The sequence below is a fragment of the Pogona vitticeps genome, chromosome 1 (assembly GCF_051106095.1).
Source record: "Pogona vitticeps strain Pit_001003342236 chromosome 1, PviZW2.1, whole genome shotgun sequence".
Classification (NCBI taxonomy): domain Eukaryota; kingdom Metazoa; phylum Chordata; class Lepidosauria; order Squamata; family Agamidae; genus Pogona; species Pogona vitticeps.
This window is the reverse complement of record NC_135783.1, coordinates 94,478,081-94,539,028: the sequence shown is the minus strand read 5'-3', so window position 1 is coordinate 94,539,028 and position 60,948 is coordinate 94,478,081. Positions and strand designations below refer to the sequence as shown.

General features: G+C 39.0%; 3 protein-coding genes and 1 long non-coding RNA gene across 8 annotated transcripts in view; 1 reads left to right on the top strand and 3 right to left on the bottom strand.

The window, feature by feature from the left end:
- The first annotated feature begins 491 nt into the window (after positions 1–491).
- Positions 492–12,785, top strand: CCN6 (cellular communication network factor 6). Its single transcript, XM_020805334.3, has 5 exons — positions 492–610; positions 6,556–6,859; positions 7,646–7,894; positions 9,963–10,156; positions 11,769–12,785. The coding sequence occupies exons 1-5, from the start codon at positions 533–535 to the stop codon at positions 12,048–12,050; spliced, it is 1,107 nt and encodes a 368-aa protein (XP_020660993.3). The 5' UTR covers positions 492–532; the 3' UTR covers positions 12,051–12,785.
- LOC144586568 (uncharacterized) lies at positions 9,292–9,962 on the bottom strand. Its single transcript, XR_013541454.1, has 2 exons — positions 9,897–9,962; positions 9,292–9,403 (listed from the first exon to the last, which is right to left on the bottom strand). It is a non-coding gene; the product is annotated as an uncharacterized LOC144586568 (long non-coding RNA).
- Positions 12,786–15,347: 2,562 nt separating the features above from the next.
- TUBE1 (tubulin epsilon 1) lies at positions 15,348–35,510 on the bottom strand. 5 transcript variants are annotated; one of them, XM_078384929.1, is made up of 14 exons: positions 35,301–35,315; positions 35,113–35,186; positions 33,844–33,925; positions 31,048–31,100; positions 30,094–30,151; positions 29,426–29,515; positions 27,940–28,055; positions 25,425–25,546; positions 23,130–23,317; positions 22,054–22,229; positions 20,377–20,517; positions 19,880–20,020; positions 18,680–18,854; positions 15,348–15,972 (listed from the first exon to the last, which is right to left on the bottom strand). In XM_078384929.1, the coding sequence occupies exons 7-14, from the start codon at positions 28,038–28,040 to the stop codon at positions 15,814–15,816; spliced, it is 1,203 nt and encodes a 400-aa protein (XP_078241055.1). In that variant the 5' UTR covers positions 28,041–28,055; positions 29,426–29,515; positions 30,094–30,151; positions 31,048–31,100; positions 33,844–33,925; positions 35,113–35,186; positions 35,301–35,315; the 3' UTR covers positions 15,348–15,813. The 5 variants fall into 5 exon arrangements, with proteins under 5 accessions (XP_078241055.1, XP_072853791.2, XP_020661011.3 ...); XM_072997690.2 differs by lacking the exon at positions 29,426–29,515; XM_020805352.3 differs by lacking the exons at positions 29,426–29,515; positions 33,844–33,925 and having other exon boundaries at positions 35,301–35,510.
- Positions 35,511–46,140: 10,630 nt separating this feature from the next.
- LAMA4 (laminin subunit alpha 4) overlaps positions 46,141–60,948 on the bottom strand; it is a 117,579-nt gene continuing 102,771 nt past the window's right edge. The window contains exons 33-38 of the mRNA XM_020805347.3: positions 59,946–60,101; positions 59,165–59,324; positions 57,424–57,554; positions 53,852–53,945; positions 52,471–52,590; positions 46,141–47,717 (exon numbers count right to left, since the gene is read on the bottom strand). Of these exons, the coding sequence (XP_020661006.3) occupies positions 47,572–47,717; positions 52,471–52,590; positions 53,852–53,945; positions 57,424–57,554; positions 59,165–59,324; positions 59,946–60,101 (807 nt within the window). The 3' untranslated portion in view covers positions 46,141–47,571. The remainder of the gene's footprint in view (positions 47,718–52,470; positions 52,591–53,851; positions 53,946–57,423; positions 57,555–59,164; positions 59,325–59,945; positions 60,102–60,948) is intronic.

The window sequence follows — 60,948 nt, the reverse complement described above, 5'->3', positions numbered from 1 at the left end:
ATGAGAGCTCTCCAAATGTCACCTAGTGTGCTAATCCTGCTTTAGGATAAAGGCATTTTTTAAATCAGTAGTAAATTCCTTTTTCACCCTTCTGCTTCCTCCATGGCTGGCTGCCACATCCCAGTGTTGTTACTTCCACACTGCTTCCAAACAGGTCCTGTTTATTTCAAGTGTGGACAACCAGACTTCAGAAATAGCCATGAGCATATCTTTCAGCTTCTAAGAAATTTGAAAACCAGGGTGCTTTAATGCTTTGGTCTTGGAAATGTTTTGACATTTAGAAGATGGCTTTAAAATAAATGCAATCTCCCCCAAAGTACATGTAGACCCAGTCACACTACCATAACCCAAATGATAACCTCAGGAAGAAGAGGGAGCTACTTGGAGACTCAGGACGAAGCTGGTTCTCTGAGAAGGATTCCACAAGTGAATATGTTAGTGTGCTAAAAAGAGGAAGTTTTCTGAGGAGACAGAGGAGACTTTGTGTACAGTGTTGGCTCTGACACAGCCCAAGTTGTTCACTCAACTCTCCATGTTCTATTTCTGCCTTCAGAGGAACATGCAGTGGCTCCTCATCCCTGCCATCCTAATAATTGCTCTTCCTCCACAGGTAAGTTCTTCTAAAAATATTTCCTTTCCAGGACAAAGGCTGGAACTTTTCATTATGATCCACCAGCCAGTAAAGTTTATTTAAGGGTACGGTGTGTGCATAATATCAAGTTTTTCCTACTTATGAAAGTCTTGTTGCATCACTTGCAAGTTTGACATATTTCTTTTGATTTGAGGCTTTTATAATATTCTTAGAGACCGGTGTGCTTTTTACATTGTAGTCTCTGGAAAGCTTTACAAACTTTATGTCTTTATGGATTATTTCCCACCAACACAAGTAAACATCTGTCTTTTGCTCAGGTCCTGTTTGTGGCACAGTCTACTTAAGATACTGTATAAAGGTAGTGACTGTTAGGAAAACACTTTGTTTTTGAACTAAATCTACAAAATTTTGAATAAACAATAAAAACAAAATCTACATGGGAATGGGAGGTATTCCACTCCATCCATAAATGCTGAAGGAACTAAAATACAATTTTTCAAACACAAGCCTCAATCAACTGCCGTTAATTTACTACTGATTTACATCAGTCATTGATTTCATATTTAAGTAAAATTGTTCCTTAATTCCTTATTACTTCATTTTACTTCTTATATATATTTCACTTAGAATTACCTTGTCCTTAAGATATTGATACACAGTGCTTCATTTTCGATTCTGTTGGGTGTACTGCATGGAGAAAATATGTGTATTAGGTCTGTGTGATGTGGACAGAGTAAAAACAAACAAGGGAAGAAAAAAGCCACAAAATATTTAGGCTGTAAATAGGCAGGCTTAATATATTCAGGTCATGTAATGTTGGGCCTCTGGAATTTGAAAAGTAAAGCAAACTATTCATTGGATGTCCAAATATGCCACTAAGGAATAATTTTCATATATTTCCAGGTATTAGCTTTAGAACAAAATTTTCAATCTGGCTTCATGTTGAAGGTTTTAAAACATGATTTCGTTCATTTTTAGTCCAAGGAGCTTCAAGTTCAGATCATATTTTTCAAGCCTTCGTATAACCAAGTTGGAGTGCACTGTTGCATATTATTGTGTAACTATATTAGTGATTAATATATGTGATTTTAGTCACAATCGCCTGGATATATCCAAACTAAGTTAATGGCAATAAAGTGAAACAGAAGTCACGTCACTAGTTTGACCATTAACTATTGGAATGGGATTTGAGAGATTTTAGGGTATAATTCCCACTGAGCCATGAACTCTAAGGCAGTGATTCTCGACCTTGGGTCCCCAGATGTTCTTGGACTAAAACTCCTAAAAGCTTTCTCCACTAGCTGTGATGATAAGGATATCTGGGAGATGTAGTCCAAGAATATCTAAGGACCCAAGGTTGGGGACCATCGGTTTAAGGTATAAATCTTGGGTTAATCACTCTCTTTTACCACAAGCTATTTCACAGTATTGTTGTGAGAAAAAAAATTGGAGCCAGGGGGAGAGCCACCTATATACCATCTTGAACTCATTGATGGAAAGGTGAGATATAAATATAACTATTAGTTTCTGGAGAGAGAGAGAGAGAGAGAGAGAGAGAGAGTGTGTGTGTGTGTGTACACGCATGAATAAAATACACTACTACTGCTATTATTACTGTAACCAGTAGTAATAAATAATAGTAAAGTCTTCAGTGCACTTTGAAGCCATCCATTGTCTCCACTGTTGATGTTCCATCCATCCATAGGAAAGATAAGACTTAAGGCAAAGTCTATCTGACAGACTATTTTGATATTGGCAAAAAGCTAAGGTATAAATTTAAAGAGTGAGTGAGTGAGATAATGCCTCTTTTAACAAAAGTAAGCCCCACTGAGTTCAACAGAGTTTATTTTCAGGAAGGTGTGTAGACTATTTCAGGGACCAGATTTGTTGATGGTCTTCTATTATGGGAATCCAGCAGAACAAAGAAAGTGATCTCTCCTCCATACTGAAGCCACCTGCCATCTGTGAGTACACATGCTTAGGAATACTCTTTTACAGGAAAAATGAACACTTATGGAGAGGATTTGGTCATCTACTAAGACAACCAAGCCTGTTTCTATTCTCAGATGATTTCTGAATAGAAAATTGGAAAAGATCAAAATAATCAGTTTCAGAAATAGAGCCATTTGTCCTAAGACTATAAAAAATGAAGAGTACAAATTAGCCCACAGTCTTCTAGGGTGGTGGATCTAGTGGAGTTCACTTCAATGAAGGTCTTATAACTGCTTTTGAACTGGAAAACAATCTTCTTTCAAAGAAGCATTCACAACCTCTGCCACCCAACTGGCAAGACCGCCTTGGCCTTTATTAGCAGCTCCACTGGATCAGACTGTACTGCTGCAATGGTGAATGCACAGAGCAAGTTCGTTGCTGCCTGTGACAATGATTTCTGACTCATACTTGTCTGGATTCATTCCAAGTATTCCCCCCCCCCCAATTGCAGTGTCTGTCTTTCCTTGCCTGAGGACTGGAAGAGAACTGGTTCTGAGCAATAAATGAAGCGAGGACAGTAGAAGTATTCTTTATTAGCACTGCTGTCCCTTTTTTCCAGCATGGTTAATAGATGGCTTATTGAGAAGGACAACACCAGCATTGCTGCTTGTAGAGATATTAGACGTTTGTCTTTAGAAGACAAGAGCTGGAAAAACTAACCTCCTGCTGTATATAGTAGTTTTCCTGAAGAACTCCTGCAACTTGTTTTATAGGACTGCAAGGCTGCTGAAGCTGAAAGCGCTGTTTTAAAACAAATCCTCTCCTGCTAGGACTAGATTTTCCTTTTCATGTGTTGAGGCTCTCATACTGAGTCCCTTCCAACTCTGTGCCAGTTCTCAAATATTTGGCTTCCATGTGGTATGCAGCTGGATACAAGAGCTTATTACTCTTGCATGCTGTCCAGTTACTTTTGATTTGTGGCAACCCTAACAGGATTTTTGAGGTGTGTGAAATTATGTAAGGAGTGGTTTTATCAGTACCATCACTGAAAGAGTTTTCATGGCTGAGCAAGCAGTTGAACTCCAGACTACAACTACACAACCAGAAAAAAAAAACACAGGGTGGAATGTGGAGCTACTTGCACAGCTTCACATAATGCAAGCCTTACTACAGTTTAAAATGGTGCCCAATGTGCATCACAGTAGGAGTGTGGTGGGAGCACCACTGGAGGCGGCGCCTTCAAGGGCCACGGAAGCCCCCTGCCACAGCTGCGGCCACTCCTGCCATGGTTCAAAGGTCAGCTAGGCATGAGAGCTGGTCTGGTGGACAGCTCGATGGTGGTTGCCAGCAGTGTAGCTGCTTCCATCCATCCATAGGAAAGATAAGAAATATAAAAGATATCACATCATTGTCATCATCATCATCATCATTACTGCATATTGCTGCACCTATCAATGTCTGTGGTGGAGGAGGGACCTGCTCACTCCTTGCCATTTCTATGGAGAGACATTGAGAAGGGGCCCAGCTTCTGTTTCAGATTAAACGGAAAGCAGTGTTAACAGTGTCACTCTACATTAGACATGGCTGTGGTTAAGCTCAGAAGGAGGGCAAATCTTTATCCAGATAACAAGATGACATGGCATGTGTCCCAAGGAAAGGAAAGGCTCTCTGTTTTAGAAAGTCCCAGTGCTCTTTGAGGAACTCCACTGGTGTGTATAGAAGAGAATAATTACTAGCTCTTGATATTCATGTCGGCCAGAAATAGATGACAAGGAATGTAGTGCCTCACATGGGATTATGCCATGTCAATGAAGCTCCATCGCTAAATGTGCACAATCTAGCATACTATTAGGAGAGTGAGACAATCACCCCAGGCAGCAGGTGTCAGGAAGTGGCAGCACAGGAGTGCGGAAGGCAGGAGCTCTGGATGTTTTCAGACAGCGGGTGACTTTAAGCAGGGGGAGTATTGAGGAACAAATTGACGGCCAGTTCAGTTAGTATTTGCATATGGAGTAGGTGCCATCTTGTTCCATGCCTCAGGAAGCAAAATGTCTTGGGCTCCATGAATAGTTTAAGGTGGTACCAATGAAAGGACTACTGTATCTGGAACGGCCTGTCTGACTTGGCTCTTAAGAGTCTTTGAGAAGAGGCCAAGGGAAATAATTTTTAAAAAGCACATGTCTCACCTGAAGTCCAATTTATACTGATTTTTCTCTTTGGTTGTATGAAAAACAGCAGGCAGTGCCAGAACAACTAAAGAGTGAGGCAGTGGCCTGAGACCTATGATGCAGATATCCTACTCTATTCTAATCCCTCTTAAGCCCCTTCTTGCTCCTGTTAGAGAAAAGCAGTACAAATTTTCTGTCATGACAAAGTCTCTTGGTTGGTCCAGCCGTGACTCAGAGGAGGAGTAACTACAGATGTAGCAGGTCCATTGGCTGTTGTGGGAATAGCACTGAGGATCGAGTGCTATTGTATTCATAAATACAATACATTTGTGCTCCAATGTTTCCACAACTTGGGGAGGTACCTTGAAATAATAGTTTCAGCTGCAAGACCCTAAGCATGAGATACTGTTTCAGTTTTTAAAAAGTAAAAATTGACTTCCAGTTTCTCAAAAACAACTAAAATAGTTACATTTTAGTTGCTACAAAAGAACACCTGAATGATACACTGATGATGTTGTAAAAAAAAACCAAACAAACCCCACACTTCTCTCATCTTGCTGTGACTTCAACACTCACAAAAGAGCACTAGACAATGGTGAGATAGTAGCATGGACCATTTCCTACTGAGCATTGGGAACATGTTAACACTCTTCTTTCACCATTTAATGCAAACACACCTTATAATTGTAAAAAGTTAGTTATACCACAAAATGATGATTATCACTAAGTAAGAATCATCACACAATGTATTTATAATTTCATTGCTGAAAAAAAAGAAGTAAATTACACATAAATAGTTATTTGTAACAATTTACTTTCAAGATGTTGTCTTCCACCAAGAAATGGTGGTGAAAGAGCTAATATATGTATCGTACACTTGCCTTAGCAGCCAGTCCTAAATGATCTTAGGAAAAATACTGTATCTGGGCCAAGAGTTATGGGAGCAGTTTTTAAAGAGAGAAAAATGGGTGGCTGTCACATTTAGTGGCAGTCTTTCATGTCCTTACCTAAAATTAAACCCAACTAAACTGAGTGGGACCAACATCTGGGGAGAGATATGGATAGCATTTGCTTCAGTGGCTTTGATATGATGGGAAAGTGACACAAAGACCTAGGCTTGTATCTAGCAATCCCTGTCTGCCAGCAACAGCAACCTTCCTCCCAGAAAGGCTCCCTTTCCCTTGGAGCCCTCCACATCTGTTCCAGGGAGAGGAAGATAAGAAAGGGAAGTTCGGAGGTGGGCAAGGATCTACTCACCTTATGTTTGTTTAAACAGGAATTGACTTTAACATACCCATCAAAGTCACTGTGACATTGATATAACAAAACCAATCTTTTTATGTTAAGAATCATTCTGAAGAGAGCGTGCTGATTTCCAAGATGAGCTTGAGCTCCAACGCTGTCATTTAAAAAATTCATCGCAGTGATGGTGTGGGAGCAGAGGGGCCAAATGGGTTGCTTCTCAATTTATAAGCTGCTGGGAAAGGAAATTTCTGTTGTTCTCAGGCATGGTCTGCCATATTTTCTTGGGAAAGGGGAAATAGATCTCAGTAATATCAATGCAAACAAGAATACTCAGCATGATAAAGAATCTTGCAAGACATAAAAGCTTGCCCTTTAATGCTAGGTATTGAATAACCACAGTAGATTTTCTTTTTTTTTAAAAAAAAAAAGAGAAAAAAGTTGCTGGACTAAACAAACAAAAACCAACCCCGCAGTTCTTAAGCACGAGTTGCAACAGCTTGGACTGATGGGGGTTGGCGTCCAACAATATGCGGATGCCAAAAACTACCATACCACTTTTAATCAATTTCCAATCTTTGTTGGAATTTTCCAGCTCTCAGATAAGTCTGCCTATGAAAGCTTTTTTGCAGGGTGCAGGGTGACCGGAAGCAGCACCAGCAAGGGGAAAAGGCTGGAGGAAAAGCTGCAGAAAGCCACGAGGTTCGTCAGCGCAAAGAGTTATGTCACTGGCCCTGCAGGTGCCCCCGCATGCCAAACTGCAGCCCTGGGGTCAGCCTAGTAAAGGATGGCTGTGGATGTTGCAAGATGTGTGCCAAGCAGTCTGGGGAGCTCTGTAATGAAGCGGAGGTCTGTGACCCTCATAAGGGGCTCTACTGTGACTACTCAGCCGATAAACCTCAATATGAAAGAGGAGTGTGTGCATGTAAGTCTGCCCTTGATTTGCATTTTCTATAAAATGGGAACAAAAAGAATCCTAAGGAATCACTTGGATGTCTGTCTGAAGTAAATGAGGACGTTTTCAATAATAATTTCTGAAACAATCAGGGTACTACTATCATTAGTCCACTGGATCTATAGAAGTCAAGTCCACTGGATCTATAGAAGTAATAGGTACAAAACAGGACCGGTCATCTCATTAGGAAGAATGAGATGAATGCTGCAGGAATAAAACTGTCTGTCATGAAAGGGCAGCAAATGGTTAGTTATTTACTTCATTAGGATTGTAGTTTTACTCTTGGGAGGGGAAGAAGGCCTTCTTACATTTTCTGGCTTAGGTGCCAAAAAGACTAACTGAACTAGAGTACCATGTCTGCACTGTTTCAGGCAGCAACATGCCTTAGATATTTTCACAATTATTTAATAACATAGCTAACTATGATACTGTATACACATCTCTCTCATCTCTCTCATTGGCCAGAATGTTACATAAACCGTGTAACTTTTTGCTGTAATTTGAAGTCTTCATAGGTATTATCTGCTGCAAACCGATCCATGTGACTTAGCATGCAACAGATAATGCCTATGGAGATTTCTTAACTTACTATTCACCACTAAAATTTGTCCAAGCAGCCAATACATTGTACTGCTGTTTTAACCAATAACTAGCAAATATGTGAACAACCTTAATTTACCTTTGGATAGGATTGAGCTTCTTACAAAGATGTGTGAATTTACTTATTCTCTCTTGTGTTTTTTTTTCTGTTTCCAGATATGATTGCAGTAGGCTGTGAGCTCAATGGTATACATTATAGCAATGGCCAAGATTTCCAGCCCTCACCTTTATATAAATGCCTGTGTGTAAATGGTGCAATTGGATGTACACCTGCATTCCTCCCTAAGTCAGCACCTAATGAATGTGCCACTCAGAAGAGTAGAAAGAAATTGGCACAATCACACTTCAAATGTGGTTCAGGAAAAGCAAAGGAGCAACAGTCGACCGGTTACCGATTAATGCCAGGTGGGCAAAGCTAGACTGGTAATGTCTTCTTCGTGACTTCACTACTTCCTCCTCCTCCTTTAGAAAGAACACTCCCATAAAGAAGAGAGAGTTCTTAGTATATTCCTTCCATCAGTAGGTAGCAGAAATTTCTGGTACTTATTGGGAACATAATTTAAAAATAAGGGCAAATTTGAAAATCAAGGAAACAACTGTATTTCTCAAGGATGCATAAGAGCACATAAAAGATATTTTTGCTTATCAAATAAAATATCTTTTATGTTTAAAATAAAATATCTTTTATTAGTTTCTCAAATAAAATAAAATAAAAGCTGTTTATACCTCCAGAACATACCTATAAAGCATAAAAGAATCTGATGCATTTTTTATCTCAAATATATTACAAAGAGAACCAATCTAAAAATTGCACCGCCATCTTACATGATAGAGAAAATGTAGAGCATCTGAAATTTCTTTCCTGTGTTTGCAAACCAAAGAGAGGATTTTCTCTTCTGTTATTACCTGTTTTCCCAAGAAAAGAAGTTTGTTGTATTTTACTATCCTCTCTTGTCCTGGAGGTTTTTATGCTTAATGAGATATTATGGATGTGTCTGCCTGCCAGCCCCCTACCTAGTGAAGTAAAATTTTGTTCTCCTTGTTCAAATGCATGTTTCTATATTATCAAGTTGTACAGTTATGCATATTGATTCTTAGAAAATAGTGTATAAACACAATGATGGAGGGGGAAAGATGGGATGTTTATCAGGTTTTCCTAACACCTCCACATGATTGTAAGAGAATGGGATTCCCTAACCCTGTTTCAGATTTAAATTTTTGCAGGCTTTCTGGTTTTCTCAGCTACCTCAAGGATATTGGCAGAAAGACACCAATCAAACATGTGATCCTAAACAGAATGACTTGTAACACAGAAAGGCTTTCAGGAAGTAATAGCTAGTTTAGATACACAGCATAAAGCAGCCACTCACTGTTACAGATGATAGTTTTTCTACTCCTGTTTGGTTGCTTTCTGAATGAGTATTAGGTAGCAACACAGTAGAAGTTGACAAAAGACAGTTTAGACTAAATAAACAATTGCAGGAAAAACTTCAATTTACGAAAATACTGGAAACTTCCATGATAATCCAAGCAGTTTATAATTTATATGCTATTAATGCATGGTTTGCATGAAAAGTTATAATTAATCGTTAATTTTTTAATAACTTGCCCAATGTGAAGCTTTGTTTTAACATACTATTTCTCCTGCTTTCCTCATGCACTTAGTTAATGAATTCTACAGTAATACCATTCCTTTTATGTACAATAAATATGAATTTACATACAAATGCACAGCTTTGTAACCTTGCTTTATTTATTTCAGATTTGTGCCAGTTTTTAAAATGTGCTTCCTGCATTGAGATTTTAAGGCTGCTGCTTACTTCCCAGGTACCCTCATATATTTCTGCTCTGCCTTCTTAACTGTGCAGACTTCAGATCTGGTCAATCGTTCTGTAGAACTCCATCAGGATTTTGCTACATGAAAAATTTAAAAGGCAGGTTTAATATACACGGTTATTAGTGCTCAGAATCTTGGAAAGTGGAACATGGCAAAAAAAGCACCCTCTCAGCTTCAATCCTCTTTTAAAAAATAGCAAGTCATGCAGAACAAAATGCAACACATGCATTTGGGTAGGTTCAGGGCAAGATGTTCTTAATCCAGTTTTGCATAGGTAGTCAAATGTTACCCTTTAAAAAAAAAAAATCCAGGGAAATATTTGCTTTTTACAGTAGACATGAGTCACAAGTCAAAAATAAAAAATCAGCAGAAACAAACTATAAAATATAAGTCTTTGGGACTGAGGTGCCAAATCCTCATAAAATATAATAGAACTGGAGGTGGCACAAATCCGTTGGACAGTTCTGCAAACTTTGACCTAATTTGTGCAACTTAATTCATGTAACAGCCCAAGAGTCATGTGAATCTAACATATTTAATTATTATTCTGGCTGGCTTATTTCTGAGTACCTGTCAAGAGGTGAAGTGGGCTCCATTACTGCAAGATATAATTCGAAATATATTTCTGCCTTTTAGCTTTCAGAAGTTTACCACTTGTTTTGAAGAAGAAATGCTTGGTCCAAGCTACCCCCTGGACACCATGTTCTCAAAGCTGTGGCATAGGTATATCTGACAGAGTAACCAATGAAAATGCAAAATGCAAAATGAGGAAGGAAAAGAGACTGTGTTACATTCAACCATGTCAAGCAAAATTTCCAAGGACACTTAAGGTACATTACAAAAGAAAATATTTTTTTTTCCTTTGGGAAAAATATTTCTTTATTTCTATCCCGCCTTTCACCTTAAAAAGAACCCAAGGAGGCTTACATAATTAAAAAGACAATATTTAAAAGCTAAAAACCAGTAGGTATACAAATATGAGAAAACAGAATAAAACAAGTATTACATTTAAAAAGGTAAGAAAATCAATACTAAAACACATTTAAAACAACAGAGCACAACAATCCATTTAAAAATCCCTCTCAGGCCACTAGTTATTAAGAGAAAGCCTACCTGTACAGAAAGGTCTTTGCCTGCTTGCGGAAGGAAGATGGGACCAGCCTGGCCTCCTGTGGGAGGGAGTTCCAAGGTCGGGGAGCAGCAACAGAGATGACTCTCCTGTGTCCCCACCAAGTGCACCTGTAAGGGTGGTGGGACCAAGAGAAAGGCCTCCCCAGGTGATCTTTAAGCCCGAGCAGGTTCATAAAGGGAGATGCAGTCTTTTGGGTAGCTTAGAGCCAAGCCATTTACACCTTTAAAAAACTGTTATTTTGAATGAATTAGTATATCTGTACATGCAGACACGTGTGCATTGTGTGAATGCAAGATGTATTCCTGCTGTACAACAACGGGAGCCTGAGTGGATTATTTATCCTGTGTCCTGGCATAAAAATGGAAATGATAGCAAATCTGTCAGAAACAAGCAATTCTTTTCCTGTAAGGTTTTTTCCTTCCTACAAATGGTATCTAATTAGATAAGCAGGGATTTTTAATTCTTCTTTGCAGAAGTGCAGCTGAAGGCCCTTGAGTCAGTTTCCGTAAGTTTCTGCTGCCAGCAGACTAGATTTTTCCCAAAGCCATATGCTTAGTGTTTTTTCAAATATGGTGATATACAAAATGTACTGGGATGAATATTAGACATCACTGATTTACGGTATTTCCCTCAGATCATGTTGCAGGGGTTTTGAAAGCAGCAGGATACTGAACTGGCAAAACCTCAAATGAGTAGATTGACTGCAGAGGTGTTTAATCTGTTGTTTTGTCTACTTCAGGAATGGGCTGGCTCAATCCTAAAGATGGCAATCAGATGTCTTTGCTGGAGGAAGCCAGCCTGCCCTAGAGTGGTCCTACCTGCACCTTTCTGGCCTCTCTCAGCGGCTTCAACTTTTTTGGTGAAAGTAGGATCATTCTGATTTGAGCCATTTCCCAAATTATAGTCAATGTATTAAAAGGACTCTCCTCTTTTAATTTGCCACTTCAGGATATTAGCAAATTAAAAACCTTCTCAACTCTGTGGAGAGGCCAAGGCAATGAAATTATTTTTTAAACATGTGTATTCGAGAAGCAAACCAAAATAAAATGATATGTTGACAAATATGTTGCTTGAGGTCCATATGCCACTTGGGTACGAGGATCACATCCTATTTAGCCCGTTTCAGATTGCTCCAGCCGCTAAACTGCCAGCACGACACAATAGAATATGAAGTTGACATATTGTCTTAGATCTTTAGTTGCTGTGAGAGTAACTAAAATTTTGATCTGAATGCCACTATTATTTACTTGTGCAATACAATAAATGATTTGAAAGATAACACTGGGACATTTCCTCCTTTATATTTTAAGATCCCTAAAGGAAAAACATGTCGCCCTACATTTCAGCTTGCTAAAGCAGAGAAACTAGCATTTTCTGGATGCACAAGTAGACAACAATACAAACCTACTTTTTGTGGAATCTGCCTGGATAAGAGATGTTGCATACCTAATAAGTCTACAATGATTACAGTACAGTTTGACTGCCCCAAAGAAAGAAGCTTTAAGTGGAAGATGATGTGGATTACCTCTTGTGTCTGTCAGAAGACATGCAATGATCCAGGAGATATTTTTTCTGAACTCAGGCTTTTATAGAAAATGTGAATGGTACTGTGGTAGATCAAACATTCCTCCAAGATGTACGGTAACTTGGTCATTTACCGTAATTTGGCAACATTGGCTATTAGCAGTGCCTGAAATTAAAAGTGCTGAATGAATTCAACCAGCTGTTTTTTTTAAAATACAAGAACTTGCTCCTCAGAATTCTTATTATTACTGTAACAAATTGAAGTAGCTGATAAATGGATTCCCATATTAACCCATTCATGCCACATTACTGGTCTGCCTCCAGTTTTAACTTTGGATTTGTCATAGTGTGAGGGCTTAGTGTGTGTAAGAGTCACCTCTCAGTTCTGATCCCAGATGCCTCCACACTGTACAGCTATAACAACCGGGGCATCTACAGGGCAGAGACAGAACTGAGGGCATCCACCTATCTGATGATTTTGTTTTTTCCTTCTGCCCATTTAGTGGACTCAGCTTTTCTCCCAAACAGTATCATGCCTTGATAGCTGTAAATATGTCATTATAAATATAAAATTAGGAGACCTACATCCTTTCAGATAGCTCTAGTTTGCTGCATGTAATGTGAGGCTTTTGGCATGTTCTCCATATAAACCATGAGAAAAGTGCATATATTTAGGTGAAAAGATTCTTGAGGATCTGTACTAGATATCCCAGTATGCTCATAGTGTGTATACAGTATGAGATAATGCATTTATAGTAGTTTGAGAATGGTTATTTCCCCAATAAACAAAGTGTTAACAATTTCTTCTGTTCTGCTTCTGGGATATTTTTTTTAATATTGTAAAGTGGTTTAGGTCTACTATTTGTCATATGTTCTTGGGAATCAAAACACCTAGATATTTCGTGTGCTGGTGCACATTGGTGATCAGCTCCAGTGTCTTCATTCTCTGGAGATTTGTTAGTTTATTTTGTATCTTGAGATGCTTATTAAATCAGTTGATTAAATAAGCTTATAAAGTTGCTTATTAAATCAGTTGATCATGAGATACCTGTGCGGGTTTGCTTAATAGCAGTGGCACATTATCTACACAGATCATGAGTTTGGGTTCTTTGTTTATGAAAGGGATTTTGGTAATCTGATGTCACCTTCCATGTTTACCCGAATTTATCTCTCCCCCTCTCCTCTTGCCATTTTTTATGTATTTTGTCCCATCTGTTCTTAGAGTTGTAAATATGAGTGAACTGTACAGTGGTGCCTCGCATAATGATTTTAATTGGTTCAAAAAAAAAAAAACGGTATGTGAAACATCGTTATGTGAAACACCATTTCCCATAGGAATGCATTGGAAACCGGTTAATCCGTTCCAATAGGCACGGATTGCCGTCCTTAAGCGAAAAAACCCATAGGAAACATCGTTAAACGATACAATGTTTCCTCCATTGGAATGTATTGAAGCTGACTCAATGCATTTCAATGGCTTTGTGAAGTCAATTTTTGCAAATTTAAGTGTGTCATAAAAGGGTCAAAATGGTTTTAAATGCTTGGATTAGCTTCTGCACCCTCTAAAACGGATGCAAAAGTTAATTTGGCTTTGATCTGACTTTTCATTAATTTATGGTGAATTTTTCCCCCCAACTTTTGACAGCTGTCAAAATCTGACAGCTCCATTGGTTCCTATGGGGGAAGAAAAAATTCACAAAAAATTAACAAAGACTCAGCAACTGTTCTAAATGCTTGGATTTGTTAGAGGACCCCCTAAGTCATGTGCAAACCTGATTTGGCTTTGATCTGAACTTTCGTTAATTTACTGTGAATTGTTTTCTCCCCCATAGGAAAGCATGGAGCTGTCAGATTTTGACAGGTCCATTGGTTCCTATGGGCCGGAAAAAAAAATCACCATAAATTAACGAAAAGTCAGATCAAAGCCAAATCAGGTTTGCACATGACTTAGGGGGTCCTCTAACAAATCCAAGCATTTAGAACAGTTTTTGACCCTTCTAAGACACTTTTTAAATTGAAAAAAGAAACATCGTTAAGTGAAGCAGGGGACCTAAAATCGCATTCGTTATGCGAAGCATGGTCCCAAACTTCGCTAAGCGAAAATCGCCCATAGGAAACATCGTTATACGGTGCATATTATTTTCTAAAAAAAACATCTTTATGTGAATTCATCGCTAAACGAGGCACTCGTTAAGCAAGGCACCACTGGTATTGTGTATTAGCAGTAGTTTTATGTATATCTACTGTACTGTGTTACCAAGGAGCACTGTAGAAGAAAATGCTGAGAGGAATGCATAAGTCAGAGTCAATGATATTTTTTTAAATCAATAAAAACTTAAAATCAAAAAAGTGGAATGCATATTCCAGTTAAATAACCATGAAATGTTTTCTAAAGATTTGAAAATGCAATGAAAAGAAAGTCTGTCCAAAAAGCACTATATCAATATGTGTGATATTTGTTGATGATCAGTGGTACTGTTGTAAAATGTTTTCACTGTTATGTTTCCCTAATATCAATATAAAAATGACCAAAATCCTATTACTTAGTATAGTAAATCACACTAGATCAGACACACTGAATCAATGAAAATCTACAGAGTCCTCCTCCAGGTTCCATTGGTTCAAATGGACCAGTTTTAACTTCAACTTACTCTAGTAAAGTAAGTCACAGTTAGGCCCATACGAATCAATGGAATTTACAGAGCATTTGACTCTCAAAAGCCCCTTGATTCAATGAGCCTACTCCAGTGTGATTTACTGTGGTAAGCAACAGGATTTTGGCTATTGTGCTTCAGGTTTTTTTTGCACTGGATCATATTGATAACTTTCTCCCTTAAACCCATGGAACAAAACAATTCAATTATCAACTATTAAGTTATGCCATATCCTATCAGCTGCAATCCAATGAGAACTGAATATACAAACTTTTATCTGATGTACTATTATTTTATGCAGTTTTACTAATACCAAGTTGGACCAAAAGTTTTCCAGTAAAGAAGCATCAGTGAATTATTTGTTTTGTAAAGAGGATAAAATCTTTAAAGTGAAAAGTATCACAAGACCTCTTTCCTCCAGGTAGACTACTTTCTGCTGGATCCCTGGTCCACTTCACAAATTAAAAGGAACACTGTATTAATAGAGGGGCAAGAAATAAACCACTATATATGTGACTTGAAATTCAGTTCAATATACAGTATTTCTGAGTTTTAATACATGCACTGGCATATATATCATTCACAGAATAACCACAAAAAGAACTAGTACTGTTCTTATGTTATCAAAGTGCAAGCAGGGCTCTGGAAAACCTTATAATCATCTGTTAACAATTTGATCATCTTGTAAACAAAAACAAAGGATATCAGATCGCATCTTCTATAGCTGTGTATTTTACTTTGCAAATGAAAAATTTAACAACAGTATAATTTATGGCAAATATTTACAAATAAGCTAAAAAATTCACAAAATATATTTGCTTCCACACAATACCTATCTTCAAACATAGTATTTACATTAAAAGCACATCCAATACATATATGTAGTGGTATACCAAACAGGAACATCCAATATCCCTTTTATTCCACGATGTATGAAATCTAGTGTCTCTGCAATACAAGAAATCTGATGTAAAACAGTATTTTCATTATCCTTTCAGAATGACATTTATCCTAATCATTATAAAATATAATCTGTTGAGCTTATCTAAATGAAAATATTGTCTGGTTTTCCCCATTGGAACTGTACATAACAGTCCTTCATGTGGCACTAGATTGCCAGTGCATAGTTTTCTAATGTGTCACCTTCTAAAGTTCTCCTTAACAAGCCCATCAACTGTTACATTGCTATCTTCAGTCTTGGTGGATCTACTGCTGGTCCACAGTTAGAAGCATCTAGTTGATTATAGTCCTCTATTAAATCTGACAAAGAGGAGAATGCTTCAGAGAAACAGCTTTGCTCCATGTCATCGATGTGGAGATAATGATGAAGGTGAGCCTGCATGAATAAATGTTACTTAATCAAATAATTTGCTGGAAAAACTGAACAAATGACTGTGTTCTCCCAATTTTGGAAAGGAGCTGTAACCTTGATATATAAATGTGGGCACAACTAAATGGGGGAATTTGGAGTTGCACAGGTTGCATTTAAAAGGTTATTTGGTGCAATCTATTTTATTTTGCATTTGAGGAATCCTTCCATTCACATAGATGTTTCTTCTCCTGCGAGAAGGATCCAGGCAGAACTTCAGATCATTCCAATTTCGCCCCTTTAAATTAATGAAACCCCTCCCCTACTCCTGTTCTCACTGTTTGGTGTGGCTATGATTCTGTGGGTCGCAGCAACTTCCCTTTTTTGGTTTCATTTAGTAAGTAGCATAATGTGTTACAGCAATATATCACTCTATCTTGGATATTCCCTTATATCTGAAATAGCGCGGAATCACTTAGGAGAATATTTTAAAAATCTGAGAAGATGAAAATATCCTTTTTAATGTCACAACCAATTGCACACGCCACAAACTGCCCATAGCTGTATTTGGGAGTGAATTAAGCAACCACTGCAGAACAGGATGATCAGGAGCACTCTAAATCTGCTCCAATAAACTGCAGCCCTAGTGTTATGCTAGAAAGAAGCAGAACAGCTTGCAAAAGGGGCCGGATGGATCCCTTTTACTTGAAACACATGTGGTCAGTGGAAAACAGAGTGAACCAAATAGCAAGCTATATGCTTGTCTGATCAGCCCTATGTCCCTAATAAAGAATATAGTGAATATAGATTTTTAAAGTAAGAAAATAATTCAGAACAAGAGAGAGAGTGAGAGGAAATCAGCATGGAGCAAAAAGGTGTCTTTGTACAGTGGTGTCTCTCACATTATGACGTTAATTCGTTCCAATGAAATCGCTGTATAACGGAAACGTCGTAAAGCTATATTAAGAAGCCCATAGAAACGCATTAAAACCCGGTTAATGCGTTCCTATGGGCTGGAAACTCACCGTCCAGCGAAGATCCTCCATAGTGCGGCCATTTTCGGTGGCTGTATAGCGAGGGATCCGTCCCAGAAAACAGCGGGCAGCCATTTTGTTTAATCGGTGGCCATTTTGAAACCACCAATCAGCTGTTAAAAAATCATCGCTTTGCGAGAATCGGTTCCTGAAGCAGGGAACCGATCATAGCAAAGCGAAATTCCCCCATAGGGAACATCGTTTTGTGATCGCTTTTGCGATCGCAAAAACATCGATGTCAAGCGATTTCATCGTTAAACGGAACGTCCGTCTTGCGGGGCACCACTGTACTTCATTTCTTTCCCCACAGCCAGTTCTTATCTATGTGTATTTGAATCATAAGCAACAGCCATTCCTGTAGTTTTAAACTGTATTACATTCCTTTCAGAAGTTCAGGCAAAATGGAGAGAAGCAAACATTAGTACAGGGTATTCGATGTGTTTTTCAGTAAGGACAATAAAACAAGTACAGATGACCTAGTTAAAATGACTTTTTCAACAACGTAGTTGTGTTAGCCTGTTACAGCAAAGCCATTTATACAGTATGGGGATGGTAGTTGTGCTATGGATGAAATCCTGTTGTGCAGTTATTCAAATGACGTAACTTTTAGATACAAATTGCTGTAAATTATGAAATCCCCATATTACAGTGGTGCCTCGCTTGATGAGGATAATTCGTTCCGTTGAAATCACTGTTAAGCGAAATCCTTGTCAAGCGAAACGAAAAAGCCCATTGAAATGCATTGAAAACTGGTTCAATGCGTTCCAATGGGCTAAATACCTCAGCATCCAGCAAAGATCCTCCATGGGGCGGCCATTTTCATTGCCTGTAAAGCGAGGAATCTGTCCTAAAGCACAGCGGGGAGCCATTTTGCACAGCGGGTGGCCATTTTAGAACCGCTGATCAGCTGTTTTAAAATCATTGACTAGCGAAAAATCGGTTCCCGAAGCAGGGAACCGATCGTCAAGCGGAATTTTCCTATCTAAACATCGCTTTGCGATCACAAAAACCTCATCATAAAGCAGATTTGTCGTCTAACAAGGTAATCGTCAAGCGAGGCACCACCGTATCTGTTAATAATCTGTTGCACGCTGAGTATTTATCTCTTTTCAGTATAGTTTCGTTTTTGTCTGATATTTGCATGACTCAGTATACAACAGATGTTGACAGAGATTGCTTATATTATGACAATTCACATCTTGTGTAACTGCACAACAGGATTTCAGCCTATGTTTAAATAATCTTTTCATCCTGAATGAATGTTTTTGATCATCTATTACCCTTAAGATATCTATCTATCATCTCCAAAAACATCCAGTCCAGAAGTGCAGTTGAATTGCTCTAGACATGAACAAAGATCTTCAAGGATTGCTAACCGCCTTTAATGACCACTGATTTACCATCACCATGCTGGACCTATTGCCTTGCTATTATATTTCATACTCCACTTTTAGTATAGACATTCAGTATAAACACTTTTAGTATAGACATTCAGTATAAATATGTCTATTGAAGCCACTCTCTTTCCATCTGAAGAAGTCACACGTAAGTCCATGAACGCTTATATCAGTTAAAACTTGATAAAAGTGCCACAGAACTCATTTTAGTTAATTTAGTTTTATGACACTATTAATTTCTTACACTGCAGCATACCTTTTTTTCGTACAGCCTCATAAATCTCTCCTTACACTGCAGCATACCTTTTTTTTGTACAGCCTCATAAATCTCTCCTTGAGCTCTATGAAAGTAGGCTTCACACAGGTATTGTTGGCCAATGCTAGCAAAGAGTGGGAATGGCCCACAGGAGGTACTGAACACAAACCAGTTTTCCAACCTTCTTGGTTCCAAGAGACAAACTGAAGTGATGGTTTCAACCTGAAATAGGCAAAATTGGGATTATCATAAAGGAAAGCAATAAAGTAAGTACTATACCAAGCATAAATGTTAATAGTAGATTTTACTACTGTGTTCCCTGAAAACAAGACAGGGTCTTACATTAATTTTTGCTCCAAAAACATGCATTAGGGTTTATTTTCAGAGGAAGTTTTATTTTTTTCATGTACAACTATCTACATTTAAATACAGTCATGTCATCTTCTTCTGGTTGATAAACAATGGTGGATGGTGGGGTTTCACTTAACTGGGGTTTATTTTTGGGGTAGGGCTTATATTACGAGCATCCTGAAAAATTACACTGGGGCTTATTTTCAGGTCAGGTCCTATTTTTTTTTTTTTTGGGGGGGGAGGGTATTTGTCCTCAGTCACACTTTCATGTTATTTCAGCAGTAAGAAAGCCACTGTACAGTTAAATACTCAATTTATTTGTTTGTCTAAGTTGTGTTCAATTTTCAGAAAGATAAGGGTTCCCATGGATGGCATGTTATATCTTTATTTCTAAAGCATCTATATTTATTTATTTATTTATTGGACTTATATACCGCCCCATAGTGCTACAAGCACTCTCCAGGTGGTTTACAATTTTTAATTATACAGGCTACACATTGCCCCCCCAGCAAGCTGGGTACTCATTTTACCGACCTCGGAAGGATGGAAGGCTGAGTCAACCTTGAGCCGGCTACCTGGGATTTGAACCCCAGGTCGTGAGCACAGTTTTAACTGCAGTACAGCGTTTTAACCACTGCGCCACGAGGCTCTAGTTTGTATATGAACAAACTATATACAATATAATGCTGTAGTATTACATGTATACAAAATTCTCTTTCAAGAAAAATGTGACTTATAAGATTACTGAAAACATGATTTATGTGGAAAAACATGTAACTAGCAGAGGATTTTGTCTGTAAAGTTAATCCTACTCTGCTTAATTTGAGAGACCTGTTGGACAGAAAGGAATTGAACAAAAGTCTTAAATTAAAAAATAAATAACGTTGTGTGCAAACCTTTCAATATTTCTACGAAGATCTGAAATCTGCACATTTCCTCTGACGAGTAGGGCACAGGCAAGATACAAGCTGTGTTTTGGGTCAGCTTGTAACAGCTGGTGATCTTTGCTAAAAGCATCTGAAAACATTTGGTCCAGCCTAAGAGACAGAGAAAGAATACTTCACAATGCTCAGCAGTATTAGCAGCATCATAAGAATTTATCAGCTACGTAAGTTCTGGATATGTGCTGAGTAAATAAAAGTAGAACAATGCTATGGATACTTGAAAAATATGTTGAAGCTTTGAATAACAGGAAACAAAAAGATTATTTTATTCAATTTTTTAAAATGGATCGTCCTATGTCAATGTAATTTCATTTTCAGATAGCACTCACTTCTCATTTCCATCAAAAACAACATTTTAGGACACAATAAGGTTCTTTTTTGCTTTTGCTGCAACAAGAAACAGAGCCACCCTAGTGGAAATCTTTACAATGTCAAACCAAGTTACTCACCTTCGAGAGGGAACATTAACATCAGCCAATGTATATAGAGGAGTCAAACTGGAAACAAGATAATGAAGTCGAGGAAAGGGGACCAAATTCATACTGATTTCATTAAGATCCATATTAAGAGAGCCTTCAAACCTAGCAGAGCTAAGAGATAATGCAATAGATATAAAAACTGTTTGCTACTGGATAACTTATTCATTTGTTATCTTTCTAAAAACATATGAAACTTGCATTTTTTCTGTCTTTAATATTTGTTGATTCACACATGCATGTTACTTAACATCTGTTCTTCATGTTTTTCACTAATTTTAATTATTTCCCAGACACTGCCAAAATAAAGTTCATAATATCGTCCTAAATGACTACAGGAGACTCCATCATATACTCCAGGAAATGCTACACATCTTTCTCTCATCCTATTAGTGTTTTTATCCTGTTGTTATCTTTGCTGTACTTCCCTTACATAGCCAGTACTTTTTAAACTAAACATTTCAGACATAGAAAAGGATTAAAATGTCTCCTAGACACAGATGTTGCTATTCTGTGCCATCACATCATCTTCAGCTTGTAGCAACTCTTGAACCAGTAACTTACAAAAGATCCTATTATTAACATGACTCAAGACTGTGGCTTCCCTTATTGAGTCAATCTACCTCATGTGAGGGGTTGTTCTCTTCCTACGGCCTTCTACTTTTTCTAGCATTATTGACTGTTCCAGGGAGTCTTGTCTTCTTATGATATATCAAAAGTATAATTTTAATAATTTACTGTTCAATAATTTTAGCTTCTTGTAAGAGTTCAACATTGATCTAATCAAGAACCCACTTAGTTGTGTTTCTGGTGGTCCACAGTATATATAAAATACTATAATTTTAAATGAATTATTTTCCTTTCTGCTTTCTTTGCTATCTAGCTTTCACATCCATATATTGCAACTGAGTTTACCATAGTGGTTGTTATCCACCAAATTGATCTGATCCTATTTCTTTTATGGATATGATGATCTCAGTCTGGATAGGAGTGGGTACACCAAATAAGGAAGGAGTCACTGTTTAGGCTGTATTTTAACACTTTTTTTAAAAAAAGCGTATCAGTCACTAAGCCCTGGCAAAATGTCTAACAACAAACCTGGAGGTTCTCTGCTGGACAGTAAACTGTGGACATGTGCAGAAAAGGCAATGGTTTCTGCATACTGGGGATCTTTTGAGGCTCACTGTCTCCCAGTAGAAGGAACCATTTTGGGGGTGAAGACCCTTTGACCATCGGCCACTTTTGCTTGAGGGGATTTCTTTCAGTTCAGCAGAAGGAAAACGAGTAAAAAAATCTAAGGAAAATAATTTGAGGACAAAGCATGCTCAATGGTCTTCTATGGTCTAAACACAGTTGAAAAAAGTAAAGTAAGGTTGGAGAATTGGTAAAAAGAACTGAGCTGCTCAAGCACACAACCACTTCTGTATAGCAGTGGATATGAAATATGAAAGGTTAAATAGTTTCCCCTTCTTGTGTTGTATAATAGTAGTCCCTACTCCCCGCCTGACTTTGTCAGATTATTTTTACTACCTGCAAATGAAACACTGGCTTTGTTGGGTTGCGGAAACTTTTCAAAGGCCAGTTCTCAAAGATTAAAATGAATCTGTGTAACAGTGACTTGTTTTCTGATTAGGATTTTCAAAAACTCACCTTGTCAAATTCAACAGTAAGTTAGCCACAATATTATTCATGGCATCGAAGGGCTTCTCCTGATTATGGTTTACTGCACCCACACTTGAAGTCAGCAAGCTGGTTTGCTTTATAGCTGATCCTAACTTTCCAGAGTTGGTCATCTGATTTATTTTACTAACTATATCAAATAAAGACTTGGTGGGAAAATCAGTGAAAAATGTGTTAGAATATACAACATAGTTATTGTACATCTCTATGTGTAAACATAAGTAACTAAATGTATACAACAAAAATACGTAGGGTATCTCCGAAATTTAAAGTCCAAATATATATTAGGATGATAAATGCTGCAAACAAAGTAGAAACTGCTAAATTTGTTAACAAGCAGAAAATAAAGAAGAGCATTTCCTTAAACTCCAGAGATCCTGAAGGCTAAATGCGAAGAAAGATGGAAAGAGGTAATGTTCTCCACGAAGGGAATTCTACAATTTTAGTCAGAGGTACTGTACTGAGATTTGGAATTCATATCCAGTGTATTACATTAAACGGAGGGGCCTGTAACAAGACTCTGAGAAAGATCACAGTGATCATGTTTTACAAAGCCTGTTCTTGTAAAAGGAAAATATCACAGCTAAAAGGAAAGGACTCTAGAACTTCTGAGGTAGTCTCTGCTGTCTCAGCTTGGGGTTGCAGAAGCTAGTTCTCTGTTACTTTCACTCTTTGCTAAGGAGCAATAGGGTTTTCTGCCTTTTAATCAGAGGAATGTTTGTGCTTTCTGTGTTAAAAACACACCTGTTACCATGCACTCCATCTTCCTCAATATTACGACCGGTGGTTAATTTTGGACCTATGCTTCCAACAATGTAGGGCATAGCTGTAGGGTTGTTGTTGTTGTTTTGAATAATATGAGTCACTTTTTATTCAATATCTAAACTCTTTTTCTGACAATTTCTACTCAATTGAAAACAGTAATTTATATGCAATAATTCAAAGTACTGTATCTGTATAAGGGATTAACCTTTAGGTTTATCACTATATAAAACACATGCAAAACTATACTTCCTACATAATACTCAAGTGACATATATTCTTACTTCATTTTCAACTGGCAATACACAATCTGCATGGTCACTGAGTTCCTTCATAGCCAGCACACTGTTGTAAGGAGATGTAATGACATCATCCTCACGAGATGGATAAACTGAAGTAACAAATCTATATACTTCTGGAAATTCATCCTCTAGCACCTTTAGCAGAAACGTCCCAAGACCCGATCCTGTGCCTAGAAACAAGAGAAAAACAGTTACAGTGACAAACCACAGTATATGGAAGAAGTTCTGTTCCATGTTTTCTTTATTTGTTGCTCTGTATTCCTACAACTTATGAAACAGGTTTAATCTTTTTCACCGTTCACCTATGAGTATTCAGGTTGGGAGTTGTTGGCATCATATGTATTAGAAAACGTACCCTGAACGGCTAAATTAGCTATTCACAGTGAACATTTCTGAGGTTTTTTTTAAAATAATACTTTGACAGGGATGCTAGGAAAAGAGGAATCTGAACCACTTTGGATTTATTCAGGTATTCAGTTAGATGGCTCTCACTGTATGAGAAGTGTATGTCAGTCTTGACCTTCCCATCTAGAGATCAATAAGAACTTTGTGTTGAATATGCTTGTAACCACTATAAAAACTTCCAACAGTTTTATGATCAAGAGGACTGATAAGAAAGGTTCCTTCTCACAGGAGTACTTAAGCATGCTATTGGCTAGGGTTTTGGCTGGACAACTCTCTTATAAAAATCTTGTTCTAATGGTCTGGTGGCTTTAAGAATTGGACTAAACTACAGAGATCCCTAGGGGATGTTCTTGGAACAAAGGCATAGTGGGAAGGGCAGTCTCTGAGATCACTTGTGTTCTGAAACAAATGTACTTGGATACCACTTTCCCCCTCATACCTTGGTTCTGAAGACCTCCTCTTGGAAACAGCACGGAAGAAAACGAGCTGCGGTTGCAGAGAGGCAGCTTCTTTATACAAAGACTTGGGCTTCCTTCACTCATTTCTCTTGTGGCAAGGTGCACCACATGGACAGGAGATCTGGTTGTGTGTGTTTTTTTAAAAAGCCACTGAGTGCATGGGAGGGTGCAGTGGGGCAATGACATCCTCTGCTGGGATGCTCTGTGCTGTAATCAGTGCTTTAGGCTGCTAGTTTTAATTCAGATGAAACAGGAGGGAAACACAGTCCAGCCCCAGGTTTTTGTGGCCCACAGCCCCCCTTTTTTCTGGCAATAAGGTGATCTGTGTACCAGAGTGGTGTTTCACATTTTAAATAGGCATTGTAAAACAATGCATCCTCAAGAGTGGTAGGGAGATCACATGATATGACAAACAGAAGCCTTTCACTTCTTGAGGAAGCACCTTTTCTTAAAATGTACTACCGTAAGTGAATCATCCAGGAGGGCAACACTGGAAGGTCTGGAGGTTAATTATCTTTCTAATTACTACACCAGACCCCAAAGGAAAAAAGCGTTTGAGAAGTCAAAGCAAAATGTTGCTGGAAATCCATTTCTGGTTTCATTTTTCTGGACTTGCAGTCCATTTCACTGTAAAAACACCACTCAATAGAGGCTTTCAGAGGCAGAAAAATGTCTTTGCAGAACTATTTTTCTCTAAGGAGACACGTAGAAGCTGCAAAAACAGCGGGTGTGGGGGCGCATGAAGTCCTGGTCTAGCTTGATCTTCAGATGCCACTATGCTATAAACTATTCTCTAGAAGATACAGTTCCAAAAACAATATTCTGAAAGAAGTATGGGTGAACAATTCAGGATAGTGGTGACCAGACCTATGATTTCACCTATACTGGAACTTAGAATGACTCATCTCCTGCCCACATTTCACATCATGGAAAACTCCATGGGCAATAATACCTCTCACTTTGGGCTGGGTAGCAGACAGACAAAACTACCCCTTTTAAAGTCCTCTGTCATACACTAAGCATATGGGGAAAAGAAAGGCTTCATATCTAATCCTGTGCTGGGCTTTGGAGGAACTAAGTAGCAGGGAGAACTCTATAGGTATGTCAAAGGGCTCAAAGGAAGATTGACCTATTGCAGACCTATTGCAGCTAACTTTTGAATTAGAGATCAAGATGGGAAATAACACAGATACTGTAATTCAGTTTGGAAACATGAGGTATCTGACTTGTTAACAAAGGTTAGACCTCTAATCCACTATAGATACCTTAGTAAATATCCTCTTGGAAGCCAACGAAACAATTCATAGTGATTTCGCCATTAATTTTAACTACTTAAGTTTTTAATTTATATATATATTTGGGGTTACTTCTCTATTGAACTTCTTAGATTTTCTGGGGATCAGGCTGGACTTACCTCCTCCCATGGAATGAATGACAAAGAAACACTGCAGACAGTCACAATGCTCTGCAATTTTTCTCAGCTTTTCAACAATTTGCTCTCGATATTGACAGCCATATACTTTATGACCCACAGCCCTAGAAACATGAGATTTGTTAGTATGCTATCCTTCCGTTCTGAAAATGCTAGTTTATTCATAATGGGATAGATCCACACTGAGGGACATGAAACAGTACTGCAAAAGCAATTTTCTTTTTTCCATTGCACTTTACTGCTACTCTTCCTGCTTCATTTTCTTTTTCCCTAGTCAAGAAAGGAAAAGGCCTGCTTGTACGTCTAGAGCTGAGCTCTGTATCTAGGGACACTTTTTTCTCCTTTGAAGAAAAAGAATTATGCTGAAAAAATAATTTAAAAAATCCTGAATACAAAATTATGTATGACCATAATCTAAAAATATTGAGAAAAGAAAGGTTATGAAATGCATAACAAAAGAAATACAATGGAATTTCTACAGCAATAGAAACATTACAGGAAGGGGCTCCACAAGCAGCTTGGGCCTTTACAATCTAGCTTAAAATTTTATTCAGTAGAAATATCATCTGCAAAGCTGATGGGTTTAATGGATTGATTCTCCTAGCATAAACTATTTTTGCCAGCTGCACACATGTCTTTTTTCCCTTTTCCCTTTACTACTCTATTAGGTAGTTGTGGTATAGTAAACAGAACGACAGACTAGGACTGGAGAACAAGGTTTGGAACCCCATTTGGCCATGGAAAATCACTGGGGAATTGGAATTGGTAAAACTGCTCCTTAAATATCTCACTTACCTTGAAAACTCTATAAGTTGGTTCCAACTCGACAACACATAACAAACTATTTGATAGTTAAGATTTATAGAAGAATTTGGTCATTTTAAGTTTCTTGTCAACTGTCCCTATTGTGATTATAGTAGAAGGGCACAGTGTAAAACCTCTTAAATAAACACACTGCAGATTATTTGGATTTGAGAGCTTCCAAACATTTGGTCAGACAAACGTAAGTTTACATAGGCTTTCTATCCACCCCAAGGCCATGGAACATCCCTAAATGTCCTCATAGCTCCATGAAGCCATAAAAATTGCCCTTTAGGACATAGTAAAAAGGAGATCAAAGGCATATCTGATTGTATACAAACCTTTTGGTTTAGTTTGAGTGTATTCTAAACTATGCATTTGATAATTTCAGCAGCATCACTACAGTAGTTTTCTGTTCACACTGAGGTTTTCATTCACATGCCCAGGAGAAGACAATATCAAGGTGTAATATCAAGATGTAACCATCCATTATTTTATTAAGTATTTTTTTCAGTTAATGATCAATAATTTAAATCTTTTAATTCAATAATATTAAGAAGTTAATTTTCCTATTATGAATTTGGTCTCCTGACACTTTGGGATGAATACTACTACTGGTTTACACTTCTGTAAGGGAAACTGAGTAAAACTGGGACAGCATATTGACATGCATTGATCAGATGCAGAGTGTGTTTCTGGGTGTGTGCCAAGAAACTTAATTAGCACTTGTTTAAGAAGCAACAATTTGTTGTAGTGATGTTATGACTTCCTATATGCATGCATATACTGCCAATATGATTCTGGCAGTTTTTTCACTGATTAGAACATAGTTAGAATTTCTTTGGCACCATTATATTGAGGTGCTTTATTTAAAATCCCCCTTGTCACTATAGAACCACTTAATGGTATTAGTATAAATTTGGGATTTATTTGACCTAAAAGATCCATCTGTTTCCTTTCGTGTTTTTGGCCAGCTGTTTATATTCCTCATCAGATTATCATCTGAAATAAAGGAGCAGTTCTAGGAGCAGATGAAGGTCTAGATGACTGACATCAGATCCTGCCACAGCTGGCCTCTTCCTTCCCCGACAGTGTCAACAAACTGTCCTGTGGGAAATATTCAACTAGACAGAAGGGAGCAAGCAAAGATGTTAGGTGCCTGCTCTTGTTCCAGTTATACTATGTCTTTGAGCACAGACATCTCCCATCTTGTGGAAAGGACCCTGGCTAGCTGTACTGTTATAACTATTTATATGCTGACACCTTTTATTGTGGTTTTCTAACACAATAAAAGGGAGTTTACAAAATTTGTTAAAAAAGAAAGAGAACCACAGAAGAAAGACATAACATCTTGGCAGAATGAATATAACTTTTTAAAAAGTTTTCTTCAACATAACTGTAGTTAAATGCTAAGGTTAACATTACTGTAGAAAGCAGAAAAAATGGAAACACAAACAGTCCTCCTCTCAGTTTATTTCTATCTTCTTCTTTGTCATCATCATTTCAGAACTACAGAGCTGAAAGGGACCCTATGGGGATCACGGAGTCCAGCTCCTATCAAGGAAGCACAGTGAGGAATGGAACTCCCAACCTCTGGCTCCGCAGCCAGATCCTTAAGCCACTGAGATATCCACCAGTTTTATGTATGACATTTCTATATGAAAACCTTTCTATAGGAAACAGATACTGTCCTTACCAGTTGTTTCCTGAGCCAGAAACATCTGTGATTAGCTGCCTGCTATCAAAGACATCTCTCAGTGGTCCTTGCAGAATTTCATTAACTACACCCTCTTCCATGTCAATGAGCAAGGCCTTTGGGAGTGGAATAAAAACATTTTATACTCACTAAGAATCCTTGTCTTTAAACATTTGCATACAGTGAATAAAAATGAGAGAAAAAATATTTCATTTGTTTCAGCTATTATACCATCACCATAATGTGCCCTCAAGTCAAAGCTGACTAATGGCAACTCTTTTCAGGGTTTTCCAGGTAGAGAAGACTCATTCCCTTCCTTTGGTGTCCCCTGGGACTGTGCAGCTAGCTGAAGGCAACACAGCCTGGCTCTTCTTTGGGGAAGCACAGTGGGTATTGAACTCCCAACCGTTGGCTTTGTAGCCAGTTAGTAAAATCACTGAGCTATCCAGCTAACTTGAAAAAGTGTTTCCTGATTTTTATTGGTTTGGAATGCAATTTAATAAAGGATAATTTTTGCTATTATGCTTTTGAGCAGTTCAAGAACTGAATGCAATGCAACATACAGAATAAAATGATGGAATAGAATTTTTCAATTACTAAAAGAAGCTCTTGCTAAAAATAATCAAGATGACTCCTATGACATCTCAGATGTTCCAGGATGTTACATATACAGTGGTGCCTCGCTTAGCGATCGCTCTGTTGAGCGACGAAATCACTTAGCGATGGGGTTTTGGCCATTGCAAGAGCTATTGCTTAGCGATGGTCCCTATGGGGAAAAATCGATTTGCGATGATCATGGGGAAGCGATCATGGCAAAGCGACCCTTTTAAACAGCTGATCGACGGTTTCAAAATGGAAAAACAAAATGGCCACTGGAAAAACAAAATGGCCGCCCACTGTGTGTCCTCGCTTTAGAGGCACCGAAAATGGCCGCCCCTATGGAGGATCTTCGCATAAGGTTAGTTTTGAACCCCATAGGAACGCATTAAATGTGTTTTAATGCGTTTCTATGGACTTTTAAAAATCGCTTAGCGATTAATAGCAACATTTTTCCTGGAACGGATTAACGTTGCTAAGCGAGGCACCACTGTAACTTTTAAAGTATTCTCATCTATGTGCTTTCTAGATTTTCTTCTCATCTATGCTCTGATTAGCATCTCTGATTAATCTTCTTAATTTTAAGCAATGGCATTCAAGGCAAGAGTGCTTCATCAGCAGTTAATGTAGATAAAACAAAAGGGTACTGCTCAGTCAATGCTAGTACACTACAAAATGGCATTTGCTTTTCTTTACATTAGGATGCTTGTCACTAAAGAATATGTGGTATTCCAATATTGCATGCACTTATTATTTGCTTCTCTGATTTGCTTTTCTTAATTGTTAACATGTATGCTTCTGTAAACCATTTGATTGGATCCAAACTTAGTCAAACTTAGAGAAGATCCAGAAAAATCAATGTGTTTTAACTTAGACATAGTGAACTCACTTGTTTCAATGGATTAAGTCTCAACAATGACTAAAGCTAGATCCAATCCATTATCTTCAATTTCCTGTTCTCAGTTTACCTATAGTGAATCTGAAACAGCGATCCAGATATGTTAATAATCTATCATGCACATTTGAGATTCCTTGTTTCAATTATTATGTATTTAGTTTTGCATTTTCTTCCTCTTTACAAATAGATGCAGAGATCATGCTGGAGTCGGTACTTGGAATACTGAATGGTGTTATGGGTGTGCACATTGATTTTCCTTCTAATTTCCTCAGCCTTCAAGGAGGTCTTACACTGCATCATCTTCTCCCCCATTTTTGAAAATAGGTTCTGGATATAAATAATTTCACATGATAGAATGATGCTCTAAGTGCTGGTGTTAGATTTCATTTCAATATTCTAAAGTTCATCCCAAACAAAAGGAAAGCAGAATCATCATGTAAAACTAAAGCCCTCAATTTGCTTTCTAGTCATATTCTTACATACAGAGACAGTCTGCAAGCAGAATTTGTTCTCCAGAACAACAACTGTATTATTGGATTTCAATAAACATCCCTTTCAAAGAATGCTGAGTGTGCTTTAAGATAAAACATAAACGATTATGGGCCATATCATAGGCTAACAAACAACTGAGATTAATATAATTAAACTTTTCCCCTTACACGTGCTTTTAAGGAGCAGATTTTTCCTCTGCAAATGTCAGCATCATCACCAACTGTTCTATAAAAATCAGAAATCAAATTAATAAACAAAGTTATAGTAAAGGACCACATATGAAGTGTCAGGATATTACAACTCTTCCCTATTTCCAATGAAGCTTAAAATTATATTAGAAAGGAAAGGTACAACAAGAACATACATAAAGATAGCTATCTTGTTAAAGAAGGATAACATTTAAAAATACGAGATATTTTCTTGGCATGAAAGGAAAAAGAGAAGGGAAACCACCACCTGCTTAATTTTTGCAGTCAAGCAGACAAAGGATTAGGGTCAATTAAAAAAAATCTGACATGCCTAACAACTGTTATCTTAGTCTCAGGAGATACCCTGTAATTTTGTTTCAGCAAACTGCAAAGTGAAATGCTAACAGCCTCATCTCATCAGCTGCCATGAAGGAAAAAAGAACTGTTTTCCCACTGCAACATGAGAAGTAATGGGACTGCTTATCACAGCTGCAACTACTGTATATCACAATCACAACTCAAGTGGTGAAGCAACAAAACTGTGCAAGCCATAGAAAAATCTGATTTGGGCTCAGAGAGAGTTTGGTGAGGTCAGGATATAAAGATACCAAAGAGTGCTCTGTGACATTTCAAATATCTACAACCTCCCCCCCCCCCCAAAAAAAGAGATAAAGCTCTAATCTCATACCACTTACTTTGGCAAAAGCCCTATTGAACTAAACGGGGTTTACCTTCCAGTAGATAGCTCTTGTGCTGCCAAAAGTGATAGTAACTGGGATGTAATTATTATTCATATAATAAATTCAAGGACAGTATCTTACATGATATACACAAAATATTAATTTCCTTAGAGCAGTACAAAAGCAGGTCCCTACCAACTGTAAATAGTTTAAAAAACACATTTAATAACTTGTTTGTAAAAAAAGATCTTACCTAGTGTTCACATTTCTAAAGAAACTGCTTAATGCTTCATCGTAAATTCCTTTCTAAAAAACAAGTCTTTTGTAAGTAAAAACTGAGATGTGAAAATTGTATTACTACTTCTAGCATGCTTTTTTTTTAAAAAAACTCATTTTATCCCTTCAGATTATGCACTCTAATATCTTCTAAAGCCCCATGCTGTAATGTGCACACTGAGATTCCATATGCATGGACTCCATAAATCATTGCAAATTTACAATGAAACTGGATGATTTCCAGATTTAAAAAATTGTATCCTTCGTACTGTTTCAGGAAAAGCACATCAAAGCCTATTACTAACTCAAAATGCACTGTACCAGCAATAATCTTCAATCTTCTTCAGGGTAAGTTTATGGCTTCACAGCAATTAAAAGACAGCAATACATTGAACAGAAAAATGAACAGTCACACATATTATCTTTAGGAAAAAGGCACTAACTATTATACACCATAAATATAAAATAAAAATCAACACAGGAAAATGGTAGCTATTTTGCCAGCAGTAATGCAACCAACAACTTGCATGTTTTATCCTTCACCTTCTTGTTTAAGAACACTATCAACAAGAGTTGGACTGTATGGATCCAGAAAATTGTTAATTACTGTTGTAAGAAGGAGTGGTCCTGGCTTCCTTGAAAGAGGGAGTCTTACAGCTGCTCCTTACAAAAACTTGTGGGCTCTGGTCATTTCTAACAACTAGTATTCTGTCACAAATGCCACTCTTTTTGGCAAGACACCTGAATAAACAATGGCTTTGTGAATCCAGAATCTCTTTCAGAAACTGATTTTGTAGACCAGTTTCATTTTTCAGGATGTCAGAGCTGGTTTTCACATGGAAATTATCATTAGGTCACCAAGAAAGATGCACTGAGCAGGGGCAGCAAAAATGTGACCCTCCCTTTTTTTCCTGTAATGACCTGGGTAGATGTTCTTGATGGAGGATCTAGCTAGGCTATCATCCTCAAGTTAGATGATGAAACCTGGCAGAAAAGAGTACACAAAAAGTAAAAAAATTAGGTGAAGGCCTTAACGATAACAGGGTTTGAAACAGCCCATACTAGAGACATGCTATCCTATGCAAGGCTTTGGTTATTTTCAGCTTGTTACTGAAAAAAAAACATATTTATTCTGTTTTAGTAGGGGAGGGCTCTGAGCAACTTTAACTGCACAAGAAGGTTGTGCTCATGTGGGCTTCTGCCTTTACTTAGGCTGGAACTACACATAGCAAATAACCAACCAACAGTAGGTTTTAACAACAGGTTATCTACAATCCTGAGTGCAATAGTTCTTATCACACAGTTTAGTGTGGCAAAAACAGAGTCACTGACTGCCACCCCTCCTCCTTACCAGGCAAGAACAACACTAGCCAGATAGTGCCAAAGTAGCTAGGGAAGCCCCCGCAGTCGTGGATGCTTGTTAATGTCATTTTTGCCCAGACTGCCAGCTTCATCTCCTGTTTTCACTGCATGTGGAACAGGCTGCCCTTCCTTCTCTGCAGAGCTTGTATGTCCAGTGGGTGACTAGCAGTGGTGGCTCGGAAACACATGTTGGCAGCAGTCTCCCTGTCCTTACCACTGCCTCTCCCTGTCCTCAACCAGCACAATCCAACAACCTAATGGACAAGCCAGAAACGCCAGCACTGCAGAAGAGAAATGGCTCTTTTAACCAGCTGAAACCCTACTGTGCTTTAAAATGGTGCCCAATATGCACTATATTAAAGCACAGTAAGATAAGTGTAATGTCAAATGACAAAAGTTGCTTTGCATTGCCACTGTGTAATTCTGCCCTTAGCCCTATTTCCATAGGTCCAGGGGAAGTGGGGGGTTGCATGCAATTTTTTTTTAATCTTAAGAAGTCTCATGCCCTTTAGCTGCCGTTTCTCTTTCACAACTGAGAGATGGGGACACAATTGAGCCCTTGGAAGCCTAAATAAAGCCAATTTCACCAACGCCTAACTTAGTCCAAGGTACTTACAATGACTGGACTCTATTTACATGGCACTTTTTAGATTGCCGAGACTCATTTGTTTTCCCTGCCCTGCCCTATCCTTGTTGAGATCTGGTCTTCTCCAATCCATTGGCTATTCCTGTGAAGTCTGGATAACTGCAGAACAGCACATCCTGAACCTTTATGATTTTCACATAGAAGATAAAAGTATATTCCTGGGCTGCCTATGAGAAAATAATCATGACCCTGTTGTAACAGTTCCACTGGCTGCTGATCCGTTTCCAAGCAAAATTCAAAGTGCTGGTTCTAAACTATAAAGCCCTAAATGGCTTGGGCCAAAGTATCTCAAGGACCGCATCCCCCTTTATAAACCTGCTTGATTGTTAGTATAATAGGACAGGCCATCCTCTCAACCCCCACACTTTCACAGGTGTACTGTATTTGATGGGTACATGGGACAGGGCTTTTTCTGTTGCTGATCCTAGACACTGGAACTCCCTCCCACAGGAAGCTAGGCTGGCCTGATATTCACCATCCTTCTGCAAGCAGTCGAAGACCTTTCTGTTCAGGCAAGCTTTCCCTGAGTGAATGACTGCTGACTGGGTTTTTCAGACCCACCTTGTTGCACTTACTGCAATGAAAACAATACCCCAAAATATATGCTTTTTGATATTGTATTTATTGATCCTTTTAGTACTGCATACTCATTGTTACTAAATTAAATACTGTCTTTTAATTGCTGTCTTTTTTAAGGAGAAAGGTGGGTTAATTTTTTTTAAATAAGTAAATCAATTAGAGCTAGCAGCGCAATGATTCTGTTACCTGTGTAAGTGGCAAAAGAAGACAGTCAAATGGAATCTCCTGACAATTGATGGTCTCTGTTATCTCCCGTGTTGTTTAAGATCTACAAAAAACTGCTTGAAGATGTAGATTGGGAATAATGATCTTGATGCCCAGCTTCATTATTCTGTTACTTAAGTCAGGTAGGGCAGAAACAGTGCTGCCTGAACTTAACAATGGGGTGGGTGAAGAACAATGCCCAGTCTTGACTAGGCAGAGGCACTGTGAGTGCATGGTTCCCTATTCTGCCAAAAATAGAAAACACCTTCTTTGATGAAAAAAGGTTGGCAGCTTGGGAATTCTCTTATTGCTCTTCCTGGCAGCCTGAGTTGGCAGCCAAAGACTCAGAACGCTCCCTTGGTTTTCTGCTCCACCCAGTATTGCCAGAGATTGACACCTCACCTAGATGCAGGGACACAGGTTTCCACAGTAATTTTCCAGGATGATGTCTTCCTAGCACCAAGCGCTGAAATAGTGTCTCTGCTTTTTAAAATCTGTGACCACTGCTAGGTACTTTTTTTTTTTTTAATTGTATCACATAGCTCAAAAGGATAATTTACACAATTCAGCCAGCCAAGAAAAAATGTGCTTCCTAAGAGAGGATTTTACATTCAGCCATACCCAGGAACCACGGAAAAGTTATGAAAGGTGAAACGGGAATAATACAATGCCATTTATCATTAATAAAAGGCGAGGGAAGATTGCAACCCTTACAATCGCTGCGACTTCAGGACACGGGAAAAAATGGCAAGTCTATGACGCCTCACAGCGGTTTTTAGGAGCCTTGCAGACTCTGAAACAGGAGTGGTTAGAAACCGCCTTTAGAAGGGCACCCTATTCTTTCGCAACTTGGGCTGACTTAGTCTAAATGACGATGACAGAGGAACAAGAAACAGCAGGTTCACTTCGAAATGCACAGAACACAAAAATTGTGGTTTTTAAACAAGCAGCCATTTTAGCGTCAGGCAAATATATACAGAAACCTCGTGGCACCTTAAAAACGATTAAATTTTAATGGGAGTTTTCTTTGGTGCTGTAGAAAATACAGACTGCCTTACGAAGGCGGGAGGAGTAACAGCAGAAACACCCCCTGCAGCCACCCCCTTGGGGAAGACTAGAGAGGGGGCGGGGCAGAGAGCAAGAGGGATGCTCCGAAGTGGGCGTTCCAAACAACTAACAATGCGCATGCGCTGACTGCCGGAGGGGGGGGGGAGGGGAATCTCATCGCGAATGACAGGCGGGGCTTGTTACCTTGTTAACGGCGGCGTGTTCCCGTAATGCCAGGTCCCAGAAACGACAACCTATCTGGTTCCCGCACTGTCCCACTATAAGAGGAGGTGTAAAGAAGCGGCAAGAAAGAGGTTACGAACAACAAAAACCTGACGGGGCTGGCGGAAGAAATAAAAAGTATGGGAAGAGCACAATAGATAATTCCTCACCCTGAATCACCACTGACTGTGTCATGGCCGCCGCTCGCGCCCAAAAGATTGCGCCCGATAGGTTTTGGTCTGGGGTCCCGCCCACTCCTGATTGTACGTTTAAAAAGGCGGGTTGCGCTAAGGCACGCTGGCCCTCAGGCGCGCGCGCGCCTGGGGACAACGGAAAGTCGAAGAGAAAAACCGTTGTAGCGGTTGCTTTGGGCGCATGCGCTGCTTGCTTTTCTGCCCGCTTGCCTCTCTCGATTCTGTCCCTTCAAGAACGAAGTGCTTTACGGTTATTTCTAGCCGGCATGGTCTTCTGAGGAAAAGGAGGGAGACGCCCCTTACATGTTTCTAGCGCCAGACATATGATTTGGAGGTTGATTTGCTGCTGTCGGGCAGCCCCTTTTCTCAAAACAGCTACTAAGAAAAGATCCCTCGATGTTTGGTCACCATACAAGGGGAAAGCAAGCAGGGCTTTTTTAAAATGCTTTCAGGTGTTTCATTTCATGCATTGTGGTGGTGTACAGAGCCATAATTATGAAAATGTTGTTGGTGTCAAATTATTTCCTGACTTCACTGCATATGCCTGTGTTTTGCTACTTTGTTATGTTTGTGGTGGTTTAGCTTGCTGCCTCCAAAGAAATAGCCCTGTTAGCCTGGCTCAGTGTGTTGGGGGGAAAAAAGGCAAAATTGCATGGCACTTTGAAGAACAAAGAATCTTATACTAGTGGGAGTATTTGTAGACTGAAATTCTCTTTCTTGTTTTCACTGGACTCAGATGTTTGGTTTCCACTTCAAGACAGTGGAAAAAAAAGGCCAGAATGAAAAAAACTGAAGTTGAATTCTTCCAAAAGAGAGTTACTGTAAATTGGTGGTTCTTGGGTGGAGAAACTAGAGGAACTACTTGCTCAGGATGCAGTAACACTTCTATAAAAGGAATATGTGTGTTGAAGAACATTAATAGAATTTTTTAAAAAAAACATGTCCAGTATCTAGATTTTTGCCCTGAATAAAATCTATTTGTGCCAAGAAGCTGAAGCACAAATATTCAGAATCAATAACAAACTAACAAACAGCTGACAAAACTGGATAGGCCAGTGGTTTAGGTAGCCAGAGGTTGGGAGTTCAGTTCCCCACTCTGCCTTCTTGACGGGCTGGACTGAATCCATAGGGCCCCTTCCAGCTCTGCAGTTCTAAGATGATGATTCATTATAAAAAGGTCTTACCCCACTCCCAATAACCTGCATTAGTTTACAGTAAATGCAATCTAAACTTGTATTCATCTAAAAGATTGAAAATTCATTATCCCAAAGTTAACTTTACATTTTAAAATTAATTGAATCTATTAAATACACAGACACAATGCTGTCACAGCACTGCTGCCTAGTAGTAAAAATCATATGCAGCTTCAGATGGAGAAAAATGAAAGCCACAAGCTGAATCAAGATTCTTCTTGAAAATGAGAGGGCTTCCATGCAAGCTTCAGGACGTTTAAGAGAGAAATCAGAAACATTTTACTTCAAAACTTCACTGTGGTTGATAATGTCATCATTGGGTTAATTTATGTGTGAAGGAGAGAGAGCCAGTGTGCTGTCCTCCACAGAACAGAGGACTGAGGAAAACCACAGCTGTGTAGAGGGCATATTGGTAGAAATAGACCAAGAGAGACAGAAATGGAAAGGGTCGCTAGAAGTGTATCTGGCTAACAAGAAGGGGGAGGAGCTAGACTTAATTATCTGCGAGGAGGATATAAAAGAGGAAAAAGGTGCGCAAAGTTTTAGAATTGTAACGGGCGGCGAGCAACCTGAAGGAAAGATCAAGCTGTGCAGACAGAACTAGGCTTTGGGCAAGAGGGTTATACCAAGCTGATGGGTTATCCCAAACCTCCAGATTGGGGGAGGTTTATTACCTGACTTGAAGGATTTCCGTGCAAAGGGAGAAGACTTAGAGCCACTAGAATGGACTGTGTACCCTCGCAACCAGCGTGGGGGGAGGAGGGTGATCCATCCCAGTCCCTCTTTACTCCAGCCACAACGCGAGGGGGACTGGGCGTGATACCCATGCTGTGAGACAGACTGTGCCGTGAGGAGCACCCCACTGAGGCCCATGACTGGTAGGGAGCGGTTTGGACCGGCCCCTCGGTGAGTAGTGACATCAAGACACCAGATGTTAAGGTGCGAAGTTACCACCTTTTACCTGAGTTGAGTTTAATGGATCCTTTTGAACCTGTTGAATTGAATTTGTTAAATAATAAACAAAACTATGTTAGATCATCTGAACGGCCTCCGACTCTCTTTCCCATGCAAACACAGGGGTCGCCCTCAGCAAAAGACGAATCTCATCACATTATGGCAACAGGATTTCAGCCAATAACGGCTGGTGTATTATCTTTATATTAAAAATGTCCCAGGCTCATTATATTATAATTGAATATTATAATTTAAAGCAGAGAAGAACTGGGGAAAACTCATTTTCCTCCTTCTGCCAGCTAGCAAGAAAGACAAAGACTGATATCTGTGTCCTACTGTTTCTTCTGGCTTCTTCCCAGTTTAATAATAATAATAATAATAATAATAATAATAATAATAATAATAATAATAATAATAATAATAATAATAATAATAATAATAATAATAATAATAATAATAATAATAGTTATTATTGTTATTATTGTTATTATTGTTGTTGTTGTTGTTGTTGTTGTTGTTGTTGTTATTATTATTATTATTATTATTATTATTTATTGTCATTGTAAGTATATACACAATATACCCATAAAACGAAATTCACAGACACCCAGAGACCAGACACATGCACACACATAAAATTCCCCAAACACTCCCCACCCACTAAAAGTCCCTCACTAAAAATACAAACATCTACACCGCAGGCCAAGTAACACAGTCCAACTAATTATTCACTACTGGTAGTCTTCATGCACATTATTAATTGCAATTATAGCTCTGGGATAGTCTTAATTGTTCTATATCTTCTGCCAGATGGTAATAGTTCAAAAAAGTTATAAGCAGGATGGGAAGAGTCTCTCAGGATGCTGTGTGACTTCCTCAGACAGCGGGATGTGAAGATATCATCCAGGGTTGGTAGCTGGAGCCCGATGATATTCTGGGCAATTTTAATGGTTCTCTGTAGAGCTTTTTTGTCCGCTACAGAGCTACTCCCAAACCATGCCAGAATGCCATAGGTTAGGACACTCTCAATGGTGCTACGATAGTATGACAAAAGTAAATGCTGAGATAAATTTAACTTGCTGAGCATTCTCAGGAAATACAGCCTCTTCTGTGCCTTCTTCATTAGCATGTTGGCATTTATAGTCCATGAGAGGTCCTCTGAGATGTAAGTACCCAGAAATTTAAAACTACCAACTCTCTCCACTTCCTCACTGTTCATGTACAGTGGTAAATGTACATTTCTCTTCCTTCTAAAATCAATTATGAGTTCTTTAGTTTTTTGATGTTAAGTGTGAGATGATTTTCTTTACACCAAAGTATCAACCTTTGTACTTCCTTTCTATAAGCAGACTCATTGTTCTTATTTATGAGCCCCACCACTGTCGTATCATCCGCAAATTTAATAATTGCATTGGTGTTATACAGTGGGGTGCAATCATGTGTGTACAGGGAATAGAGGAAGGGACTTAGCACACAGCCCTGGGAAGCTCCTGTACTTAGTACCAGGGTTGAAGAATGGTGAGATCCCATCCTTACTGACTGTGGCCTATCTGTCAGAAAATCCTTTACCCACATGCAGATCTCCTGAGGTAATCCCAGGCTGATCATTTTAAAAAACAACGTATTTGGTAGAATGGTATTAAAAGCAGAGCTATAATCCAGAAACAACAGCCTCGCGTAAGTTCCCTGTTGTTCTAAGTGGCTCAATACAGTATGGAGTACAATGGACACAGCATCATCAGTAGATCTGTTTCTCCTGTATGCAAATTGCCATGGGCCCAAAGAAGGTGGAAGACTAGCCTTAATGTAATCCAGCACCAATCTCTCAAAACATTTCATAATAACAGATATTAAAGCTACTGGTCTATAATCATTGAGAGATACCACAGCTGACTGCTTGGGGACTGGCACTATAATAGATGTCTTCAGGCAGGTGGGGACAGAACACTGCAACAAGGATAGATTGAAAATATCCGTAAAAACTCCAGCTAATTCTGCAGCACAGCCCCTAACAACTTGTCCCATGATTCCATCTGGTCCAGCTGCCTTTCGAACGTTAATATTCTGGAAAGTGCGTCTCTTGTGATCTTCATTCTTTGCAGGCAGTAAACAAAAATTCTGGCTACCTGCATGGCTGGTTTAATTTCTAGGCAAATTGTTATATTTCTGTTTCACTAGAGCCACTGCATCTAGTTCAGGTTACTGTTTTTGATATACTGTATAAAGAAATACCTGTTCCTACATCATCCTGCTTACTAGATCAGTGGTTCCCAAGCTTGGCTTCCCAGATGTTCTTGGACTAAAACTCTCAGAAGCCTTCATCACTAGCTATGCTGGCCAGGATTATCTTTCCTTGTTCAGGCTTCTCAAAATTGTAATAGGACACTCCTGATGACAATAATCTGGCTGGAGTACTCTCCAACTAGACAATAAACTTTTGCTGTTGTCAAACCGTTGTTGTTACCAGTCTGTTTTCAATAGCCTTTATGTGTTCATTCTTGGGGCAGTGTCATGTTTTGCAGTTTGTATATTTATGATTAATGCAGAACTAAGGCTCTGTACTTGGTTAATTATATTTTATGCTCTCTCACACGTAGCACAAACTTTAATACAAGAAAAACAACAACAAGATTGTGACATACATAATATAAATAAAAATTATATAATGCTATAATGAGTAACTGTGAAATAGATTGATAGGTTTTGCTCCCATGCTCTGCTGCTGACAGTTGCTCTTCTCCAAATGCAGAAACAGTGATGGTTAACAGAGGGCTGCTTTCCTTTACCCCACTCTCTGCTGCTCTCAGTTAATGATCTCTCCATGTAATGATTGTGGAAATACAGGATTTGGCTTCCTTATCCCATACTATGTTCCTAATCCCATTTGACTGGAGTGCAAGGAGGAATACATTTTTCATTTTTGAGAACTATCCTTTTCTGATAACTTAAAAGAGAACACTGCCCTCTACCGTTTAAAAAAATGAAAACTGCAGATAATATGTAAAAGATGTGGGTGCTAGCTAATTTTCCTCAATAGTAGACGACGACTAGATTCTAGAGCATTACTGCTGCTTGGTCTTTTCCACTGACCCTTGAGAATTTTTGGCTATATTTAAAGGCCTTCTTCTCTTTAAATAGCTTTTTATTACACTTGATGACCAGACACCTCTAGGGTTACCCGTTAAAAGCATCACATTCACTGAGATAACCAGTAGTAAAACTGGAGGACAAGGGATGGACTCTTGTGAAGTCACTAAACTGAGGTAGGCAAAGGTTGGGAAGGGACGATTTCTGTCCTAGGTTTGCACCAGCAACTTTCCTAATATACCCCTAAACATGCACACACACATAGTTGGCTGGAGGAGGAGGAGAAGAGAAGCAAAGTTTTCCAAGCAGTTCAAAGGGCCAGTTGCAGGAGGACTCTTTTTCTGGGTTTCAGCATCCTAAGCCACCCTAAGCAGAGAGGCAGGCAGGCAAATTAAGAGGGTGAGCTGGCTTCCTCAGTCTGGGATGGAGCACAAAGTGGGTTAAGATTCCTCCCCCACCTAAAGGGGGAAGCAGTCTTAAGTAAGGGAGGGTTCCCTATCAGATACAAAGGAAGGGTGGTTTTGAAGAAGAAGCCAGCCTGAAAAGGCAGGTGGCAGTCGCCTGATGGGAGGGGATGATGGGGGTGTTCAGACAGAATAGAAAGCAATTTGAAAGGATCCTAGTTGCAGGAAATGTGCCAGTGTTTCACCCTCCCTTGGGGTGGCATGGCCACACCATTGTTCATAAACTGGAAATTATGCTGTTGCTCCAGTTCCTCCTCCTTCATGGATTGCTGCCTCCTTCATGGATTGCTGCCTTGTCGTGGTGAAGGGGCTTGAGTAACTCAGAGAAGCTATGGGCTATGCCGTGCAGGGACACCCAAGACGGACAGGACATAGTGGAGAGTTCCGACTAAACGCAATCCACCTGGAGTAGGAAATGGCAAGCCACTCCAGTATCTTTGCCAAGAACGCCCCATGATCAGAAACAAAAGGCTAAAAGATATGACGCTGGAAGATGGGCCCCTCAGGTCGGAAGGCGTCCAACATGCTACTGGGGAAGAGCGGAGGACAAGTACAAGTAGCTCCAGAGCTAATGAAGTGGTTGGGCCAAAGCCGAAAGGACGCTCAGCTGTGGACGTGCCTGGAAGTGAAAGGAAAGTCCAATGCTGTAAAGAAAAATACTGCATAGGAACCTGGAATGTAAGATCTATGAACGTTGGGAAGCTGGAGGTGGTCAAACAGGAGATGGCAAGAATAAACATTGACATCCTGGGCATCAGTGAACTAAAATGGACAGGAATGGGCGAATTCAGCTCAGATGATTATCATATCTACTACTGTGGGCAAGAATCCCGTAGAAGGAATGGAGTAGCCCTCATAGTCAACAAAAGAGTGGGAAAAGCTGTAATGGGATACAATCTCAAAAATGATAGAATGATGTCAATACGAATCCAAGGCAGACCATTCAACATCACAATAATCCAAGTTTATGCACCAACCAGCATTGCTGAGGAGACTGAAATTGAACAATTCTATGAAGATTTACAACACCTTCTAGAACTGACACCAAAGAAAGATGTTCTTCTCATTCTAGGGGACTGGAATGCTAAAGTAGGGAGCCAAGAGATAAAAGGAACAACCGGGAAGTTTGGCCTTGGAGTTCAGAACGAAGCAGGACAAAGGCTAATAGAGTTTTGTCAAGAGAATAAGCTGGTCATCACAAACACTCTTTTCCAACAACACAAGAGGCGACTCTATACATGGAAATCACCAGATGGGCAATATCGAAATCAGATTGATTATATTCTCTGCAGCCAAAGATGGAGAAGCTCTATACAGTCAGCAAAAACAAGACCTGGAGCTGACTGCGGCTCTGATCATCAGCTTCTCATAGCAAAATTCAAGCTTAGACTGAAGAGATTAGGAAAAACCACTGGGCCACTCAGGTATAATCTAAACCAAATCCCTTTTGAATACACAGTGGAAGTAAAGAACAGATTTAAGGAACTAGATTTGGTGGACAGAGTGCCTGAAGAACTTTGGATAGAGGCTCGTAACATTGTCCAGGAGGCAGCAACGAAAACCATTCCAAAGAAAAGGAAATGCAAGAAAGCAAAGTGGCTGTCCAACGAGGCCTTAGAAATAGCAGAGAGGAGAAGGGAAGCAAAATGCAAGGGAGATAGGGAAAGTTACAGAAAATTGAATGCAGACTTCCAAAGAATAGCAAGGAGAGACAAGAGGGCCTTCTTAAATGAACAATGCAAAGAAATAGAGGAAGATAACAGAAAAGGAAAGACCAGAGATCTGTTCAGGAAAATTGGACATATTAGAGGAACATTTTGCGCAAAGATGAACATGATAAAAGACAAAAATGGGAGGGACCTAACAGAAGCAGAAGACGTCAAGAAGAGGTGGCAAGAATACACAGAGGAATTATATCAGAAAGATTTGGATATCCCGGACAACCCAGACAATGTAGTTGCTGACCTTGAGCCAGACATCCTGGAGAGCGAAGTCAAGTGGGCCTTAGAAAGCCTGGCTAACAACAAGGCCAGTGGAGGTGATGGCATTCCAATTGAACTATTTAAAATCTTGAAAGATGATGCTGTTAAGGTGCTACATTCAATATGCCAGCAAGTTTGGAAAACTCAACAGTGGCCAGAGGATTGGAAAAGATCAGTCTACATCCCAATCCCAAAGAAAGGCAGTGCCAAAGAATGCTCCAACTACCGCACAATTGCACTCATTTCACACGCTAGCAAGGTTATGCTCAAAATCCTCCAAGGTAGGCTTCAGCAGTATGTGGATCGAGAACTCCCAGAAGTACAAGCGGGATTCCGAAGAGGCAGAGGAACTCGAGACCAAATTGCTAACCTGCGCTGGATTATGGAGAAAGCCAGAGAGTTCCAGAAAAATATCTACTTCTGCTTCATTGACTATGCGAAAGCCTTTGACTGTGTGGACCACAGCAAACTATGGCAAGTTCTTAAAGAAATGGGAGTGCCTGACCACCTTATCTGTCTCCTGAGAAACCTATATGTGGGACAGGAAGCAACAGTCAGAACTGGTCATGGAACAACTGAGTGGTTCAAAATTGGGAAAGGAGTACGGCAAGGCTGTATACTGTCCCCCAGCTTATTTAACTTGTATGCAGAATACATCATGCGGAAGGCTGGACTGGAAGAAGCCCAAGCCGGAATTAAGATTGCCGGAAGAAATATCAACAACCTCCGATATGCAGATGATACCACTCTGATGGCAGAAAGTGAGGAGGAATTGAAGAACCTTGTAATGAGAGTGAAAGAGGAGAGTGCAAAAAACGGTCTGAAACTCAACATCAAAAAAACTAAGATCATGGCCACTGGTCCCATCACCTCCTGGGAAATAGAAGGGGAAGATATGGAGGCAGTGTCAAATTTTATTTTCCTGGGCTCCATGATCACTGCAGATGGAGACAGCAGCCCCGAAATTAAAAGACGCCTTCTTCTTGGGAGGAAAGCGATGACAAATCTTGACAGCATCTTGAAAAGCAGAGACATCACCTTGCCAACAAAAGTCCGAATAGTCAAAGCTATGGTTTTTCCTGTCGTGATGTATGGAAGTGAGAGCTGGACCATAAAGAAAGCAGACCGCCGAAGAATTGATGCCTTTGAATTGTGGTGCTGGAGGAGGCTCTTGAGAATCCCCTGGACTGCAAGGAGAACAAACCTATCAGTTCTAAAGGAAATCAACCCTGAGTGCTCACTGGAAGGACAGATCCTGAAGCTGAGGCTCCAGTACTTTGGCCATCTAATGAGAAGAAAAGACTCCCTGGAAAAGACCCTGATGTTAGGAAGGTGTGACGGCAAGAGGAGAAGGGGACGACCGAGGATGAGATGGTTGGACAGTGTCTGCGAAGCAACCAACATGAACCTGACACAACTCCGGGAGGCAGTAGAAGACAGGAGGGCCTGGCGTGCTCTGGTCCATGGGGTCACGAAGAGTCGGACACGACTAAACGACTAAACACAAACACCAGTTCCTTCCTTGTTAAAACAACATGATGGGTCCAGCGTTGCACCAAACAGGAGTGAGGAGAGAGAAATAGTGGGTATATGCAGTTGGATGCATTGTACCATTTTGGGCAACCCCTATACCTCTTCATGATAAGCAAGCCTATCCTGATACTAGCTGGGAATGTATAGAGATGGGTATCCCAATTGTAAAGCACTTCACACACACAAATCAAACTGTTCCCCTCACTAGTGTTGCTTGCCCTGAGGGTTTGTTCCCTCACTTAGTGATTCGGAAAAACAGTAATTTTACAAGACTTCAGCCCTGAGATGTGGAAATTCCAGACATCTAGCATTTTTTAAACTCTGATACCATCCTTGTTCTGTATTAGTGGGATGTCCATTTAATTGTGGAGAGTCTGTTCTCGTACCTTATATGTCTATCTACCAACAGTCATAAAGACAGTGATAAAATCCTTCCCTAGTGGAAAACCAGTATTGCATTTGGAAAATCCTCTTCCAGGGGAAAAGGTGTGGGCATACCTTAAGATGAATCTCAAAGAACTACAATGTACAATAAGAAAGCCAACAGCAATTTTTACAGTGAAGTACTGTATTGAAATTTGCTTTGCAAACACTTAACAATAGCAAGAGAAAATTCAATGGTAGGAACTGAAAGAAAAACAAAAGCTTGTACTTCTAATGCTAGTTAGATAATGAAGAATGCAAGCTCATATTTTCTAATTTGATAGATGGGCTGACCTTCAGATAGGAGAAGGCATTTATAGTTGCAGTTTCAGGCTTGCCCCTAGGCTTGATACTGACCTTCATCCTTACCCCTATGCAGGTGATAAAATGTATATATTGATGTAGAAGCTAAGCTTGATTGCATATACAAATTGAAAGAGACAGGTTTGACCTTTCAGATTGTTACAAAGAAAATATTCCAAGAAGAAAATCATTAACTCTTTTCTGCCTCGATATGTGGCTCTAGATTCTATAGAATCCTGAGAAATGAAAATTGATATTTTATTAACAGACTGACATCTTTGTTTGAGTCTTAAGTAAAAGGGTGGTGATTCTGTGCCCTGTATAGCCTCTCCTTTAGGTAGATTAGAAATAATTTTAGAGGAGCATTGGCCCACATACATTTCCTCCAAGATGCAGCTGCCATGCTCCTTCCTTTCTCAGTCATCTACATTTGTATTATCCCTTGGAGAACAAGATACTGTATCAACAAACAGAATAAATACGTTGTATTTACAAAGATAATTGATACATCTATGAGAAAAATCTTACTCTTATATTGCTTGAAGCATCTTTGTAACAGCTTGACTTCCAATGACAACTTCATAATTGCAATTTTGTTTGTGTGTGCAGCTTTTTTCATGAAAATCTAATTTACAAATATTAGAAGGGGAGAATATTGTAGATTAAATAACTGCAAAGAAGTAACATGAAAAAGCCCACTTTGGCACATAACAAGGAATACTTTGTTACACTTGTCTAGTGTAGAGATGGATTACAAGATGTTCAACAAATTCAAATGAAAATTAAACAAAACTAATTCCAATTTCCCCGTGATAACCATGTTCCCTAATTTAATTGAACAATGAATTAAAAACAGAATAAAGAGACTCAAAGACAATTGTTTGTGAATCATTTCTGTTACACAGTTTATTCTGTAAGATAGTTGTAAAAAAAATCTTTAATACAAACCATAGCACAAATACAGTATCTCAGTAGTGTTCAGTAGAAACATATCTTTCCTTTCTGTTTACGAATGTGAAGAAAAGTAGCAGAGCTGGACATGATGAACAGGAGCCCCATGCATGCTTTCCATATCCCAAGCCAGCTTTTTAAGAGTGGGCAAGTTATTTGTATCCTCCAATAAGCGTGGGTTCACCCGGAACACATTTAAACAGTGGAATTTACTGCCACAAAATGTAGCAACAGCTGCTAACCTGGATGATTTCAGAAGGGGAATTAAATGAATTCATGGAGCCTAGGACTCTGAATAGCTAACAGAATGGCGATCACCCCAGTATCCAATCAGTAACGCTCAGTGTATCAGTTGTGGGAGGTGCTAGATTAAGGGTGCAGTAACACTCATATCTCCTGCTGGCTTCCATGGACAAAGCAGTTGGCTACTGAATGAACAGAATGTTGGAAGAGACCAGCCTCTGGTCTGATCTAGCATGGCTCTCTTTATGTTCTTAATAACTTCTATCAGACAGAGATTGGGGACTGCATAGGAATTCTGGGATATTCTGCAGGTGTTTTCTGGGCCTGCAACAGACTGTAAGCAGAGGCTGGCTTAGGGAACAGGAGTCAAACACTATGGTATCTTTTATTTAAAAAGAAGACATTTAGTGATCTCAGTTATATGTAACACCAACCATCCGGGTTCAGTTGGCATAAAAGTGATGAAATGAATTATCGTGGGGAAAAGCAGAAACCCTTTTTTGCTGTAGTGAGCTTCTGGGTCAAACTAAGAAAAGTGTTGCAGCCTCCACTGCTGATAGTAATTAGTCACAATCAGCGAAAGGGATGGTGTTGGGGCTTTTCGCTGGCAGGCTACAGTATGCTTTGTCCAGGTGTATTCCATCAGATGCAGATGTCAGCTCATGCTTGGTGAATTGTAAACCCAGCTGTCATGCATGGTTTGAAAAAGTTACTCTTTTGGACTACAGTTCCCCAAATCCCCCAGTCATCATGGCTATTATATTGTCTGGAAAAATCCAAAATGAACCTTTCCAAGCTCTATGTAGAATTAGTGTTATTGCAACAGGCTCGGGTTCATCTATCTCTGCATAGATTTGGGCCTATAATCTTCTTTGCCATGGCTTTTGCATCAGATACAGTTGCTATATATTTCAGGAATTTAGTGTGCTGCAAAAATTTTAAAATATTCTTTCTTTGGTAATAAAAAGAGTCCCATCAGAAATTATAAGCATAATGTCTTTTCATGTACATATAGCGAACAATGCATTTTCATCTTTGGTGCTGAAAATTAACACAGCACAACTTCTGTTGCTTGTTTTTCTCTTTCAGTGCCACTTGTAGTTTCTTCAGTCTTTCAGGCAGCCGGACATGTATTGATGCTTACAGCACCACTGACCAAAGCTGCCTTACTGAAACTAACTGGCCTTTCATCAATCATAAAATTCCGAATGCATCCAGTAAAGGAGTTGCGTGTGGTTAGGCTGAATGTCAGAAGAGATTCTGTGGAGAAATTAACAAACACAAATAACCATAAGTATTGAAAAACAATATTACAGTACCTCTATGCAGCAATCTTTCTCAAAGCTGATTATCAAAAAGAGAGAACAGCTGTGCAAAAGGTGATTTTAATTGCATATATTGCCCAACATATTGCTATTTGCATACAATAACTGAAATCTAAGGGTGTGCCAGCACTGCTGAGGCAGTATGATGGATCTTTCTTTCCCTTCATGCTACCCAGAAATCTATTCCAGAGGACTTCCCAGTTCCTCAGCTCAGATCTGACAGGGGCCCAGAAGAAAGCTGAAGTGTAAAGAGGCAGTCACCCTTCTTGCATTTCTGTTCATTTTTCCATTGTATCCTAGCCTATGGTTGTGGTTTCTATAATTTTTTAAAATCTCCTATGGTAAAGTATGTTGCAGCTAGAGTAGGCCCATTTGAATAAACTGTACAGTATTGATAAAGGAGTTGAGTCACCAAATTCTTATTGATTCCATTGACTTACTGTAGTGCAACTTACTAAACTAAGCAACAGGATTTTAGCCAATACATTTTGTTAATTGCTAGTGAACCTCATTATGAAATCACAAGTAGAGATGTGCATGAATTTGGACTGTCGGATTATGCTGGATCATCATACTGGCACCACAGGTGCCCTGCGGTCCCATAGCTCACTCCATGGCCAGATTCCTCTACCCACCAGCTGGCATGTACTCTAGTCCTCCTCCTTTACAGTCATTTCACCAATTGCAGCAGGAACATGGACTTCCCTTCTCCACTTCCTCCAGCAGCTGCCCACTCAAAGGCAGTGCTGCAGCAATCCCTGCCCCACCTCCTTGTCTGAGTGGGCAACTGCTGGAGGAGGTGGAGAAGGGAAGTCTGTGCTCCTGCTGCACTTGGTGAAACAACAGAGGAGGAGGAGTGTGCACCAGCTGGTGAATGGAGGGGGTTGGGGGATGGGACCACGTGGCATCTGTGGTGCCAGTACAACAATTCAGCATGATCTGACGATCCCGATTTATGCCCATCTCAAGACACAAGCCTAGTTTTTATGGGTAACTTCATCTATACCATGCATATTATTTATATTTTATCATACTTTTAATGGAAGTTCATTTCTATGTGAGAGACCTGTATTTATTATGATTAGCAATTTTTACCTGTCTGAATACAGTTTTGTCATAAGCACTGAAACGATTTTAATGTTGCATTAAGAAGGCAGCAGGCCTGTACCTTTTATTGTTAGAGGAGTGATCCCTACCCCTTGTGATATGGAAGAGATGAAAGCATTAAGCTCCAAAATATAGAATCTGAGTTAGAAGATCTAATTCATGCTTGCTGCTGCTCAATAATATTATATTCTTAATTGTATTCTTAATTGATATTCAAAATACTTAGATATAACATTCATTTTTTCCAGTGTAAAGAGAATACTTCTGCTGATGATAATAATATAGCAGCTAAATTGCAAAGGGTTGAAATTATAGATGATTGAAGTCCAATGAAATCTCAAGAAACTAGTTCAGGAAATGGGGGAAAGCAAAGGAAAATAATTCTCATGAACATGACCACTGCCACAGCATTGATATCTATAGGTTATTCTGCTGAATTAAACTGTGTACATTAAACATTAATTTAAAAGAAATCCCCATGTTTTGTAACTCAGTGTACAGAAAAAATATGATGTTTTATTAAACTGAAGTAGGTTCACTTTAATTTCTGTTGTTGGTTAGTCGTGTCTGACTCTTCATGACCCCATGGACCAGAGCATGCCAGACCCTCCTGTCTTCCACTGCCTCCCGGAGTTGGGTCAAATTCATGTTGGTTGCTTCAGTGACACTGTCCAACCATCTCATCCTCTGTTGTCTCCTTGTCCTCTTGCCTTCACACTTTCCTAACATCAGGGTCTTTTCCAGAGAGTCTTCTCTTCTCATGAGATGGCAAAGTATTGGAGCCTCAGCTTCAGGATCTGTCCTTCCAGTGAGCACTCAAGGTTGATTTCCTTCAGAATGGATAGGTTTGATCTCCTTCCGGTCCAGGTGAATCTCAAGAGCCTCCTCCAGCACCACAATTCAAAAGCATCAATTATTTGGCAGTCAGCCTTCTTTATGGTCCAGCTCTCACTTTCGTACATTGCTACTGGAAAAACCATAGCTTTGACTATGTGGACCTTTGTCAGCAAGGTGATGTCTCTGCTTTTTAAGATGCTGTCAAGGTTTGTTATTGCTTTTCTCCCATGAAGCAGATGTCTTTTAATTTCGTGGCTGCTGTCACCATCTGCAGTGATCATGGAGCCCAAGAAAGTAAAATCTGTCACTGCCTCCATATCTTCCCCTTCTATTTGCCAGGAGGTGATCGGGTCAGTGGCCATTATTATTATTATTATTATTATTATTATTATTATTATTATTATTATTATTATTATTATTATTATTATTATTATTATTATTATTATTATTATTATTATTATTATTATTATTATTATTATTTTGATGTTGAGCTTCAGACCATTTTCTGCTCTCCTCATTCACCCTCTTTAAGAGGTTCTTTAATTCCTCCTCAGTTTCTGCCATCAAAGTGGTATCATCTGCATATCGGAGATTGTTGATATTTTTTCTGGCAATCTTAATTCCGGTTTGGGATTTCTCCAGTCCTGCCTTTCACATGATGTATTCTGTATATAAGTTAAATAAGCAGGGAGACAATATACAGCCTGTTGTTCCATATCCAGTTCTTACTCTTGCTTCCTGTCCCACATATAGATTTCTCAGCAGATAGATAAGGTGATCAGGCACTCCCATTTCTTTAAGAACTTGCCATAGTTTTTTTGTGGTCCACACAGTCAAAGGCTTTTGCATAGTCAATGAAGCAGAAGTAGATTTTTTCTGGAACTCTCTGGCTTTCTCTATAATCCAGCACATGTTAGCAATTTGGTCTCTAGTTCCTCTGCCCCTTCGAAATCCAACTTGTGCTTCTGGGAGTTCTCGGTCCAAATACTGCTGAAGCCTACCTTGTAGGATTTTGAGCATAACCAATTTTCTGGTTTTTCCCTTTTTATTATTTTCCTCTATATCTTTGCACTGTTCATTTAAGAAGGCCGTCTTGTCTCTCCTTGCTATTCTTTGGAAGTCTGCATTCAATTTTCTGTAATTTTCCCTATCTCCTTTGCATTTTGTTTCCCTGTTCTCTGCTATTTGTAAGGCTTCGTTGGACAGCCACATTGCTTTCTTGCATTTTCTTTTCTTTGGGATGTTTTTTGTTGATGCCTCCTGTACAATGTTACAAGCCTCCATCCATAGTTCTTCAGGCACTCTGTCCACCAAATCTAGTTCCTTAAATCTGTTTTTCACTTCCACTGTGCATTCATAAGAGATTTGGTTTAGATTATACCTGACTAGCCCAGTGGTTTTTCCTACTTTCTTCAGTTTAAGCTTGAATTTTGCTATAAGAAGCTGATGATCAGAGCCACAATCAGCTACAGGTCTTGTTTTTGCTTACTGTATAGAGCTCTCCATCTTTGGCTGGAGAGAACATAATCAATCTGATTTCGGTATTGCCCATCTGGTGATGTCCATGTGTAGAGTCACCTCTTGTGTTGTTGGAAAAGAGTGTTTGTGATGACCAGCTTGTTCTCTTGACAAAACTCTATTAGCCTTTGCCCTGCTTCATTTTGAACTCCAAGGCCAAACTTACCTATTGTTCCTTTTATCTCTTGACTCCCTACTTAATGAGAAGAACATCTTTCTTTGGTGTCAGTTCTAGAAGGTGTTGTAAGTCTTCATAGAATCCCCTATAATGAGAACATCTTTCTTTGGTGTCTGTTCTAGAAGGTGTTGTAAGTCTTCACAGAATGTGTCAATTTCAGCCTCTTCAGCATCAGTGGATGGTGCATAAACTTGGATTACTGTGATGTTGAAAGGTCTGCCTTGGATTCATATTGAAATCATTCTATCATTTTTGAGATTGTATCCCAGTACAGCTTTTCCCACTCTTTTGTTGACTATTTTCCCCACTCTTTTGTTGACTATCCTTTCTTCTACAGGATTCTTGCCCACAATAGTAGATATGATAATTGTCTGAATTGAATTCGCCCATTCCCGTCCATTTTAGTTCACTGACACCCAGGATGTCAATGTTTATTCTCGCCATCTCCTGTTTGACCACATCCAGCTTACCAAGGTTCATAGATCTTACATTCCAGGTTCCTATGCAGTATTTTTCTTTGCAGCATCGGACTTTCCTTTCACTTCCAGGCACGTCCACAGCTGAGCATCCTTTCGGCCTTGGCCCAACCACTTCAATACTTGTCCTCCACTCTTCCTCAGTAGCATGTTGGACGCCTTCCAACCTGAGGGCCTTATCTTCCAGCATCATATCTTTTAGCTATTTGTTTCTGTCCATGGAGTTTTCTTGGCAAAGATACTGGAGTGGCTTGCCAGTTCCTGCTCCAGGTGGATCACGTTTAGTCAGAACTCTCCACTATGACCTGCTGTCTTGGGTGTCCCTGCACGGCATAGCCCATAGCTTCTCTGAATTACTCAAGCCCCTTCGTCACAACAAGGCAGCAGTCCATGAAGGGGCCACTTTAATTACACAAAGAAATATAAAATTATACATACTTTGCAAAATCCAAAGGCTTGCTGTGTGATTGAAGAACACAGTGAATATGGTTTTTGCTTTAAAACACTGTATTTAAAACAATACGCTTGATGAATTTTTGGAAATAAAGTTATGAACTGGTGATCAATCTTACCTGGCACTCCTCCAACAAACACAGGCTCCCTGTGATCGATGGCTCTGGGATTTAATGGCCCCACCACATGATTCACTTCAGAATCCACATCGAGCTGTACCACATTAGCATCTCTAATAACTGCCATACAAAGCAAAAGAGAATGAGATGGACTGCAACTTTTATTTCCACTTTTTATTATATATGGCAGTATACGTGATTTCAGAAATACATTTGAAAACACTTGATATTTCTAGCCAGGTAGGCTCCTTCTCTGTAATTTGGAAGTAGTTTCACACAGCAGTTGGTCACAGTGTGATTCTCACAACTTCAGGGAAATGAGCATCTGTTAGTGCCAAGCATGCTAGCAGCCCATAACTCTGTGGTAGAGCACATGATTTGTTATGGAAGATTTCAGTCAGAGGATATCTGCAAGCAGACCTAGGTATCCCAACAGACGGATGAACAATGACCAGTCAGTGAGTACTCTTAAAGAGCTAAACCTTCCAGCCATTCTATGTAACTATCATGTGGAAGGCTTACTTCTTTAGACTACAGGATTTGTGGGATTCTGGGAGCTGTAATCAAAAAACGAAACACACCACTTTCAGGCCCTGCAATTCTAAGATAGTTGTTATATTCTGACAGACAGGCATATGTCCTTATTTATTAAGACATGGATAAACTGTCTTTTCTCAACAGTGTGGTGTAGTGGATAGACAAATGAGGACTCAGGAGACCTTGACTCAAATCACTGCTTGGCTATGGATACTCACCGGGGGTGGGGAACTGGCAAAAACCATTCCTTAAATATTCCCCTTACCTGGAAAACTATTAGATTCACTATAAGTAAGTTCTGATTTGATGGCAAATTACAAACACCCGCCCTATATATTATGGAAGATGATGGGGGCAATTTAACAGCAGCCATGCCCTTAATAAAATTTGGTGTCTTTAAGACTAACAGATTGATTTTTGCTATAAGCATTCATAGATTACAATCGATTTTTTCTTTCACACACCGTTCTGTCTGAAGAAGTGGATTACAATCCACAAGAATGGCAGAAGATGCTGTTTCTTTTATTTTTGTACACATGCTGAAACTAACACCGTTAACTCTTTGAATATTAATTTATGTTTTCAGCTCTGGGTTACTGTGTAAAATATATAGGGTGTATATTGGTTTAAACATGCATCAATTCCATTACCTTTATAAAGAATTATATAATGAAAATCTCAGAGGCATTGCCACTCTTTTCTATAGTGCAAATCATTGCCTGATTTATCTGCACAGGTGCTCATATCATTCTAAATCACCCCATATATGAAATATAATTAAACCACGAAAAAGGGGTCATCAGGAATCACCATTTTGTAATAGAGAATTGAGATGTTTACTTACCTGCAATTCTGTGCCATCTTCCGTCACAGAGATTCTGTTTTGGTGTAACTGAAGTTGAAAAATCTTTGATTCCATTGTTCAGCTTCACAATGATCTATGAAAACAATTTAGTTTACATTTAGATGTTTAGAACTGTAATCCAATTTGGATGTAATTTGTTATCTTAAAAAGTGGTGAAAAGTTGTATTTTTATTTTTTATTTTTAAACTTTCTTATAGTAAGCTAGGATGAAAATATGCTAGGCATCACATTGGCATTGTTTCCTTCTCTAGAGTACAATCCTATATACACCCAACAAGAAGCCTTATTTTCAGGGCCTTCTCACCAAGGAAACATGTATAAGATTGCACTTGTGATATTTGTAGTACATTTTGTTAAACCTCAGTTGAAAAGACCAGAATTATAATAATTGCCTGGGAAACATGAAATTAGAATTATGGCAGGATTCTGAATTAAGAATACGTTGTTGTTTTCTTGAGAAGAGACTAATTCACTAGCCTCACCAGTGACTTGTTCAAGCTTTTCTTAAATCTTAATTTTAAACAAGTACCTGTACAACTGTAAACCAAGAAACTGATTATGTTCTGCTTATTATTGCACTGATTAAACCAACAGATATACTTTCTCAAGTTTTTTTACATAAACAGTATTTATTTACTTATTTTATTTTATTTGTTCGATTTATATCCCACCCATCTGGTATATTCTACCACTCTGGTAAGTAAGATCAGCTAAAATGGATACTGAATGAATGTTGGGAAGAATAATGGAAACAAACTCTACAGTGATGCATTTTTGGCCCTTTAGCCTGGAATTAAAGGCAAATAAATTCTTTGGTGAAATGTAATAGAATAATGATAATGGCAATGGACAGAGCAATTCTGACACCCAGATCTGCCAGCTGGTGCGATGGTGATGGTGTTTGTCTCACGCCACAGAGGAGCTTCCTTGCAAGTGGAGGCTCTGTTGACCCTGGCAACAGTATTCTCCGGCTGCAGAAAGCTACCCTTGGTAGTGCTGCTGATAAGGGCAGCCAACATAAAGCCATGAAAGACAGTATGATGGGGAGGGAATTTGAAATCTTAAACATTGCTGTACTGTTGTGAGTGGTAGAGCTCAGATCAAAGTGGTAGATCTTCTCTTTTCCTCTTTCCTGATTCTACTTAAGAGTACTGTGTCAAGGCCCATCTAATAATCTGTGGCACCCTGTCCTGTAAACACAAAAATATAAAAATACAATCTGAATTTAGATATGTACTGGCTGGTAGTGGTGGGCTTGGGCACGGGCAGAAGAGTTCACTATCAGCAGAGCCTATTTCTCCTGCTTGGTCTCCTACTTGAGCAGGGCACTGGAGGCTAGTGAATTAGTATTGTCTCAAGAAAACAACAATGACAACAATAGCGTATTCTTAATTCAGGAGAGAGATCTGCCATTAGAATACTCTGCTGGCTGAGATCTCTTGGCAGAAGAGAGACAGGAAAAAAAGGTGACATAGAGCAAAGGAGGAGCTGAGTTATTGCAGATCCAGATCAACTCCAACCCAGGGACACAGCCATTATGCTGACACAAATGTAGACCAAAATGAAGTTTGTGTTATTATGTGCCACCAGGTCATTTCTGATTTAGGATAACCTTCTAAATTAATAACTTCTAGCATTAACAACCCTGTTCAGTTCTTGCAGATCCAAGACTGTGGCTCCCTTACTGAGACACTCCATCTCCATTATTTAGTCTTCCACTTTTTGGGCTGTCTTCAACTTTTCTTAGCATTACGGTCTTTTCAACTGAGTTGTGTTTTCTCATGCTACCTATTCCAGCTTCTGTTCAGTCATTTTGCTCCTCTACAGAGTTTGATTTGATATACCACCCACTTGTTTTTCTGTCAGTCCACAAAGCTCTCATTCAACACCACCTTTTGAATAAATCTCTTTCCACCCTCTGTCAATTTCTTTATTGTCCAGCTTTCACATGTATACATAGTAACTGGGAAAGGTTGAAGGCAGCAGGAAAAGAGGAAGACCAAATACAAGATAGATTGACTCCCTAAAGGAAGCCAGAGGCTTGAATTTGCAAGCATTGAGCAGGGCTACTGAGGAAAAGACATTTTTGGAGATCACTCATTCCTTGGGTCACCATAAGTTGAAAGCATCTTGATGATACATGACAACAGCTACTGGGAAAACCATTATATGAATAAGGGTAGTCCCATGTAGTTTCCCACATCCTTGAGGTGGGTGGTGTTTGGATTCAGCAGTCTCAACTGTCCTACTGTCAATTCAACTGTCCTTCAGCCATCTTGGCTGGTTAGTATTGTACTCTAATATAAAGCATTTCCTGCTGCTTGTATCTCCTCTCTATTGGCAACCTGCATACAAGTGGGAAACTGCTGTTGTGGGAGGACTGACTATCTATCTATCTATCTATCTATCTATCTATCTATCTATCTATCTATCTATCTATCTATCTATCTATCTATCTATCTATCTATCTATCTATCTATCTATCTATCTATCTATCTATCTATCTATCTATCTATCTATCTATCTATCTATCTATCTATCTATCTATCTATCTATCTACTATCTATCTATCTATCTATCTATCTATCTATCTATCTATCTATCTATCTATCTATCTATCTATCTATCTATCTATCTATCTATCTATCTATATCTACATCTATATATCTAAGAAATGGATTAGCCCCACAGCATCTAAGCAAGGGACAGATGGGTGGAGAGATGGATGGTATATATTATAGCCTAGGGTGGTCGCAATGACCAGATAGGTGGGGTATAAATAAAATATATTTTTTTAAATTTTTCTCAATAATTTGCAAAAGCCCTGAAAATAGATAAATAAAGAAATTAGCGCGGGGGGGGGGGGAATATTTATTCAATAGATCAGTATAATCTTCTCCAAGCTGCAGCCCCAACTTGCAAGAAAAGTAATTTGCCTCTGGCCTTATAGTGATTTTGTTGTTGCTAAAGTGCAAATTGAACTAGGAATTCCAAGATCATACTCTTAGGTACTGTATATAGTGCACTGGCTCAGATGTCTGTATTGACTTTCCTCATTGCATTAAGTATTTTTAGGACAAATGTTCTTGCCAAAGCTTTTGCCCTTTGTCTGTTCTTGAGATCTCTGAGTTTTTACTCACTTGCCCACATATTATGCAAGAACTCACACTCTTGCTTTGCTGTGTAGTAGAAATCAATAATAATTTTATCTGAAAGTGGAGGAAAGTTACCTAACCTGCAGCCCTTTTGTAGCATTTATACTATTTTAAAATTTTGATAAAGCAGCAGTGCAAAATTGTTAGCATTCTTTCCTTTTCCCTTGACATATTTTATTGAGGTTATAATGGAAGTGTTTTGATGTTTTTTGACTATAGACTCTCGTTGCACTTTAAAGGGAAGAACTATAATTAAGGTATATTTTGTCTTTTCTGCATATGTGGATTTATTTTATAAACAAAAACCTGTTATTGTTAAGAACACATGACCGAAAAAGAAGAATATTCAGGTCTGCACATAAAAATGTAAAGGAAATTATTGGTCCTCCCATATACCTGTCCTTGTTTCATGTGTATATTCAGGAATTCTCCATTTACACTGTGTGCATGCATTAGGATTCCTGAACTACTCCGAGGACGGATTTCAAAAACAACTTCAAATCTCAAACCCAAACTGAAGGATTCATCTGCAGGGAAAAAATCATGAGAAGCCAGAGAATAGTTAATCACAGTACTAGTTAGTTAGTTCCATGACTTGAAGAGCCAACTATGTCTTCCAATTATGTATACATTTTTAAACAGTTTTCATTTTGAAAATGTAAAAAAAAAATCATTTTGGTAACTGAAGGAATTATTGTTCTTTGGAGCAAGGATGTGAATCTCCATGAGAAACAGAGGGGAGGGGGAATCCTTTTCTCTTTTTGTGGTGAGATTTTTCTGGGAACAGTGTTTCTCTTTGCTTCTTGAGATGTCTTGTAAGGAATCTTGCAGGATTTCTCAAATGTTTAATGATCCCTATCCCCCCCTGAAGAAACACCAGTTTGTGCACGATTCTTCCCATTTTTGCACAAAGTGGCATCTTTCCTTGGAAAGAACATTGAAATGCATAGGATTTAAAGGAAAGTCATGGGATATGGAATGAGGGTTGTCCAGCTGGGGGGAGTTGGAGCGATCCAGTTCACATGTAAAACATTTTGTTTTATCGTGATCTGTTTTATCTCATACTTAGGTGATTCTTCCATTCATGCAGGAGATGTTTCTTCTCCCATGAAAATAATCCAGATAGCTCTTCAGGTTGTCTCCCTTTTGATTACTGACATCCCATCCCCTCCCTCTCCTCCATCTTTTTTCACAGCCATTATTCCATGAGCTGCAATGACTTCAGCTCTTTTTGTTGTTGTTGTTGTTGTTAAATAAAGAAAGTGTCATAGCACGGTAGCAATACACTAAACTAGCATGGTATAAATATTGTGTCAAAAGACACCTGGAATGTGTTAGAAATGTGCTTTGTCAGTTTGGGAAATATTTTAAAATTATGAAAATAGAGGCTCTGTTGTCCCTTTTAATGTCACAACCCACTGAATACATCACAGGGTTGTCACGGAAGAGAATGGGTCTACTTGGGAGTGAATTAAACAACCACAAAGACTGTAGAATAGGATGATCTGGAGTGCTCAAAATCATACCAAATTAACTGCAGCCCTAGTGCTCTGCTAGTTACGAACTAGACAGCTTATAAAAGGGGCAGGATGGATTTATCTTATTGGAAACACAGATGGTTGCTGAAGAATAGGGCAAACTTACCAAAAGCAAACCACATAGTGATCTATATGCCCATCTGATTGCCCTCTCAGACTATGTGTTTTGTTTTTGTGGGAATTTGGGAAATCTCACTGGTATGGGAGAAATCTCAGTGAGTAGTCCCAGCATGGCAACACCCAGCAAATTGCTGAGAACAAGAAATTGTCTTCCTCTTCTGGTTTTGAATATATTGCTTCAGTTCATGTTATGTATTCTATCAGACCATGGAAGATGATTAAGGTCCATTGTGGTCAGTTTTTAGGAGAGTATCTTTCAAGCACAATTTCTGTCACCACTCTAAAACCCCACCATTGCATTAGAATTTTAATAGATTTATTGGTCTATTAAGTCCATATGTATTTAGTGAGAACTCCTCTGTCACAGCAAAGTCAAAGCTTTATGGCATTTTGGGGCTAATGCAAAGATGAGCAACCTGTGATATCAACACAATCATTACTGTGATAGTCATAATAGTCAGTAATTAAGGGCAGGATACCAAGAACAATATATCCTCCTTCTGATGAAAAATATGTTCCTTCTTCTGATGGTCCTTCAAAACAAGGAGTTACACTAAACGTCTGTGATGGAGAAGTGACTGGTCTACCATTGAGCTGCAAACTGCCAAGGCAACCATTGAAACTGTAGACGGAATTGATCTGCAAAAATAAAATGAGGACAAATGGTTGCATGAGGAAAGTACAAATGTTTATATCCTTTAGTTTGATTTAAGTATGCAATTATTTATAAATCCTGTGGATATAGCCCTCCATCTTAGTTAAAGAAATGGATGGTCCAAAAAAAGAGAAGGCATTTACAGTCTTATCTGAGTGATTCTCATGGTGTTTTATTAGGTATTTGTTTTTATTCCCAGACTTAGGGAGGGTTCAATAGATCTTCAAAAACCCTGCTTTTGGAAGGCTAGAACTAAAGTATGACCAAAGATTTCTGTCCAGCTCTGCTTGAAGACACCCAGTGTGATTTTTATACTCATTTTTTTCCAGAAGCTGGAGTATACTAGTGACATGGCTACTCAACTACATACTAACAACATATTCAAATGCAGAATGCAGCTTCCTTAATTGCAAAGCTGACCAAGATACGTTGTGCTGGACAGAATGTCTCCAAATAAGGATTCTTGTTTTCCTCTTTAGCATTATCTGAAATGGGTGGCAAAGTATCCAATAGTATGCTGATTCACTCTGTCTTAGGTTGATTTTTTTGGTTAGCTTCTTGATAAATATATTTAGTCAAGCTTTATTGTGGAAAAATATTTTTACCTGGATATTTTTAGCTGCTTTTCCTGGTGCCACGCCCCCAACATAAAAAGGGGTAGTAACCTGCCATGCATTATCAATAGAAGGAAGACTGTCTTCTAGCACTCGAAGACCATCAATTATCAGACGGCCAATATTTTTCTCACGAACAAACATTACCTAAGGAAAAAACAAAACAACCCAAAACAGCAACCTCAGAAAAAGCCAACAGATTTAACTTAGACTAGGAAGCACAGATAAGTAGCACAATGATCCCAGCAAAGATGTCTGTATTTATCCAATAGTGCTGATAATTTTGCATCTGCCCACTTAAAATATAAGAGGCTGATCATCATTTATAAAATACCTCTAAACTTTCAATGAAATACTGGCAGGCCTGTCACCTACCTGGACAAGTGGACTTGTCCATGAAGGTAAATGTAAACGTTCTGCTTGACATTTAATACAGTCATGTCCGACTCTAGGGGGCAGTACTCATCCCCGTTTCCAAGCTGTAGAACCAGTGTTTGTCTATAGACAGTTTCTGTGGTCACGAGACCAGCGTGACTAGACACGGAATGCCATTGCCTTCCCACCGTGGTGATACCTATTTACCTACTCATATGTATACATGCTTTCAAATTTCTAGGTTAGCGGGAGCTGGGACAAGCAATGGGAGCTGACTCCATCTCGTGGATTTGATCTTACGACTGCTGGTCTTCAGACCTTGCAGCACAGAGGCTTCTGTGATTTAACCTGCAGCACCACCACGTCCCTTTGTCCATGAAACTTCACATTAAAATATAGCAGTTGGTCTTTAAGGTGCCACAACGTTTTGTCTTCTTTATTTTTATTTTGTTTTTGACCTGCTAGCACAGACGAACACGGTGACCTTGTCTAAAACCACTTCTATGGTTGTATTAATTTCCCCAAATGGTTGTATGGCTTGATAAGTGTGTGTGTGTGTAGATAGGTAGATAGATGGATGGATGGATGGATGGATGGATGGATGCATGCATGCATGCAT

Coding starts and splice junctions, on each gene's coding strand:
- CCN6 (XM_020805334.3), top strand. CDS start 533: ATGTTCTATTTCTGCCTTCAGAGGAACATGCAGTGGCTCCTCATCCCT. Junction 611..6,555: donor TAATTGCTCTTCCTCCACAG/GTAAGTTCTTCT, acceptor TGCCTATGAAAG/CTTTTTTGCAGGGTGCAGGG. Junction 10,157..11,768: donor AATTTCCAAGGACACTTAAG/GTACATTACAAA, acceptor TTATATTTTAAG/ATCCCTAAAGGAAAAACATG.
- TUBE1 (XM_020805352.3), bottom strand. CDS start 35,325: ATGACACAGTCAGTGGTGATTCAGG. Junction 35,187..35,300: donor ACAGTCAGTGGTGATTCAGG/GTGAGGAATTAT, acceptor CTCCTCTTATAG/TGGGACAGTGCGGGAACCAG. Junction 20,518..22,053: donor TTACTGTTGAATTTGACAAG/GTGAGTTTTTGA, acceptor ATTATCTCTTAG/CTCTGCTAGGTTTGAAGGCT.